A 56,607-nucleotide genomic window follows, 5' to 3' on the forward strand; every position below is an offset into this window, starting at 1 on the left:
TGTCCAAGTGAAGGACATAATAGATAAAGGCAAAATACATACTTTTAAAAGATTACAAGGCGATACTGAGCGGTGGAGACTTGATACATGGAGGTACATTCAGCTGGAAAAATTTGTGGAAAAATTACCTGATCCAATTAGATCGGAAAAGGAATATACAAAAATGGAAAAGATGATAATAAAGGGGAATATAAAAAATAGTATTGCTCAAATATATAAAATTGTGGTGGAGGAGGAGAAGGGGGATGCCCCTCCAAGTATCAAGAAATGGGAAAGGGAAATAGGCACGAGGTATGATAGAGATAGATTGGTTAAAATATGGAGATTAGTACATGAAATGGCACCGGATACGAGGACGGTAGAAATTAACTATAAATGCCTGGCGAGATGGTTCCTTACTCCGGATAGATTGAGTAGATATCAATCTGAAACATCATCTGAATGTTGGAGAGGGTGCAAAATGGCAGGTACAATGTTACATATATGGTGGGAATGTCCCACCATAAAAGATTATTGGATTAAGATTTTAGCATTGATAAAAGAGAGGGGAATCTATCCTTTATGACCCATGGGTCTGTCTGTTCCATGGGACGGACAGATCGATAGGGCCATATAAAGTTTCATTGTTGCCAATCTTGTTAAATATAGCGAAGGGATTGATCCCAAAAAATTGGCAGAAACCAGAAAGCCCAAAGATAAGCAAGTGGATAAAGGGAGTTAATTATATTCAAAAAATAGAGAGGGAACAAGACAAAGAGAGGGAGGAGGGAAAGGTAGAGGAAAGAAAAGATAAATGGAAAGACTGGGATTGTTTAAAAAATTCTTGGAGTTATGTGTGGGAGATAACCTGAGAAAATTAGAACCGGAAAGAGTATGTAGCGTGAGAGGAGGGGTCAACTAGGTGAGTTTATAGAACTGAGGAGACGTGCGGGGGTTGGGGGGGGGGATGGTGGGACAGGGGCGGGGTTTGGAGGGGACTGCTGATATATAACTGATGTAATTTATTATGTATAATGTCAGATACGCTCTTGTTTTTATGTGTAGAAAATGGAAATTATAAATAAAGAATTAAAAAAAAAATGCTCAACAACATCAAGTAACTGGAACTGCATATAGAAGGCCAACATCGAAGAATTTAATACTTTATGCATAAAGCTGCCACCCTGGGCATGTTATTCATACTATATCGAAATGTCAATTTATTTGTTTAAAACTGTTTAAAACTGAATTGTTCTTCAGCTGGGGATTTTGAGAGGGAAGCAATGTTCCACGAACGTGGCTAGAACAAACGTAATCAAAAAAGCTCACAAATCTGTTACTAATCTATTTCGACAGAACCTGCTAGAAGAGAGGAAGAACAAAATCATGACAGACAGTATTGCAACTTTGTTTTTTTTCAACATGTTACAGTAACCAGTACCATAACAAAGCATATCATTTCCAAATACCTACCCATCCTTCATGAAGATCCTGGATTTAAGACCTTTCTATCGAAAGAAATCAAGTTCGTAGTTAGGAAGACTCTAACATTAGGCAATCTAATCTCTCCTAGCATGTCTAAACAACCCATGCATACCTGACTGCATACCACAGGCTTTTTCAAGTTTAATGCTACCCGTTGCTCAAGTTGACGTTTTACTGGAACTCCTCATACAGTTATCTCTTGTGCAAACAATTATTCATTATAAACAAAAATATCAATCTTGCTAGACATTTCAGATTCTGACATGATTTGGACACCAGATCCCTCAAAGTTCAAATCATAGAATGTGTGGACACCATTGCTTGAGGGGGGCCGGTTTCCTCTGCTCTGCAAAAGAGAAGTGTATTGGATATTCAAATTGGACACATGTATTCCAAAGGCATTAAATTATGAGTACAAAGTCAGTCATTATTATGAATGATATCCCCTCCCCCGTATATATTCCATTTTCTCTCCTTCCCCTCCCTCCCCCCCCCCCTTCTTTCTCCCCCCACATACACACACACTTTCCCCATCCTCTCCCTTTCCCCTCCATTTCTTTCCCCATTCTTTTACCTCCCTTTTTTTTACGTCATGGAGTATATAGAAATATTAGGGACTTTTTCCCCTATATGCTGTCCATATCCTACATGTAGGACATGTCCTACATGATGTTTCTGATGAGGACAACAGAGTTGTTGTTTTTGTTTTTACACAACACATACTTATTACTTATATTTTTTACAAATATTTTCATATATAAAACACTTTATTTCACATCACGTTTTCCCTTTTGACATTTATTTTTATTGCCCATTTTACTTTCTTCGCTCCATTTTTATTTTCACTTTTTCATAACATGATCTTTTCTCATGATTCAGTTCGTTTTCTTGCTTTTTTTTCTCCGGTTCCACACCATCATTTCACAGTCTTCATCATTATGCATCACACACATTTACGGATGATGCTCATATAAACCTATGCTTGGCGGGGGGCGTGGCCTGACCAGCAATGGAGTAAGACATGGGTAGAGTGAGCTCCCAGCGCCGATTCTCCTGATCGCTATCCTGCACGTTAATTGGTCTTTGTAAGACACCACATACTGCCTCATACCCGAGTGGACCAAACGGGGAACATGTCTCCGCCGAAACGAAACACTCGGACCACGGACAAACTGGCTCAGTTCCGCCGGCTGGAACCGGAGCAACAGGCCGAAGATGGCGCGGGCACTTGCGCGGGTGAGAGACAACATGCACCTGATACAGCCAAGGTGTTAGACGCCATAGCGGCGTTGCAGGGTACGCTGACGGCCAAAATTAATGATATAAAGACTGACATCTTCCTGCTCCGACAAGACCTCTCCAAACTAAAGGACAGAGTCACAGAAACAGAAACGAGAATAGGGACGGCGGAGGACCTCATCCACCCGTTGAGACACGCCACGGAGGATATGCAGCGGCAAATTCAACAACTGCACTCCCACCAAGATGATATGGAGAACCGCTTGAGGAGGTGCAACCTCAGATTCATTGGTCTCCCGGAGAGAGTGGAGGGTACAGACCCAGCAGAATACCTGGAATCCCTCCTGATTAAGACCTATGGCAGGAAGGTATTCTCCATTATGTTTGCGGTGGAACGTGTCCATCGCATTCCGATGAGACCCCTACCGCCCGGAGCTCCTCCCCGCACGTTTATAGCTACGTTTTTGAACTTCCGAGACCGGGACAAAATCCTGCGATTAACCAGAGAAAGGAGAAATATTCAAGTGGAAAACAACCAGGTGGCAGTGTTCCAGGATTTTTCCAGCGACGTACAGAGGAGGAGATCCCGCTTCCAGGAGATCAAGTGCCGCTTGAGAGCACAGCATCTTAATATATATATATATATAAATATAAAATAGAGAACTCTAGTGTAAACCCATTTATTACTTTAATCTATCTCACAAGCTCCTTATAGCGTCACTCTGATTAAACGTGTAGGGCAGGGCTTGGAGCGTCATCGCGGCACTTTCAGTATCCTCAGGGCATCCTGGCCACATTGTATATTGCATGCATTTTATCTTCCCTCTTTCATATAAGTGAGTTTTTGTCTTTTATAAGAATAAATGTAAAAACTGAATTACGCTACGAGATGCGTTTTCTGTTCACCCATCCATATGAGCACATCCACTGACTATATACTGTGAAGAGGAGGATGAGATATCAGATACCATCCAAAGGGATTTGGAGCATCTACAGTATGTTTGGTTCCTTTGACCCCTGTTGGGGCTTAACCATCTGGTGGTGAGCACAGACCTGGAGGGGGGAGCACGAGTGATTTCACCTATTCACCAGCCGCTTGTACATGCATGAATGCTTAAGCACCATCCATTTTGGATTGGAAGAGTTTATATGGACTAATGATTTTTACATTTCTTTATGGACCTTTAAATTGTTTTGTTGTACATAAGTTTTTGTTTAATGGGCATGAGAGTACTTTCATATTGAACATTTACCAGTATTAATTGTATTTATTAAATGTGTTACAACTGGGAAAATGTAGTTTGAACAACAACACACACTTTTCATTCAGTGCAGCATTTAAAGGGACAGCAGGCATAAATTTGTTCACTCAATTTAGCTATTTATTTATTTAGCTACTAAAAGGGTAACATGGTATAAATAAGTGACACAAATCAGTTAGAACACATAGTTTTATTAGCACTAAGTTAAAGGCACCATGCACATGAATTTATTTATTTAATAAAATAGACACTAGTATTGGGCAGCACCACACATACCTCTCTTTTAGACTTACCTTTATAGACTCCACCTACAGGTGGGGAAGTTGAGGTAAGGCAGCAGCCAGATTTCAGATTATAGACCCTTAGCGTGGAATTAATACTTATTCATCAATAAATATGTTCACAGTTTGCTGTGCAATGCCCTTGCCCCTGGGTTCAAATGTTCTATTGTATTGCCGGCCTACCTCCTTTCTAGTAGGGAATACTACTCTTTTATTCTTTTCAGTTTCAGATTATTTTGTTCCCGGCACCATTAAATATATTCCAAATTCTCTCTTGCAGAATGGCACCAGTTTTCATGTTTTTGACCAAGGCAGGTTTGCAAAGGAAGTTCTACCCAAGTACTTCAAGCACAATAACATGGCAAGTTTTGTGAGGCAGCTGAATATGTGTAAGTACAGAACAGAACGGAAATATTTTATGTTTTGCATGCAGTGTCTACATTCTGCGAGGAAAGGACTATTCAACGGAGGAAAGGTTGTAGAATATGTGCACCAAAGGAAAGACTAAAAGTGTAAATGTCTAGGTGCCATGCATATTCCAGTCAATGTTTAAGGGTAGGCCCTTACATAAATTCATGTCCCCTGTAGGGCAATGCTAGTGTATGCACTATGACAATAAATCTATGGAGCCTCATGGTAGTCAATAAGTATGAATCCTAAAAATGAACTGGCAGAATGAGAGTCCCCACCTATTGGTGAATAGTGATGGACGAACTTCCGACGGGACGTTTCGCGAACGCGGACCACGAACGCGGCCGATAGTTCGCGAACCGGAACGTTCACGGCGGGCCCCATTGACTTCAATGGGAGGCGAACTTTGCAAACCTACATGTCAAATTTGCAGCCACAAAATAATTGATAGCTGTGCAAACATAGTCCCACCACATGACCAATGACATAACACATGTATGAGGTGAATCTGGGATCGACAACTACAAGCATTCTTTTTTTTATATGGGAAATTGTTGTGACAATATAGGACTGTGGAGCGCATGAAGGCAATGGAGGAGAGGGAAGGTCAGGTTAGGCAAAGAAGAGGGTGCAGGAGATGATCACCAGCAGCGTGACATACAGCAATGAAACCTGCACCGTGATAGAGTCATCTGACAGCAGCACCGTGATAGAGAGCACTGACATCAGCAGCGTGACATACAGCAATGACACCTGCACCGTGATAGAGTCATCTGACAACAGCACCGTGATAGAGAGCACTGACATCAGCAGCGTGACATAAAGCACTAACACCAGCACCGTGATATACAGCACTGACAGCAGCACCGTGATAGAGAGCACTGACATCAGCAGCGTGACATAAAGCTCTAACACCAGCACCGTGATAGAGCGTACTGACATCAGCACCGTGATATACAGCACTGACACCTGCACCGTAAGCAGCCCCAGGAGGAAGTCAGCATAGCACAGGGATGGTGGGAGCCCCTCATAATGAGCATAGCACAGGGATGGTGGGAGCCCCTCATAATGAGCATAGCACAGGGATGGTGGGAGCCCTCATAATATGCACAGCAGAGGTACAGCCCTAGGAGGAAGTCAGCAAAGCACAGGGATGGTGGGAGCCCCTCATAATAAGCAGCCCCAGGAGGATGTCAGCATAGCACAGGGATGGTGGGAGCCCCTCATAATAAGCAGCCCCAGGAGGATGTCAGCATAGCACAGGGATGGTGGGAGCCCCTCATAATAAGCATAGCACAGGAATGGTGGGAGCCCCTCATAATATGCACAGCAGAGGTACAGCCCCAGGAGGAAGTCAGCACAGCACAGGGATAGTGGGAGCCTCTCATAATAAGCAGCCCCAGTAGAAATATGACACCGCTCAACCTCTTCAAAGAGGAGGGTACAGGCATATAGTACGGTGTGCTTTTTTTGGACAAGGAAGTGAGCCAAATGAAGAAAAAAGGTCTGTGTGCTAGATTAAAAAAATTGTTTATCGACATATACATGGTCTACTGGTCACATGTGTTGAATTCCTCCGAGATCCATGCCTCATTCATTTTTAGAAATGTGAGGTAGTTAACACTGTCGTGAGCTAGGCGAGTACGCTTATCGGTCACGATCCCCCCTGCTGCGCTGAACGTCCTTTCGGACAGGACACTGGACGAGGGGCAAGCCAACAGTTTGACTGCAAATTGGGCAAGCTCTGGCCAGAGGTCAAGCCTGCCCACCCAGTAGTCCAGGGGTTCATCACTCCTCAGTGTCCACATCGGCCGTTAACCCAATGTAGTCGGACACCTGACGGTCTAGGCGTTCCCTGATGCTGGATCCGGATGACACCTGTCGATTGGGTCGGCTGAAAGAATGACCTCATATCCGAAGTCACCAACACTTCTTCAAACCGGCCTCTTCTTGCAGGCGCTGTTGGATTGGTACCTGCAACTCCTTCTCTGGGAGTGGGAATTGCTCCTCTGCCAGCGCACGCAAAAGCAGAATGCAGCATTTCTCGAAGCAAGGCCTGGAAATGCTCCACTCTGCCAGCCCTCTGTGACGGCGGTAACATTTCCGCCATTATGTGTTTGTACCGGGGGTCTAAGTACGTTGCCACCCAGTACTGGTCCTTGACCCTTATGCTTTTTATACGGGGGTCCCTATTAAAACACTGGAGCATGAAGGCCCCCATTTGCACTAAACTGGAAGCGGTGTGGTGGCGTGGCTCCTGCTCATCATCCAGGATAATGTCGCCCTCTTCATTCTCCTCCCCCCCATCCACGCACAACAACAGGAATCCCAGAAAGGTTTAAAGCATGCTCTTCTTGCTCCTCCTCATCCGCCCCGGGAACCATCCTCCTCTGACTCCTCTTCAGACTCCTGTTGTTCACTTGTCTCTGATAGAGTAGCCCCCCCTGGGAATTAATCCAGCATTGCGACTTCCTCATCTTTCCGCTCCTGCTCCTCCACAGCTTGATCAATGACACGACGCAATGCACGCTCCATAAAGAAGGCATAAGGTACCATGTCACTGATGGCGCCATGGCTGCGACTGACCAGTTTGGTGATCTCCTCAAATGGGCGCAGAAGTCTGCATGCGTTGCGCTATAGCAGCCACTGGCGCGGTGAAAAACCCCCCAGCTCCCCAGAACCTGTTATGCCACAAAGTTCATACAGGTAGACGTTAACTGCACGTTTCTGCTGGAGCAGCCTAACAAGCATATAGAAGGTTGAGTTCCATCTCAGTTCCGTGTAAGATCTTCTGAAATGGGCCGAGATTTTCCTTGCCTGCCGCAAGATGTCCTGGACCCCAGGGTATTTGACGAGGAATCACTGAACAACCAAGTTTAAGACGTGTGCCATGCATGACACGTATGTGATTTTGCCCTGTTTCAATGTGCTAAGCAGATTGGCACCGTTGTCGCACACCACTTTACCAACTGTCAAATTGAGCGGTGTTAGCCACTGATCTGCCTGTGAACGCAAAGCTGAAAGGAGTGCCGGACCAGTGTGGCTCTTGGCTTCCAGGCACAACAGGCATGGCAACGTCTCACCTGGCATGTCGAATAGGTTCTGGGGAGCTTGGGCGGCACAGCGGAAGAGCCGCTAGCAGCGGAAAAGGAGGAGTCAGCCGAGGAGGAGAGGGAGGAAGATGGAGTAGGAGGAGGAGGAGGAGAAGAAGGGCCAGGCCTGCGTGCAATCCGTGGCGGTAAAACCAAATCTACACAGGTGCCACTGGTTACATGCTTGACGGCCGTCAGGTTTACCCAGTGGGCAGTAAAAGTGATATACCTTCCCTGCCCGTGTTTGCTAGACCATGTGTCTGTGGTCAGATGTATCTTGGCACCGACACTGTGTGCCAGAGATACATTCACTTGCCGCTGAACATGGCCATATAGCTCTGGGATGCCCTTCTGTGAGAAATACTTCTTTCCTGGGACCTTCCATTGTGGTGTTCCAATGGCCACAAATTTGCAAAAGGCCTCCGAGTCCACCAGTTTATATGGCAGTAGTTGGCGGGCTATGAGTTCTGACAAGCCAGCCGTCAACCGTTGGGCAAGAGGGTTATCCGGCTTCATTATTTTTTTACGCTCGAACATTAGGCCCACGGAAGCCTGCCTTTTTGCAGAAAAACGTGAGCTTGGCGTGATGGAAGGTGGAGTGGAGGACAATTGTGAAGAGAGAGGAGAAGGAGAACTAGAAGACGAGGCTGGACGGTGAGAGCCTGGAGTGTGGCTTTGTGTGTTCTGTTGCTCCCACTGGGCTCGGTGATGGCTGCTCATGTGCCTTCTTAAGGCGGTCATCCCTAGGTGAGTGTTGGGCTTACCGCGACTAATGCGTTGACTGCAAAGATTGCAGATGGCAACGCTATTGTCAGCAGCGGACACGTTAAAAAAAGCCCACACTGCGGAGCCATGTGCCGGTTTCCTGGGAGCACCAGATGTGACCGTACATGGTCGATGACTCGCTCCTGATACCTTTGCCTACCCTGACCTTCCCTCGCCTCCATTATCTCAAGATTCCTGAATTTTCAGAATTTCACATATAAAAAAAGAATGCTTGTAGTTGTCGATCCCAGATTCACCTCATACATGTGTTATGTCACGGTGCTGGTGTCAGATCACTCTATCACAGTGCAGGTGTCAGTGCTCTATATCACAGTGCTGGTGCTGGTGATCATCTCCTGCACCCTCTTCTTTGCCTACCCTGACCTTCCATCGCCTCCATTATCTCAAGATTCCTGAATTTTCAAAATTTCACATATAAAAAAAGAATGCTTGTAGTTGTCGATCCCAAATTCACCTCATACATGTGTTATGTCACGGTGCTGGTGTCAGATCACTCTATCACGGTGCAGGTGTCAGTGCTCTATATCACGGTGCTGGTGATCATCTTCTGCACCCTCTTGTTTGCCTACCCTGACCTTCCCTCGCCTCCATTGTCTCAAGATTCCTGAATTTTCTGAATTTCACATATAAAAAAGAATGCTTGTAGTTGTCGATCCCAGATTCACCTCATAAATGTGTTATGTCATGGTGCTGGTGTCAGATCACTCTATCATGGTGCAGATGTCAGTGCTCTATATCACAGTGCTGGTGATCATCTCCTGCACCCTCTTCTTTGCCTACCCTGACCTTCCCTCGCATCCATTATCTCAAGATTCTTGAATTTTCATAATTTCACATATAAAAAAAAGAATACTTGTAGTTGTCGATCCCAGATTCACCTCATACATGTGTTATGTCACGGTGCTGGTGTCAGATCACTCTATCACGGTGCAGGTGTCAGTGCTCTATATCACGGTGCTGGTGCTGGTGATCATCTCCTGCACCCTCTTCTTTGCCTACCCTGACCTTCCCTCGCCTCCATTGTCTCAAGATTCCTGAATTTTCAGAACTTCACATATAAAAAAAGAATGCTTGTAGTTGTCGATCCCAGATTCACCTCATACATGTGTTATGTCATTGGCCATGTGGTGGGACTATGTGTGCACAGCTAGTAATTATTTTGTGGCTGCAAATATGACCTGTAGGTTTGCAAAGTTCACCATCCCTGTGATATGCTGACTTCCTCCTGGGGCTGCTTATTATGAGGGGCTCCCACCATCCCTGTGCTATGCTGACTTCCTCCTGGGGCTGCTTACGGTGCAGGTGTCAGTGCTGTATATCACGGTGCTGGTGTCAGTGCTTTATATCACGGTGCTGGTGTCAGTGCTTTATGTCACGCTGCTGATGTCAGTGCTCTCTATCACGGTGCTGGTGTCAGATCACTCTATCACGGTGCAGGTGTCATTGCTGTATGTCACGCTGCTAATGTCAGTGCTCTCTAGAGGTCGACCGAAAAAAAAAGGGCTAACTTGCGTTTGAAAGACCTCTGCGCAAATACCGCGTCACATTAAATATTGCAACAACCGCTATTTTATTCCCTAGGGTCTCTGCTAAAAATATATATATAATTTTTGGGACTTCTGAGTGATTTTCTAGCAGAAAATACTGGATTTTTACTAGTAAGCAACAAGTGTCAGAAAAGATTTAGTCTTTAAATGGGTAAACTGAGAACTTCTACACACAGAGTTCAGCCCATTGAAGAAGAAACATTGTATCACGTTGATCTTTTCTTGGCAGCCTGCCCAGAGAGGAGGAAAGTGCTTCACTGATGTCTTCAGGCAACTTACATTGACTTCTATCACAAAAGTCTTTTACAAGTCATAATAAGCATAATGACCGAGTCGTCGTCCGAAATCCGGAATTCGTAAACAAAAGTTCGTATTCCGTACAGAATTCGGACGCACGGCAATTCGTATTTCGGATCCTCCCGAACGTACGAATTTTTGGAAATTCGTAAGAATTTGAGATTCGTACGAAACTAATCGCACATGTCTAATATATATATATATATATATATATATATATATATATATATATATATATATATATATATACACAGTGGCTTGCGAAAGTATTCGCCCTCCTTGAACTTTTCAACCTTTTGCCACATTTCAGGCTTCAAACATAAAGATATTAAATTTTAATTTTTTGTGAAGAATCACCAACAAGTGGGACACAATTGTGAAGTGGAACGAAATCTATTGGATATTTTAAACTTTTTTAGCAAATAAAAAACTGAAAAGTGGTGCGTGCAAAATTATTCGGCCCCCTTACTTTCAGTGCAGCAAACTCACTCCAGAAGTTCAGCGAGGATCTCTGAATGATCCAATGTTGTCCTAAATGACTGATGGTGATAAATATAATCCACCTGTGTGTAATCAAGTCTCTGTATAAATGCACCTGCTCTGTGATAGTTTCAGGGTTCTGTTGAATGCGCAGAGAGCATCATGAAGACCAAGGAACACACCAGGCAGGTCCGTAATACTGTTGTGGAGAAGTTTAAAGCCGGATTTGGATACAAAAAGATTTCCCAAGCTTTAAACATCCCAAGGAGCACTGTGCAAGCGATCATTTTGAAATGGAAGGGGTATCAGACCACTGCAAATCTACCAAGACCTGGCTGTCCCTCTAAACTTTCAGCTCAGACAAGGAGAAGACTGATCAGAGATGCAGCCAAGAGGCCCATGATCACTCTGGATGAACTGTAGAGAACTACAGCTGAGGTGGGAGAGTCTGTCCATAGGACAACAATCAGTCGTACACTGCACAAATCTGGCCTTTATGGAAGAGTGGCAAGAAGAAAGTCATTTCTCAAAGATATCCATAAAAAGTCTTGTCTAAAGTTTGCCACAAGCCACCTGGGAGACACACCAAACATGTGGAAGAAGGTGCTGTGGTCAGATGAAACCAAAATCGAACTTTTTGTCCACAATGCAAAACGATATGTTTGGCGTAAAAGCAACACAGCTCATCACCCTCAACACACCATCCCCACTGTCAAACATGGTGGTGGCAGCATCATGGTTTGGGCCTTCTTTTCTTCAGCAGGGACAGGGAAGATGGTTAAAATTGAGGGGAAGATGGATGCAGCCAAATACAGGACCATTCTGGATGAAAACCTGTTGGAGTCTGCAAAAGACCTGAAACTGGGATGGAGATTTATCTTCCAACAAGACAATAATCCCAAACATACAGCAAAATCTACAAAGGAATGGTTCACAAATAAACGTATCCAGGTGTTAGAATGGCCAAGTCAAAGTCCAGACCTGAATCCAATCGAGAATCTGTGGAAAGAGCTGAAAACTGCTGTTCACAAACGCTCTCCATCCAACCTCACTGAGCTCGAGCTGTTTTGCAAGGAAGAATGGGCAAGAATTTCAGTCTCTCGATGTGCAAATCTGATAGAGACATACCCCAAGCGACTTGCAGCTGTAATCGCAGCAAAAGGTGGCTCTACAAAGTATTAACGCAAGGGGGCCGAATAATTTTGCACGCCCCACTTTTCATTTTTTTATTAGTTAAAAAAGTTTCAAAAATCCAATAGATTTTGTTCCACTTCACAATTGTGTCCCACTGGTTGGTGATTCTTCACAAAAAAATTAAATTTGATATCTTTGTTTGAAGCCTGAAATGTGGCAAAAGGTTGAAAAGTTCAAGGGGGCCGAATACTTTCGCAAGGCACTGTATGTTGCGCTGTGTCTTTAAGATTCTTTAAAGGATAAATCCACCTTTGGGAACGTGTTACATGTTCCATCCGTTTTTAAGGTGAAACATGTAACATGTTCCTACTGCTGCAGCCATTCACCGTTCCCTCCTCTCCCTCTGGCAGCAGCATGGGGAGAAGTTCCCTATACTAGCTGTCACTTTTTGAAAACAGTGCGGCCGCACAGGGCTCTGCTCACACGGCTGCATTATTCATTCACAGCACAGGACTCTGTGTGTGTGAATGATCTACAAGCATCGCCATCCTTTGCGGCTGTTGGTTTGCAGTTCTCAATGATCTACCACTGCGCTGTTCAGTGCTATGGTAGTTCATTGAGTCTTCTTGTCAGTGTGAAACTGCCTGGCTGTACGATGTACAAGGCAAACAGCTTACACTGACAGTCTGCAGGAGACCTGCATGGTATCAGCAATCTGCTGATCGCTGGTGCCATGTTTTCCAGGCTCCAAAAGGCAAAAAAAATTGCATTTATTTATTTGAAGTGAACTTCTCATTAACCTCCCTGGCGGTTTCCCTGAGTGTGGCTCGGGGTTAAATTTCCGCACCATTAGCGGTAACCCCGAGCCACAATCGGGATTGCATTGCAGGATCCTGGTGCAGTGTACTTACCTTGTCCCCAGGATCCTGCAATATCCCCCCCGCTGTGTCTGTGTCTTCCACCCAATGCCTCTGTGTGCCGGGCTCCATTCCCTGCGAGCGGCGCATGGGGGTAGAGCCAAGCGGCAAATTCAAAAATGTGAAAAATCATAATACATACAGTACACTGTAATCTTAATGATTACATCACTGTATGAAATGATTTCACATCCCTTTTGTCCCTAGTGCTTTGTCCAGTGCCCTCCATGCAGTTTTATATTATAAATACAGAGGAGTAGTGATGGACAAACTTCCAACGGGACGTTTTCGTGAATGCGGACCGCGAACGTGGCCGATAGTTCGCGAATCAGAACATTCACGGCGGGCCCCATCGACTTCAATGGGAGGCGAACTTTGCAAACATACAGGTCAAATTTGCAGCCACAAAATAATTAATAGCTGTGCAAACATAGTCCCACCACATGGCCAATGACATAACACATGTATGAGGTGAATCTGGGATCGACAACTACAAGCATTCTTTTTTTATATGGGAAATTCTTGTGACAATTCAGGACTGTGGAGCGCATGAAGGCAATGGAGGAGAGGGAAGGTCAGGGTAGGCAAGAAGAGGGTGCAGGAGATGATCACCAGCAGCGTGACATACAGCACTGACACCTGCACCGTAATAGAGTGATCTGACAACAGCACCGTGATAGAGAGCACTGACATCAGCAGCGTGACATAAAGCACTAACACCAGCACCGTGATAGAGAGCACTGACAGCAGCACCGTGATAGAGAGCACTGACATCAGCAGCGTAACATAAAGCACTAACACCAGCACCTTGATATACAGCACTGACAGCAGCACCGTGATAGAGAGCACTGACATCAGCAGTGTGACATAAAGCTCTAACACCAGCACCCTGATAGAGAGTACTGACATCAGCACCGTGATATACAGCACTGACACCTGCGCCGTAAGCAGCCCCAGGAGGAAGTCAGCATAGCACAGGGATGGTGGGAGCCCCTCATAATGAGCATAGCACAGGGATGGTGGGAGACCCTCATAATGAGCATAGCACAGGGATGGTGGGAGCTCCTCATAATGAGCATAGCACAGGGATGGTGGGAGCCCCTCATAATATGCACAGCAGAGGTACAGCCCCAGGAGGAAATCAGCACAGCACAGGGATGGTGGGAGCCCCTCATAATAAGCAGCCCCAGGAGGATGTCAGCATAGCACAGGGATGGTGGGAGCCCCTCATAATAAGCAGCCCCAGGAGGAAGTCAGCACAGCACAGGGATGGTGGGAGCCCCTCATAATAAGCATAGCACAGGGATGGTGGGAGCCCCTCATAATAAGCAGCCCCAGGAGGATGTCAGCATAGCACAGGGATGGTGGGAGCCCCTCATAATAAGCAGCCCCAGGAGGAAGTCAACACAGCACAGGGATGGTGGGAGCCCCTCATAATAAGCATAGCAAAGGGATGGTGGGAGCCCCTCATAATATGCACAGCAGAGGTACAGCCCAGGAGGAAGTCAGCACAGCACAGGGATGGTGGGAGCCCCTCATAATAAGCAGCCCCAGGAGGAAGTCAGCACAGCACAGGGATGGTGGGAGCCCCTCATAATAAGCAGCCCCAGTAGAAATATGACGCCGCTCAACCTCTTCAAAGAGGAGGGTACGGGCATATAGTACGGTGTGCTTTTTTTGGACAAGGAATTGAGCCAAATGAAGAAAGAAGGTCTGTGTGCTCGATTAAAAAAATTGTTTATAGACATATACATGGTCTACTGGTCACATGTGTTGAATTCCTCCGAGATCCATGCCTCATTCATTTTTAGAAATGTGAGGTAGTTAACGCTGTCGTGACCTAGGCGAGTACGCTTATCGGTCACGATCCCCCCTGCTGCGCTGAACGTCCTTTCGGACAGGACACTGGACGAGGGGCAAGCCAACAGTTTGACTGCAAATTGGGCAAGCTCTGGCCAGAGGTCAAGCCTGCCCACCCAGTAGTCCAGGGGTTCATCACTCCTCAGAGCGTCCACATCGGCCGTTAACCCGATGTAGTCGGACACCTGACGGTCTAGGCGCTAACACTGGAGCATGAAGGCCCCCATTTGCACTAAACTGGAAGCGGTGTGGTGGCGTGGCTCCTGCTCATCATCCAGGATAATGTCGTCCTCTTCATTCTCCTCTCCCCATCCACGCACAACAGGGATCCCAGAAAGGTTTAAAGCATGCTCTTCTTGCTCCTCCTCATCCGCCCCGGCACCATCCTCCTCTGACTCCTCTTCAGACTCCTGTTGTTCACTTGTCTCAGATAGAGTAGCCCCCTCTGGGAATTCATCCAGCATTGCGACTTCCTCATCTTCCCGCTCCTGCTCCTCCACAGCTTGATCAATGACACGACACAATGCACAATCCATAAAGAAGGCATAAGGTACCATGTCACTGATGGCGCCATGGCTGCGACTGACCAGTTTGGTGATCTCCTCAAATGGGCGCAGAAGTCTGCATGCGTCGTGCTATAGCAGCCACTGGCGAGGTGAAAAAAAACCCAGCTCCCCAGAACCTGTTCATACATGTAGACGTTAACTGCACGTTTCTGCTGGAGCAGCCTATCAAGCATATAGAAGGTTGAGTTCCATCGCGTCGGGCAATCGCAAATAAGACGTCTGACAGGCAGATTGTGTCGCCGCTGAATGTCAGCAAGGCGAGCCATGGCCGTGTAAGATCTTCTGAAATGGGCCGAGATTTTCCTTGCCTGCCGCAAGATGTCCTGGACCCCAGGGTAATTGACAATGAATCGCTGCACGACCAAGTTTAAGATTTTGCCCTGTTTCAATGCGCTAAGCAGATTGGCACCGTTGTCACACACCACTTTACCAACTGTCAAATTGAGACGTGTTAGCCACTGATCTGCCTGTGAACGCAAAGCTGAAAGGAGTGCCGGGCCTGATGTGGCTCTTGGCTTCCAGGCACAACAGACGCAGCACGGCATGGCAACGTCTCACCTGGCATGTCGAATAGGTTCTGGGGAGCTTGGGCGGCGCAGCGGAAGAGACGCTAGCAGCAGAAAAGGAGGAGTCAGCCGAGGAGGAGAGGGAGGAGGATGGAGTAGGAGGAGGAGGAGAAGAAGAGCCAGGCCTGCATGCAATCCGTGGCGGTAAAACCAAATCTACACAGGTGCCACGGGTTACATACTTGACGGCCGTCAGAAGGATCACCCAGTGGGCAGTAAAAGTGATATACCTTCCCTGCCCGTGTTTGCTAGACCACGTGTCTGTGGTCAGATGTATCTTGGCACCGACACTGTGTGCCATAGATACATTCACTTGCCGCTGAACATGGCCATATAGCTCTGGGATGCCCTTCTGTGAGAAATACTTCCTTCCTGGGACCTTCCATTGTGGTGTTCCAATGGCCACAAATTTGCGAAAGGCCTCCGAGTCCACCAGTTTATATGGCAGTAGTTGGCGAGCTATAAGTTCTGACAAGCCAGCCGTCAACCATTGGGCGTCATCATTTTTTTACGCTTGAACGTTAGGCCCACGGAAGCCTGCCTTTTTGCAGAAAAACGTGAGCTTGGCGTGATGGAAGGTGGAGTGGAGGACAATTGTGAGGAGAGAGGAGAAGGAGAAGTAGAAGACGAGGCTGGACGGTGAGAGCCTGGAGTGTGGCTTTGTGTGTTCCGTTGCTCCCACTGGGCTCGGTGATGGCTGCTCATGTGCCTTCTTAAGGCGGTCGTCCCTAGGTGAGTGTTGGGCATACCGTGACTAATGCGTTGACTGCAAAGATTGCAGATGGCAACGCTATTGTCAGCAGCGGACACGTTAAAAAAAGCCCACACTGCGGAGCCATGTGCCGGTGTCCTGGGAGCGCCAGATGTGACCGTACATGGTCGATGACTCGCTCCTGATACATTTGCAGTCTGCTTTGTCCCTCCTGCGCAATGCAAGTTATTCCTGCTTCTCCTCCCTATCTGCTGGTCCATATCTCCCTCCGAACTCCCCTCCTCTTCCTCTCTTGTGAGCACCCACGTGACATCACTAGACATGTCATCATCGACGTCACCTTCCCCACCGCTATAAGTAGAGATCTCGAAGTAGGCAGCAACACCGGGGACCAACCTCCTCCTTGGGCTGATCTGGGTACTGGCGTCAGACTGCTGAGTAGCAGTTGTTGCTACTTCCTCTTCCTGATCCAATACCAAGAGTGGCTGCGCATCAGAAATGTCTTGATATGGATCGGAAAATAATTCCTGTGACTCAAGCGGAAGGTATGTGGAGGTGGTGGTGTTGTTGGTGGTAGTGTCTTTGGGGGTGCACATAGCAGAGAGTGAAGAAGAGGGTGCAGATCGAGAGGATGAGGAGGGTGCAGAAGAGTAAGGCTGAGTGAGCCACTCAACCAAGTCTGGTGCGTCCTTTAAATGAATTGAACACACCTTCTGCAACTTCCCACTTTGGATCAAGCCTGTTGCTCCTGCCCTACCCCTGCGGAAGGGCCTGCCTCTTCCTCTGCCTGTCATTTTTTAAATGACCCTGTGACAAAACTCTCAGTCCCTATACTGATGAAGGACTGCTGCAGTATAGGGCAGCGGTCAGCAGTAGTGCACCTCAACCCTATGTATTGTGGACCTATACCAGTCCTTACGGAATAGCAGACTGTACCTCACTCAACTCTAGGTACTGTAGCACCCTAGACCAAGTTACCAGTCCTTATAAGGACCTTTGTGGAACAAGTAGGTTGTGTGTGACTGATTAGCAGGCTGTACGTCAGTCCCTATACTGATGAAGGACTGCTGCAGTATAGGGCAGCGGTCAGCAGTAGTGCACCTCAACCCTATGTATTGTGGACCTATACCAGTCCTTATAGAATAGCAGACTGTACCTCACTCAACCCTATGTACTCTAGCACCCTAGACCAAGTTACCAGTCCTTATAAGGACCTTTGTGGAACAAGTAGGTTGTGACTGATTAGCAGACTGCAGCAGAAGGGCAGCAGTCAAGTATAATATTCTTTCTATATTTGGAGGAAAGAATATTATACGTGCACAAGCCTATTACCATACCAGTCCTGAAAAGAACCTTTGTGGACCTAATATAGTAACAGCTACTGATTAAACTGACCCTCACTGCCTCACACACAGCTTCCTGCCTGTCCCTATATAAACTGACAAAACAGAGGCTGCTGGAACAATAACTTGAATAGTACTTTTGTGGACCTGATAGTAACAGCTAATGATTAAACTGACTGTCCCTGCAGCACACACCGTCCTGTCCCTTTCTCTAAACTGACAAAAGACACTCAGGCTGCTGCAACAATCAGTAGCACAGCAGTGCCTCAAACCTATATCCTGAACTACACCTAACACCTATACCAGTCCTGAAAAGAACTTTTGTGTACCAAATAGCTAGCGATTTGGGTCACTGCAATCTCTCCCTGCTCCACACAGCAACCTCTCCCTATAGTGACAGAAGAAAGAACGTAAAATGGCCACCGGATCAGGTCTATTTATAAGTTAGGGGGAATGTCCAAGTGTCCATGTGCTGTAATGTCTCAATTGGCTGTCCTGTACCCAGGGCTGGACTGGGACAGAAATGTGGCCCTGGACTTCATCCAGACCGGCCCACTTACAGTTTGAGTGTCCCATCAGCACTCCCTTACATCAGAGTGTCCCATCACCAGCCCCCTTACATCAGAGTGTCCCATCACCAGCCCCCTTACATCAGAGTGTCCCATCAGCACCTCCTTACATCAGAGTGTCCCATCACCAGCCCCCTTACATCAGAGTGTCCCATCAGCACCCCCTTACATCAGAGTGTCCCGTCACCACCTCCTTACATCAGAGTGTCCCATCAGCACCTCCTTACATCAGAGTGTCCCATAACCAGCCCCTCCTTACATCAGAGTGTCCCATAACCAGCCCCCTTACATCAGAGTGTCCAATCACAAGTCCCCTTACATCAGTGTCCCATCAGCACCTCCTTACATCAGAGTGTCCCATCATTAGCCCCCTTACATCAGTGTCCCATCATTAGCCCCCTTACATCAGAGTGTCCCATCATTAGCCCCCTTACATCAGAGTGTCCCATCACCAGTCCCCTTACAATCAGAGTGTCCCATCACCAGTCCCCTTACATCAGAGTGTCCCATCACCAGTCCCCTTACATCAGAGTGTCCCATCACCAGCCCCCTTACATCAGAGTGTCCCATCACCAGCCCCCTTACATCAGAGTGTCCCATCACCAGCCCCCTTACATCAGAGTGTCCCATCAGCACCCCCTTACATCAGAGTGTCCCATCAGCACCCCCTTACATCAGAGTGTCCCATCACCAACCCCCTTACATCAGAGTGGCCCACTGAGCCATCGGCCCACAGGGAAACTCCCGGTAGTCCCGATGGCCAGTACATGCCTGCCTGTACCCCATGATGGATGTGTCATCATAGGTCAAAGTTCTTTTACACAGTAAACACAGAAGCCCGCCCGGCGAACGGCGGCAATAGTCCGGCGATCGGGCGGACCACGAACAGCCGAAATTCGCCACGAAACAACCTCCGGGCGAACCGTTTGGCCATCACTACAGAGGAGTGGTGTCGCCCCTGTATGAGACTTGATTGTCAGTGAACCCACATCTCTAGTACAATAGAAAAAGAATCCCTGAAAAAGAGTGTATATCCTCTGATGGGATTTTAAATAGTTTACTGGCAATAGGTAATAGTAGAAAGACTCTAATCTCTTCTACTCTTGTACTATTACCTATTGCCAGTAACCCTATTTAATTCCCCATCAGAGGATATACACTCTTTTTTAGTGATTCTTTTTGTATTATAAATACTGCCTGGAAACTGGAAATTGTCCATAGCAACCAAAAAGTGTGCCTTTATGTCAAAAGTGGTTTTAGACCAGCTAGAAAACGGCAATAGTAAATTAGAACACTTGCAAAATTGAGTGATAGTTAATTATGTGGAAATTAATTTTATTACTATCATATTATTATTTTTTAGAATTATTTATATTTATTATATTATAAGTTTGTGTTTCAAACTTCATCATACCTGGGATGTCTACTAGACTCTTGTTTGGACAGATTTAAGTGTGTTATTCCTAACACAAATCGCCAAATTTCTATGCAAAATAATTGTACTGCTTTGAGACGCAAAGATCTGACATAATCATACCGCCAGGGAGGCTACGGCTGGGTTCACACTATTGCAATTTGGATGCGGTAGCTGCAAAAATGTCAGTCCAGCGCATTCGTGCGGGAGCCTCAGCACAGAGCTCTGAAGGAATGGCACCAATGTTCAGTTTCTTCAAAGTACATGCGCTGGTGACATCACTGGCTGCTGCTCACTGGAATATCTCCTAAACAGTGCACATTTATTATATATTCCTATTACCTACATGTAAGCTTTATTATAAACTTACCTATAGGTAAAAATGTCATAAAAGACTTTACTATCACTTTAATTCAGAGTGGATAATCCATCTCCATCTAGTGGTCAAGTTTTATAATGACACATCAATCTATACAATTCGTATTCGTCTTGAAAGGCAGCACCCTTTACAAAATCCATGATCACCTCCTAATCAATATCATCAACTAAAAATCAAACAAATAAAAAGAGACCGCAGGTGAAACGTGTTCCCCTCCCATGCAGGAAATGTGCACAGAACGCCCCTTTCCTGTGTGAACAGACCCTCAATGTCACCCCAAACCCGGGTAGCAGTCTTGTGACAAAATATGCTTGGCTCTCCGCTGAAAAAAAAGTACAGGAGCTACTTTGGCGCTGGCTGCCCTATGCTGTCACACAACAAATGCACCAAAACAAAACAATGTGTCGGCCAGGTGTGAAGGCGGCCTGATTGTTAATGGCAATTAAATATATGGCACATTGAACAATCTTTTCAGTCTTTTCATTGTATAGATCATTATTTTTCAAACTTTTATCAGTCAAGGCACCCTTTAAAAAATATGGACAGTCTGGGGGCTCCCCATTTCAAAAGGTAAAAACTATTCTAATAGTTTTGCATAACACAGCAGCATCCACACATGTAGGACCCCCAACATTAGGGGGGGATTTATTCTTCCAAAGCAAATCATCTTTTATAAACTGGTATTGACTAGGATTCCAAGGTTTCTCTTTTCCCTCAAATTTTCTCCATCACTCAGCTAAAGTGCCCTCAAGAAGGTTGTAATGGTGCACAATGGAAACCTGTGGCTGAAAGGCAGCTTTATCCACATGCTGGCTTGTATACAATTTTGGGGCAATTTTCAGGCATTTTGCCAAGGCACCTCTGAAGAAACCTCACGGTGCCCCAGGGTGCCTGGACATCCTGGCTGATAAAAGCTGCTATAGATAATATGGTTATATATATAACATTGTTTTAAGTCCCTCTTATGCTGGGTTGTCTCTGCCCAGACAATCCAGTGTTGTCTTGCTGCGATCCGCTACTCAGTTGTCACATCCTGGGTCCCATGCTGCCATCCTGGTCATTGAGAGTTGGCTGCCTCTTCTGGGTTCAGGCACAAGCCCCGCCCCCACCCCTCCAGATGATGCACGCCACGTCTGCCTATCAGATGCTGCGGATCCCTTCTCCTGTAGCCTCCTAGGATACATGATGTGGTATCCCAGGAGAGTGGTATGAAAAAAGTTAACTGAAGAATAGCATTTTACTATACAGAGGGGGGTGGGGGCTGTGAGTGCATGTAGGGGGGGTCATTTTAGGATTGTAGGCTCCACTTTAAAGTGTATCCCCAGCCAACTTTCACAAGGTGGCCTTCCTTATTGCCATCATGTCTGCGAGGTGAGTGCTAGCAATATTGTCTTGTATAAAACTTGTATGGACAAGGTTGTCTTGAGGCCTGGAGCCTCCTTTCATCGTAAAGTGGATGTAAACCTGATTCATGAACTTTTTTCATGTGCTCTGATTAAACCAAGAGTCCTTTGGTGAAATCGATTGGTCAGAAGTGACGATCTAGTGATCCTCTCTCCCATTCGCTAACATACTTTTGACCAATAGATTCCAAGCCTGCCCACCACGACAAGGTAGACTCTTCTAGGGCAGGACCTACACTAAACTACACTAAGCTACCCTACTGGATGCTAGTCATCGATTTTCTAATGTTGGATGTATGTTTGTAGTAGGCCTCGTCCTATAATCTGTGTGTGCGATCTGCTCTCTCCTAATCAGTCGTTTTCTTTCCTTCAACCTCTCCAAATCTTACAGTGTATGGCTATCTAAATGTGCTTCTAAAGCCCTAAGTTTTATCACCTTAATGCACTCTATGTACTAAGGAGAAGGACCTTCTCTGCTGAAGCCGCCCACCCAACCCCCCTTTTCCTTACCTGAGCCCATCCGATCCAGCTTCCACCGCTGTCTCTCTCCTCATTGGACAGACTGATAGCAGTGGGAGCGATTGGCTACAGCTGCTGTCAATCAAATCCGATGACATGTGGGTGCGCGGTGGCCAGAGTCCCGCTTTCTGTGTCAATAGATGCAGCAGCGAGTCTCGGGAGTGAGCACGCACAGGTGCCCCCAGGGAAAGCGGCTTTCCGTGGGGGCACCTGATGAAGAGGAGGGTCCTGGAGTGCCAGTGGGGGGTACCCAGAGGGGCTGCTCTGTGCAAAACCATTGCATAGAGCAGGTAAGTATAGGCATGTTTAGTATTTTTTTTTTTTTTTTTATAAAAATACCCAGTCTAAAAAGAAAATATCTGTTATTACTATACTTATACATTCATACAATTTTTTTTTTGTTTTTTTTGTTTTTTTTCTCAAAACATCAATTACTATAAAACTGCTAGAAGTATGCTGTATAGAGGAAAGATGTTAAATATTTATACATTTACATGTATACATTTTCTATACATTTTTTTCAAACCCTTAACTATTAGGCCCCCTTCACACGGGACGAATCGGATGGATGGGCTCCGCTAGCTCAGTGGGGGATCGCTCCGTTGATCCTCGCTGAGCCGGCAGATGACAGGTCTGTCTCCGCTCCCTGTGCAGGGATGGACCTATCAGAGCCCCGCTGTTCTCTATGGGCACATCGGATGAAAATGGACTGCGTAACCGTTCTCATCCAATCCCATCTGATCCGCTGGACGGATGGCAAACATATCGCCATCTGTCTGTTTTGAGCAGATCTTGTCAGGTCGGATGGCAGGTGGGTGTCAGCGGACACATCTTCACTGACATCCGCCTGCCCATATGAGTCAATGAGTGGCCGGCTCAGATCTGACTGAAAATGGATCCAAGCGGGTCAGTCGTGTAAAAGGGGCCTTACAGTTGTCACCAAACTGCAGCCCTGGGGCCAGATGTGGCCCTTTGCTTGCTTTTATCCTGCCCTTGAAGCATTATTCCTCCCACCAACTCCAATGATGGGGCAATATTCCTCCCACTGACACCAATGATGGGGCAATATTCCCACCACTGACTCCAATAATGGGCCACTATTCCCCCCCACTGACACCAATGATGGGGCACTATTCCCCACTGACTCCAATGATGGATCACTTCCTCCCACTGACTCCAATGATTGGGCACTATTCCTCCCACTGACTCCAGTGATGGGGCACTATTCCTCCCACTGACTCCAGTGATGGGGCACTATTCCCCCCACTGACTCCAATCATGGGGCACTATTCCTCCCACTGACACCAATGATGGGACACTATTCCTCCCACTGACTCCAATGATGGGGCACTATTCCCCCACTGACTCCAATTATGGGGCACTATTCCCCACTGACTCCAATAATGGGGCACTATTCCCCTCACTGACTCCAATAATGGGGCACTATTTCCCCCACTGACTCCAATAATGGGGCACTATTACTCCCACTGACTCCAATAATGGGGCACTATTCCCCCACTGACTCCAATAATTGGGCACTATTTCCCCCACTGACTCCAATGATGGGGCACTATTCCTGCCACTGACTCCAATAATGGGGCACTATTCCCCCCACTGACTCCAATGATGGGGCACTATTCCCCCCACTGACTCCAATAATGGAGCACTATTCCCCCACTGACTCCAATGATGGGGCACTATTCCCCCCACTGACTCCAATAATGGGGCACTATTCCTCCCACTGACTCCAATAATGGGGCACTATTCCCCCCACTGACTCCAATAATGGGGCACTATTCCCCCACTGACTCCAATGATAGGGCAGTATTCTCCCACTGACTCCAATGACAGGGCACTATTCCTCCCACTGACTCCAATAATGGGGCCCTATTCCCCCCACTGACTCCAATAATGGGGCACTATTCCCCCCACTGACTCCAATCATGGGGCACTATTCCTCCCACTGACACCAATGATGGGACACTATTCCTCCCACTGACTCCAATGATGGGGCACTATTCCCCCACTGACTCCAATGATGGGGCACTATTCCCCACTGACTCCAATAATGGGGCACTATTCCCCTCACTGACTCCAATAATGGGGCACTATTTCCCCCACTGACTCCAATAATGGGGCACTATTACTCCCACTGACTCCAATAATGGGGCACTATTTCCCCCACTGACTCCAATAATTGGGCACTATTTCCCCCACTGACTCCAATGATGGGGCACTATTCCTGCCACTGACTCCAATAATGGGGCACTATTCCCCCCACTGACTCCAATAATGGAGCACTATTCCCCCACTGACTCCAATGATGGGGCACTATTCCCCCCACTGACTCCAATAATGGGGCCCTATTCCTCCCACTGACTCCAATAATGGGGCACTATTCCTCCCACTGACTCCAATAATGGGGCACTATTCCCCCCACTGACTCCAATAATGGGGCACTATTCCCCCACTGACTCCAATGATAGGGCACTATTCCCCCACTGACTCCAATGATGGGGCAGTATTCTCCCACTGACTCCAATGACAGGGCACTATTCCTCCCACTGACTCCAATAATGGGGCACTATTCCCCCCACTGACTCAAATAATTGGGCACTATTCCCCCCACTGACTCCAATGACGGGGCCCTATTCCCCCACTGACTCCAATAATTGGACATTATTTCCCCCACTGAATCCAATAATGGGGCACTATTCCTCCCACTGACTCCAATAATGGGGCACTATTCCCCTCCTGACTCCAATAATTGGGCACTATTTCCCCCACTGACTCCAATGATGGGGCACTATTCCTGCCACTGCCTCCAATAATGGGGTACCACTCCCCCCACTGACTCCAATAATGGGGCACTATTCCCCTCACTGACTCCAATAATGGGGCACTATTTCCCCCACTGACTCCAATAATGGGGCACTATTACTCCCACTGACTCCAATAATGGGGCACTATTCCCCCACTGACTCCAATGATGGGGCACTATTCCTGCCACTGACTCCAATGATGGGGCACTATTCCCCCCACTGACTCCAATGATGTGGCACTATTCCCCCCACTGACTCCAATAATGGAGCACTATTCCCCCACTGACTCCAATGATGGGGCACTATTCCCCCCACTGACTCCAATAATGGGGCACTATTCCTCCCACTGACTCCAATAATGGGGCACTATTCCCCCCACTGACTCCAATAATGGGGCACTATTCCCCCACTGACTCCAATAATGGGGCACTATTCCCCCCACTGACTCCAATAATGGGGCACTATTCCCCCACTGACTCCAATAATGGGGCACTATTCCTCCCACTGACTCCAATAATGGGGCACTATTCCCCCCACTGACTCCAATAATGGGGCACTATTCCCCCACTGACTCCAATGATAGGGCACTATTCCCCCACTGACTCCAATGACGGGGCAGTATTCTCCCACTGACTCCAATGACAGGGCACTATTCCTCCCACTGACTCCAATAATGGGGCACTATTCCTCCCACTGACTCCAATAATGGGGCACTATTCCTCCCACTGACTCCAATAATGGGGCCCTATTCCCCCCACTGACTCCAATAATGGGGCACTATTCCCCCCACTGACTCAAATAATGGGGCACTATTCCCCCCACTGACTCCAATGATGGGGCCCTATTCCCCCACTGACTTCAATAATTGGACATTATTTCCCCCACTGACTCCAATAATGGGGCACTATTCCCCTCCTGACTCCAATGATGGGGCACTATTCCTGCCACTGCCTCCAATAATGGGGTACCACTCCCCCCACTGACTCCAATAATGGGGCACTATTCCTCCCACTGACTCCAATAATGGGGCAGTATTTCCCCCACTGACTCCAATGATGGGGCACTATTCCTCCCCACTGACTCCAATAATTGGACACTATTTCCCCACTGACTCCAATAATGGGGCACTATTCCCCCCACTGACTCCAATAATTAGGCACTATTCCTCCCACAGACTCCAATAACGGGGCACTATTCCTCCCGCAGTAAACTGATCCTTTCCTTAGAAGGTTTGGAGACCCCTGAACTAGTACTACACCACTTCATGTAATGTATATAAAAAGAAAATGTGTCACACAATGGGGATTAGAAACAGATATGGAGCACCATTGGGATCAACACGAATGTCAAACCAGTAGTTGAGCATTTCTTCCAAGGTGATTGGGGCATCAGCGGGCAGTCTGCGGGGCAGTCGGGGAACAGCAGCCCGGCACAGAGGACAGGTCCTGCTCTGCTGCGCCCATCGCTGGATGCATTCCAGGTGGAATTGGTGACTGCAGGGCAGAGTCGTAATGTCTTCTCCATTTTGAAAATCTATTAAACAAATGGAACATGTCAGCTGGTCCTCACCACCCGGCTGGATGGGTGGCGGTGGTGATGGGGGTTGTTGAGGAGCTCTGCCGCGGTCTCTAGGAGAACGGCTCCTATGGTCCTCCTGTCTCCTCCGACGGGCTCTAGACCTCGTCCGATGGGCGATGGGTGACTCTCCGCCATCCTGACGAGAACGCCTCTGCCGGGATCCGGGACGAGAAGGACGACGCATCCCGATGGTATAAGGGTGCCTTTTATACCTGAAAAAGGCTAAAAAATTATAATATTAATAATAATATTATAATTAGCAATAAGATGGTAGAAATAGCGATAACTATCAATTAAAATCGATAAAATCGCAGTCAGTCACAAGGAAAAGCAGTCAAACGCTGTGAGATCGCAGAGCAACAGCTCAGAGCAACCGCACTCAGCAACTCGTAATGAGAAGTGACCTGAGACAGGCTCAGCCTCATCCCCCTCTAGTAAGCGCCTATCATTCATCTTATGGTGACCTCACAGCATCGTATTTGTTGCCCATATGTCATCATACAACACTGTACACATCTACATCTTATATCATTACATTCATTTCACATTTCATTACATTCTAATGGGTTTTTTAAGGGTTTAATTCTTTAAAATTGTCACTAGGTGGCAGTCTCCGTTTTCCCATAGCTAATTTGCATACCACTATGTCCCTGTCCAATCAGCTGAAGGCTGTGCAGTGAGGAGAGTGGGAGTTGGGCGCCATCTTGGCTAATGGTTGTGTATGAGAAATTGATATGAGTTTATATTTGCTGGGAAAGCTGAAGAAATCACCCAATCCGGGAATTTTGGTGAGTGAGGAGAGCAGAGCTTTACAGGTGAGGAGTACAGAGGGGAGGAGAGCCGGGGGTAGGTAGGAGAAGGCGGTGGGGGGGAGGTAAGTAGGTGGGGGGTAGGTCTGACAGAATGTACTATGTGCGCTCTGTGGTGTGAGGTGAGCTCTGAGGTGTAATGGGGAGTATATAGCCGGCTGTAGAGGTGATAATATCCGGGGGAGGGGGGGCAGACATAGCTGGAGCCCCCCATCACCCCTCATCTGCCCCCCCCCCAGTCTGTGCCTCCTAATCCCCCTCATCATTGCTGGATAAGAGGGGGTGTGGGGGAGGGGAGGGCGGACTTGAGGCCCCTATAATGTGTAAGCTGACCCCCCTCCCCCCTCTGATGATATAAAACAAATGTAATATATTGCAGAGTAGCAGCCCTCAGATCTGCATTATATTTCCTGGTCACCATGGTGATCATTCAGTAACACTTCCTGTCCTCCATCCCATATACATAGAGGGGGCTGCTATGACTAGAAATAGGAGGGGGAGGGGACTTTCACTGCCCCAGACCCCTAATACAGGGATGGTCACATGACACTTCCATGACCACTAATGATGGGGGGGGGGGGGGGTAAAAGTGTTTGTAAACCTCAGACATGAAATATGAAGAATGCATATCCCTCTATAGCTGGGGTTGGCAACCCGTCGATCGCCACACAGTGACTGGTTGATCGACACCTCGGCTTGCCGAGCCGACTATCAGATGTGGGACTGTTTATTGGCAGCGGAAACGCCGGCCACACAGAGAACAGCCGGCGCATCAGCCGATGCGGCTTCTATAGTGCGGCAGTGTCAGGCGGAGTGATATTACCGCCCCCTCTGTATTCCTGCCTTAGCAGAGAAGCGGAGTGCAATATACCAAACAAGTAGTGTGTGCCCGAGGTGCCCGGGGAGCTGTGGGCAGACCTACCACCCCCTGGGGAGTTTCCAGACAGACGGAGCTGCTTCGGCAGTCTGTGTCTGTTCTGTCCCTGGATGCCCCCTCCTCACCCAATGGATGCTCGGGGGCATCGCACCCTTCACCCCAATTCTTCACTGCTCTCAGTTGTAGTCGGATCCAATGACCAATGGTAAAGGGCCAGTTCACACCACATGCAGTCCGGTGCATTTTTTTCTGCCTAAAAAACGCATGGATAGTAGGTTATATGCTTTTCAATGACATCGTTCACACCAGTGCTTGCATTTCCAGTGCGTTCCAGAAAAAAAATAGAACATGCTGCATTTTTCCTTCATTGGACTGTGCTGCAATACTGTAAAACGCATCAAAAATGCACTGGAACACACAGGTCCTTACGGCCAGTTCACACCATAGAAACGCAGTCCGGATGCGTTCCAGATGCTTTTCTGCATGCACGTTTTTGGTGCATTTTTAATGCAGTCCAGTGCATTTCCCTCCCATTTTTTCTTAACCCTAAATAAGGACATGTGTGTTCCAGTGCGTTTTTGATGCTTTTTACAGCATTCCAATACAGATCAGTGCAGGAAAAATGCAGCGTGTTCTACTTTTTTTTTTCTGGAACTGGAAAGCCCTGAAACTGACCGCACTGGTGTGAACTATGCCATAGGAAACCATATAACCTACTTTCCATGCGTTTTTGATGTAGGAAAAATCGCACAGGACTGCATGTGGTGTGAACTGGCCCTAAATAAGAACATATGTGTTTCAGTGCGTTTTTGGTGCATTTTACAGTGTTCCAGTTCCAGAAAAAACTTTTCCTGCACTTGACTATATTGGAACACTGTAAAACATGCCAAAAACGCACTGGAATGCAACTAAATGCACCAAAAACGCACTGAAACACACATTTAAGGTTAAGAAAAAAGAGGTAGAAAAAATGACCTGGATTGCATCAAAAACACGCATGCCGAAAAGGATCTGTAACGCATCCGAACTGCGTTTCTATGATATGAACTGGCCCTAAATACGGATATGTGTGTTTTAGTGCATTTAGGTGCATTCCAGTGTTTTTTTGTTTCTTTTTACAGTGTTCCAGTGCAGGAAAAATGCAGCGTGTTCTTCTTAACCCCTTCCCGCCGAGCGTACACAGATGTGCGTACTCGGCTTCCGGGGGTTATACCGGGATGATGCCCGCACCTGCAGGCATCATTCCGGTACCGTTTTGCAGAGCGGGCGATCGGCTATCCAACCATAACAAACGATGCGGCTAAAAGCCGCTCGGCTGTTATGCCGGAGGATTGGGAGGGGACGTCCCCCCCCCTCCCGCCGCTCTTACCGGTGCTCCCGTTCAATCAGGAGCACCGATCTCACATCCGCCGCTTCCAGCAGCTGGGGAGGGACTGGAATGAAGCAGTAAGCGGCTTCATTCCAGTCTCCTAATTGTAAACACGGAAGCGACATCATGACGTCACTTCCCGTTTACTCGGCTGCCAATGGCGCCGGTTTTAAAAAAAAATATACAGTATTCAGAATCTTCGTTTTCGGCGATCTGAATACATTGACGTGTAAAGGAGGGATGGGGGGTCTTTTAGACCCTCCATCCCTCAATAAAGAGTACCTGTCACCACCTATTACTGTCACAAGGGATGTTTACATTCCTTGTGACAGCAATAAAAGTGATCAAAATTTTTATTTTTTTTAAAAAACAATTTATTAATTTTAAAATAAATAAAAAAATAAACATTTTTTTAAAGCGCCCTCCGTCCCCGCGATACGCATACGTAAGTCGTGCCCACATATGTAAACGGTGTTCAAATCACACATGTGAGGTATCGCCGTGATCGTCAGAGCGAGAGCAATAATTCTAGCACTAGATCTCCTCTGTAACTCTAACCTGGTAACCGTAAAAAAATGTTTAAATTGTTGCCTATTGAGATTTTTTAGGTACCGTAGTTTGTCGTCATTCCACGAGTGCGTGCGATTATAAAGTGTGACATGTTTGGTCTCTCATTACTCGGCGTAACATTATCTTTCACATTGTGCAAAAAACTGGGCTAATTTTACTGTTTTTTTTTTTTTTTTAAATTCATGAAAGTGTCCCTTTTGCCAAAAAGTTGCGTTTAAAACACTGCTGCGCAAAAACCGTGTGACATAAAATATTGCAACAATCGCCGTTTTATTCTCTAGAGTCTCTGCAAAAAAAATATATATAATGTTTGGGGGTTCCAAGTTATTTTCTAACAAAAAGTATGGATTTTAACTTGTAAACACAAGATGCCAAAAATAGACTTAGTCATGAAAGGGTTAAAAACTATATAACCTACTTTACATGCGTTTTTGATTCCAGAAAAAAAATGCACTGGACTGCATGTGGCCCTAAATAAGGAAATGTAACATAAAACGCAAGGATGTGAACTATAGCCATACTGTAGTGTGTTTCTGCAAAACTAAAAACGCACTAAAAAATGCACAGGTGTGAACCAGGCCTTACTCGTGGATTGAGATTCAGGCAGCTGGGTGGATCCCAACAATATGGTCGGGATCCTTCCAGATCCTATAGCTGCTCTGCCATGTCAGCTGACAACGGGCAATAGTGCTTGTCTCCCTTCCCAGGTACTGAGCGGCTGTACAATACAGGAGTCACTCATAGCTGGTTGTTCACACCACATGCAGTCCAGTGCATTTTTTTCTACATCAAAAACGCATGGAAAGTAGTTTATATGGTTTTCTATGGCATATTTCACACCAGTGCGGTCAGTTCCGGGGCTTTCCAGTTCCAGAAAAAAAAAATGTAAGTATTGCATTTTTCCTGTACTGGAACGCGGTAAAATGCATGAAAAATGCACTGTAGTGCATCAAAAACGCACCGGATCCCATTACACTGAAAAAAAGAAAAAAAAAGCATCAGGAATGTATCCAAAAATGCACTAAAGACACACATGCAGAAACACATCCGGAACAGATCTGGAATGTGTTTTTGTGGTGTGAACGGCCCTAATTGTCCTATCTGTGAACTGAAGCCGTATGGGCAGAATTATTATTGCATGTTTCTTCTGACATGTGCTGCACAATGCTCTATTCTCTCTAATTGTCTTCATTTGCACAGTAGTGTAATAGAATCGCATTATCACGGGTCGATTGTATAAAAGCTCAGATTCAGTTTTTCTGGTGGATTTTATTCTACTATAAATGGATTCTCTTATTAACAATAGAGAGAATAACAATAGACTCTCAAATGTTTAATATTAATAATAATTTTGAATAAAAAAATGCAATGATTGTATTACTGCTTGTGTTGTAGCCAAATGATTTCATACTTGGATGTGAAGGGGACTCTGAGGCCTCGTACACACGGGTGAATGTCGGGCTCGTTCGGCCCGTGTGTACTGCAGCCAATCCGACAAGCTGTTCTTTTAGCCAGCTTCTCTGGAAGGGTTATGACTGAAAGAGGTCTGCTGAGCGACTCCCATTCAGTGCTGACCGGAGTGTTCTGGTGGGTGGGCTGTTCCCCTGGCACAACAGAATCACACAGCAGGAGAGATCGCCGTACTAACATTGCATTGATAGTACAGCGGCTCCCCCTAAATTGTCAGTTTTCTTTTTTTCTTTGTTTAGCCCGCCGCGTAGAACAAAAAAAACGATTATTGTGTAAGAGGCTTAGAAGTAGAGCTGGGCGATTTAAAAAAAAAAAACTCGATTCACGATTCAAATCAAGTTTGTTTTTTTTGGTTTTTTTTGATGGACAGTCCTGAGGAGCTGTGGGCAGGAGTTTTTAGGCGAGGCCGAGGCTCCGGCCTAGTCCTTGGCTTCCGGCCTTGTGGACTAGGCCGAAGCCATGGCCTCGCCTAAAAACTCCTGTCCGGAGCACCTCAGGACTGGCGGGTTGGTGAAAAAAAAATCTAAAACAATCAATTTGTTTTAAATTTTGAATCGATTTGACCTCTCAACTCGATTCAAGATTTAAATAGATTTTTTCCCCAGTCCTACTTAGAAGTGACACTAAACTCTGATTTTAACACCATCTTTTCAAATATGTATTCTTAACTCAAAAAATATCCTCTGTGGCTCTCAGCCCCCTCCAAATTCTTTTCTTTTATTTTTTGCTCACACATGATTGCAACTAATATAATATGCACTGCTTGTTTAAAAGAAATGGGTGTGAGAGGGAAAGGAGAGGTTGAGGAGCTCAAGGAGGATGAGGATGGTAAGGAGGCAGAGAAACACACAATGAGAGATAATTTCATGAAAAATTTCCCAGGACCATTAACTACTTAATGGCCCACCACACATTTACTGCCGCAGGGCGGCCCGGCTGCACAAAAACAACATACCTGTACTTTGTTTGCACTTCCTGGTCTGGGGCACGTGCGTGCAACCCGCTCCCACTGTGATTGGACACAGCAGGACCTAATCAGCGGGTCCGCGATCGTTCAGAGGAACAACAGAACGGTGGTTTGTAAACCAGGCAGTCCGTCGTTTTGTCACAGAAGAAGAGAGAGATGTGTGATTCCTACTAATCAGGAACACCGATCTCTCTCTATATCTAGTGTCAGCCCACACAGTAAGAAAGCACAACTAGGGAACACATTTAACCCTTTGATTGCCCCTTATGTTAACCCCTTCCGTGCCAGTGTCATTTATACAGTGACAATGCATTTTTTTAGCACTGATCACTGTATTGGTGTCGCTGGTTCCCAAAAAGTGTCACTTAGGCTGCTTTCACAGTGCAGCGGGAGCGGCGTCGGCGGTAAAGTGCCGCTATTTTTAGCGGCGCTTTACCGTTGTTTTAGCGGCGGTGTGCGGGCGCTAGCGGGGTGGTTTTAACCCCCGCTAGCGGCCGAAAAGGGGTTAAACCCGCCCGCAAAGCGCCGCTGCAGCAGCGCTTTGCCGGCGGTATTGCCGCGGTGTCCCATTGATTTCAATTGGTAGGAGCAGTGAATACACCGCTCCTTCACCGCTGCAAAGATGCGGCTAGCGGGACTTTTTTCACCGTCCTGCCAGCGCATCGCTCCAGTGTGAAAGCCCTCCGGCTTTCACACTGGAGTTAAAGGGGCCGGTTTTTTTCAGGCATTACACAGGCGCTATTTTTAGCACTGAATACCGCCCCAGTGTGAAAGCAGCCTTAGTGTCAGATTTGTCCAGCGCAATGTCGTAATCCTGCTAAAAATCGCTGATCGCCGCCATTACTAGTAAAAAAGAAAAAAGTCCCTAAATCTATCCCCTAGTTTGTAGACGTGATAACTTTTGCGCAAACCATCAATATATACTAATTGGGATTGTTTTACCAAAAATATGTAACAGGATACATATTGGCCTAAATTGATGAATGTTGTTTTTTTGATTAGATATGTTTATAGCAGAAAGTAAAAAATATTTTTTTTTTCAAAATTGTTGGTCTTTTTTTGTTTCTAGAGAAAAAAATAAAAACCGCAGAGGTGATCAAATACCACCAGAAGAAAGCTCTATGTGTGGGGGGAAAAAAGGGGCATACATTTTTTTTAGGTACAATGTCGCACAACCGCACAATTGTTAGTTAAAATAACGCAGTGCCGTATCGCAAAAAGTGGGCTGGTCATTAAGGGGGTAAATCCTTCCGGGACTGAAGTGATTAAATGGGGGATATGTATGGATTCAATTTGTTGAATAAGGAGGATATTGTTGTGACTTTAAGCCCCCTTTCACACAGGCTGTGCGATCAGGTCGGCCTGTCTGTTATTCAGGTGGATCTGATCAGACCATCCATTCACCTCTATGGAATGGTGGATGTTAGTGGACACACGTCTGCTGACATCCTCCGATATCCAATCTGATCCTGTCCACCAAATCCAGGACCACCATCCATCTGGCGGAGAGGTGGTCCGTTTTCATCCAATCTCCCCATAGAGGAGAGTGGGACTCTGAGGGGTCCGTCTCTGCACAGTGAGGTTGGTGGGTTTTGCCATTGTTTATGTCACATGGTTTTTGTGCAGCGTTTTTTCAAACGCAGCTTTTTGGGGGGGGGGGGGGGTTAGAGACTACACCTTTTTACATTTTATTGTGAAAAAACACAATACATAACCCAATTTTTTTTTTAAATATAAAAGATGATGTCACGCTGATTGGATAGATACCAAACATGTCACGTTTTAAAATTGCACACGCCCGCACAACGGCGACAAACAACATAAATTTTACTATTCATAGGCAATGCTTTAAAAGCCTTTACAGGTTACCACTTTAGATGTACAGAGGAGGTCTAGTGCTAGAATTCCTGCCCATGATCTGACATTCGCAGCGATTCCCCACGTGTGGAATGATTGTTTTGTGTGTGTTCAGGACCAACGTACGCTTTTTTTCTAATTATTTATACTATTTTATTTTGACACCATCGCTTTAATTAAATTATTTTTTTAAATCACTTATGTTGCCGTCACAATGAATGTAAACATCCTTTATGACACCAATAGGCATGTGTCAGGTATTATTATGGGGGGATCTGGGGTCCTCCTTTGCACTTAAAAGCATTCCAAATGTCAACAACAGTGGTTTTAAATGCTTGTATTATTTTTATGTTTTATTTTTATTAGTAATAGCTGTGCTCTGCGATTTTTATTTATTTTTATTTTTTATGGGACTGCGACATTGCGGTGGGCAGATTGGACACTTTTGACACATTTATGGGACCATTGGCATTTATACAGCGATCAATGTTATAAAAAAACACTGATTACTGTGTTCTTTGTGTGGGTTTCTAACTGTATGGGGGATGGGAATTACTAGAGGAGGAGACATATGGCTGTTCCGCCTTAGTAGGAACAGACGATCTGTCTCTCTTCTGACAAAATGGGGATTTGTGTGTTTACACACACAAATCCTTGTTCTGGCACTCGTGCCTGTGATCGTGCGTGGGTGGCAGCGATTTTGCCCACCGGCCACGTGCATCGGGTCCCCAGTGGTGCAGCATGCGGCCTCTTAAAGGGGATTTTGCGGTAACGAGCCACTTTTCCGACATATATGTGCGTGAGTCAGTCGGCAAGTGGTTAAGACTCCAGTAAAGTGGAAGTAATGTCATGCCATCACTTCCAGGTTACTATATACGAGACCCGATCAAAGACGATTCCAGTTTTGTCCGGGTTGCCGGCAGACGTGGCGGCTGGTCGCTTGGGCCTCCTGGTGGGACGGGCGAGCTGCGGAAGGCGGGGAGGGGGAACGTTCTCTCCGCTGCTTAGCCGCATCGGTTGTTATTACAAGGAAGGGACGGTTGGCTCTAAAAAACGGTACCGGGGTGATGTCTGCAGTTGCATATCACCCCAATATAACCACTTGAAGCCAAATGATGTACAGGTACGGGATTTGGTGGAAAGTGGTTGTAAACCCTTACAAACCACTTTTACCTACAGATAAGCCTAGATTAAGGCTCACCTGTAGGTGCAAGAAATATCTCCTAAACCGTGTGGAAAAGACAGTCACGCTGTCTACGGCGCACGCACTGTAGACAACGGCACGCAGGTATACTGAGTGCCATTTCTAGCGGCAATTGTGCCTTTAGTGGTGGCTCCCGCGATTCAACACACAATCAGCGCCGAAACCCTTTCTAGTGATTAGCGCCTGTCTTCTCTCTTTTTTTCCCCTAAAATTGCCAGTCAGACCTCTTCCCCTGCAGGATGGAATGTTGGAGGAGTTCAGTACACCATTCGAGTACAAAACATCCCCAGAAATTGAATTTACTGTGTGTGAATTTACAGGGGAAATTGTCCTTAGCTTAGTGAATGTGGTGAAAATCTGTCGAAAAATCAGTATTTATACTTTCACATGATTGGATTATGGAGGTCAACAGAGCTTCACCACATTCAGTAAGCTAAGGAGTGACACAGTGATCAGACTATTTACCTTTAGTAAATCGACCCATAGTGTTTGCAAAAGTAAAAGGTCGTTTTTTTTTTTTTTTATGGAGTAGGAAAGGGTTAAGCCCCCGTTCACACACCGAATCCAACTTTGAAATAGATTTCAAAGCTGCAGGTCATCGCAACTTCAAGTGCAAAACTGAAATCGCAAAAAATAGTGCAGGAACTTCTATTTCAAATCGGCGAGGCACCTCAAAGTCGAAGACGCACCCATTCGATCAGTTCCATTGTCAACAAGGTGCGACTTGTCATGCGATTTTGGATCTGTCAAATTCGTATGACAAGTGACAACGATGTGAATGGGTACTTAACCCATATCTGGTATTTTTTCTAAAAGTTTGCTACTAAGAAAATGTTCCCTTCATATTTTGTCTGGGAGAGGCAACAGGAAATCTCACCAAAGTGAATTGATCTCCCATCACACCCCTTACATTGCTTTGTATGGCCCCCACATGCTTGTATGCATGCCTGATAACATTGGGGATGCTCCTAATGAGACGACAGATGGTGTCTTGGGGTGTCCTGGGGTATTTCCTTCCAGATCTGGAGCAGGGCATCACTGAGCTCCTGAACAGACTGAGGTGCAACCTGGCGGTGTTGGATGGATCGAAACATAATGTCCCAGAGGTGTTCTATTGGATTTAGGTCAGGCGATTGTGGGGGCCATTCAATGGTATCAATGCCTTCATCCTCCAGGAACTGGCTGCATACTCTTGTCACATGAGGCCGGGCATTGTCATACACCAGGAGGAACCCAGAACCCACTGCACCAGCGTAGGGTCTGATAATGATTTCTGATTTCATCCTGATACCAAATGGCAGTCAGGGTGCTTGCCTGATTCTTACCCTCTGCCACCCCTGCCTGTGTCTTAACCCCTCTGCCACCCCTGCCTGTGTCTTAACCCCTCTGCCACCCCTGCCTGTGTCTTAACCCCTCTGCCACCCCTGCCTGTGTCTTAACCCCTCTGCCACCCCTGCCTGTGTCTTAACCCCTCTGCCACCTCTGCCTGTGTCTATCCCCTCTGCCACCTCTGCCTGTGTCTATCCCCTCTGCCACCTCTGCCTGTGTCTATCCCCTCTGCCACCTCTGCCTGTGTCTATCCCCTCTGCCACCCCTGCCTGTGTCTATCCCCTCTGCCACCCTTGCCTGTGTCTAAACCACCCCCCCCACACCTGCCTGTGTCTAACCTCCCCCCTGCCTGTGTCTAAACACCCCTGCCTGTGTCTAAACCCCCCGCCACCCCGCCTGTGTCTAAACCCCCCCGCCTGTGTCTAAACCCCCCCCGCTGCCCCTGCCTGTGTCTAAACCCCCCCCCCGCTGCCCCTGCCTGTGTCTAAACCCCCCCGCTGCCCCTGCCTGTGCCTAAACCCCCCGCCCCCCCTGCCTGTGTCTAAACCCCCCAACCACCATTGCATTTGATTGAACTCCCCCACCACTGTTGCATGTAAATCTTACTTCCTGATAAATTACATTTTAATTTTCATTGCCATGATATAAAATAATGGTTGTGGGGGCTTTTGGTGGGTGTGATTTTTTTGGGGGGGGGTAGGTGGGCTGGGCAGCATTTCATTCCTGGACCCAGGCAGCACAATGTCTTGGGCCAGCCCATATATGTTTTCTTTTTTTTTAAGCTGTGTACTTACCTGAATTTGCCTTAGGCTGAGTTCACACTGGCATTAAGAGCAGGTGTTTGAGAGGCGTTTTAAAAAGCCCCCCAAATGCCTATGCACAAGATACAATAGATATATAGTGCTGTTCACACTAAGCGATAGCATCCTGTTGCTTCAAAATTGAAGCCTCATGTCGAGTCAGGAGGTGTTTGAAGCCTTTTCAACGCCCCCCATTCAAGTCTATGGTAAATGCTCTGGTAGGCAGTTGCAGGGCATTAAGATTTGTTCATTTACTGTAATGGAATAGGCATTTGTGGAGCAGTTTTAACGTTCATCAAATGCTTCAAAACTGCCCAAAGGGTGTTTGGGGAGCATTTTTAACTCCTCATTAATGCTTGTAAAATGCCTGTCAAATGCCCAGACTAAAGCTCATTGATGCCGGTCTGACGCCCACACTAATGCCATACAAACTCTATAGGAGTGTTTGTTGAGCATTAGATATTTATATCAGCATCTTGCAGTCCTTATACAGCAGGTCGTCCTTCACATTTTTGTTACCACTGTGACAATCATATTATTTTGTATTTATACATGCACTGTATACTTCCTTCATAATTGTTTTGCAAGAAGTTAATGTCCATATTTTATGTCTTTAGACAGTTCTACTTCATCAGTTTGTCTTCCTGAAGAAACAGACTCTGCCCTGCAAAACGTGTCGAGAACATATTCAAGACGCTATGAGTGGAATCTTTAAAAATGTATGACGGCATTTATATAACATGTTGTATAATTGTCCTCACCTTGATTTAAAGTGTACAGTTTTGTATTATGTGTTTAACTTGGTGCCTTATTTAGGATGTTTTTACTGAACATAGACAATAAAAGTTGTTTTTTTACTTGGAGATTTTTTCTTGGTGTGGTACCATTAAAGTCCTATTGAACTTTGTGTCTTAGGGAATGCTCTCTTTATGCATGTGTAATATATTATGTATGCACTTCCTGCCCTGGAGTTGTTGGCTTCGAAACCCTGGAAATTGAGAGAGAGAGAGAAAGTCTCAGCCAAATGTCCCATCCATGCTACAAGCCAGAAGAGCATACTCGCCAACTGTCCTGGGAAATTCTCAGGATTTAGACCTTTGTCCCGGTCTTACAGTTTCCTGGGAAATGTCCCGGTCTAAATCTTTTTTCCCACTAGAGGCTGCGGCGGTGTCCTGTCAGATAGTGTCCGCATTCGCAGTACACATGACAAGCAGATTCTGAAAAGATCCGAAGATGAACGGCGCCTGTGTCGTGAGTCCAGGTTCTAGCCCCACCATCCAAGTGGAGTGGACATAGTTAGAATAAAAAAGAGCCGAGCAAAGCGAGGCCGTGCCCGAAGCGTGGCGAGCGACACAAGCCCGCAAGGGTCCCTCTAACTATGTGCAGCCCTATGTCCACTTGGATGGTGGGGCTTACACCTGGACTCATGGCGCAGGAGCCGTTCATCCTTGGAAATTTTCCGAATCTCCTTGTGCTCCATACTGTGCAAGCGCTGCGCCTGCGCAGTACACAGCGGACACTGTTCCATAGGTGGACATTTTTGGACAGAACACCGGCACTAATAAAATGTCTCTGCCGGCTGCCATTTTACTGAAGACCAGCTATCGTGAGGAAGAAAGAAGAGGCTGAACCCAGGCTCTGCCTTTTGGTTCTTCCCTTCAGCTGGTCATCTGTAATTGGGCGGAGGCCAAATCACCTGCGGCCCACACCTGAGGGGACACTTAATGTAAGGAGGGACTCCACTGGCTGGGGACACCTGATGTATAGGGGGACTCCGCTGGCTGGGGACAACTGATGTATAGGGACACTCCGCTGGCTGGGGACACCTGATGCAAAGGGGCACTCCGCTGGCTGGGGACAACTGATGTATAGGGGCACTCCGCTGGCTGGGGACACCTGATGCAAGGGGCACTCCGCTGGCTGGGGACAACTGATGTATAGGGGCACTCCGCTGGCTGGGGACAACTGATGTATAGGGGCACTCCGCTGGCTGGGGACACCTAATGTATAGGGGTACTCCGCTGGCTTGGGACAACTGATGTATAGGGGGACTCCGCCGGCTCGGGACAACTGATGTATAGGGGGACTCTGCTGGCTCGGGACAACTGGTGTATAGGGGGACTCCGCTGGCTCGGGACAACTGGTGTATAGGGGGACTCCGCTGGTTCGGTACAACTGGTGTATAGGGGGACTCCGCTGGCTTGGGACAACTGATGTATAGGGGGACTCCGCTGGCTGGGGGCACCTGATGTATAGGGGGACTCCGCTGGCTGGAGACACCTGATGTAATGAGGGAATCAAAGTTACACAAAAAAGAAAGCAAAGAACATATAAAACACACACCACAAAACGTGCTGGAAAAGCACATCAACCACAACCTGCATAGATGTGAATCTAGCCTTAGCGAAGGTTCTGGTTTTTCCCCACAGTTGTATTGCAATATCCTATTTGGGGAGGGTCATTTCTCATAACCCCCCTGAAAAGAGGGCTTCACAATTCATGTACTGACAAGAAGCCTATTGATAGGAGGAGAAAGAAGAGAGACAGAGATGAGCTCAGTCAAATCGGCCAACATTGGAGCCATGTATGACCAGCTTTAGTTAGCTCTCATAACAGACTATATAATGTTTGTTTGTTTTTGAGTCATGTCTAAAAAGAAGTATAAAAAACATGGGTCTTCCACATGCCACTTAGGCCCCTTTCACACATGCGGACAATTTTGGATGAAATACGGACATACATGCATCCCTATGACCCGATATCATCCGTCTCCGCTATGGTCCGATTCTGCAGACGGAGGAAAATCCTATTTTTCTATCCTTCTGCAGAGCGGATCGGATGAACACGGACAGACGGCCCATGTTCATCCGATCTCCCATAGAGGAGAGCGGAGATCTGACAGGGCGGTGTGCAGGGACCGCCCTGTCATCCGCCGGCTCAGCGGGGATAAACGGAGCGATCTCCGCTGAGCAAGCGGATGTTCACGGGGCGGATCATTACGGATCCGTCCCGTGTGAAAGGGGCCTCACAGGGTAGCCCACTATGAAGACATATAAGACATACAGGACAGCACAGTGGTTCATGGCTCTACCTTCATGGAGTTTGTATGTTCTCCATATGCTTGTGTGAGCTTCAAGATCATATGGTAGGTTAACTGGCACAAGTATGTATACTTGTATATTCACTATATTACCAAAAGTATTGGGACACCTGCCTTTACACACCCATGAACTTTAATGGCATCCCAGTCTTAGTCCGTAGGGTTCAATATTGAGCTGGCCCACCCTTTGTAGCTTCCACTTTTCTGGGAAGGCTGCCCACAAGGTTTAGGGGTGTCTATGGGAATCTTTGACCAGTCTTCCAGAAGCGCATTTGTGATGTCAGGCACTGATGTTGGATGGGAAGGCCTGGCTCACAGTCTCCACTCTAATTCACCCCAAAGGTGTTCTATCGGTTGAGGTCAGGACTCTGTGCAGGCCAGTCAAGTTCCTCCACCCCAAACTCACTCATCCGTATCTTTATGGACCTTGCTTTGTACACTGGTGCGCAGTCATGTTGGAGCAGGAAGGGGTCATCCCCAAACTGTTCCCACAAAGTTGGGAGCATGAAATTGTACAAAATGTCTTGGTATGCTGACGCATTAAGAGTTCCCTTCACTGGAACTAAGGGACCAGGCCCAACCCCTGAAAAACAACCCTACACCCTAATATCCACTCCACCAAATGATTTGGACCAGTGCATAAAGCAAGGTCCATAAAGATACAGGTGAGTGAGTTTGGGGTGGAGGAACTTGACTGGCCTGCACAGAGTCCTTTCCTCAACCCGATAGAACTCCTTGGGGATGACTTAGAGCAAAGACTGCGAGCCAGGCCTTCTCGTCCACATCAGTGCCTGTGCTCACAAATGTGCTTCTGGAAGAGAGGTTCAACATTCCCATAGACACACTCCTAAACCTTGTGGACAGCCCACAGAAGAGTTGGAGCTGTTATAGCTGCAAAGGTGGGCCAACTCAATATTGAACCTTACAGACTAAGACAGGCAGGCGTCCCAATACTTTTTGTAATATAGTGTACATCTGAGATATGAATCTTAGATTGTAAGCTCCTGAGGACAGGGGCTGATGTGAATGTACAAAAATATCCTAAGTGCTGTATTAATTGTTGGTGCATAAATACATACTTTTAGTAAATAAAAAACCCGGGGTCAGGAATAAACTTTGCAAGTCTCTTCTGCCAAAAACTTTCTACGCCCCGCGTACTTTTCATTATTATTATAGGGCTTTAGTTCCACTTTAATTTAAAATGTATATTCAGCAGGTTTTGTACCAGAAACAAAGGCTTGTGTCATCAAAATTAAACTGAAATAATTTTAAAATAACTAACATTTTTTAAATAAAATATAATTAAAATAAAAGGCAATAATGTACAAGGAACCCTCTACAAAACGGAAAGGGATTCTGGGCAATGCCAAAAAAAGCCTCTTTTCACATTCGGAGCCTCCAGTTTCCTCTCCTAGAAAGTCATAAAAAGATGACATTTTATTTGAATGGATGGGAAATCTGTTGGTAAAATATGACATTTAATGGAATTTGGGCTAAACTAAGAAATATGGTCTTACAAAGGTTCTCTGGAAAGAGACAACCTGTAAAGCAATGAGGGGCGGGTCCCACCGGTGCGATGTCCGAGATCGGTTGTGATTCGCACTGCAGTGCAAATCACATGCGATCTCTGTATGATGCGATTACAGCAACACAGATAGTATGGCTGAATTTGCATCGCATTTGGACCAAACTCGCACAGGACCGCCAATGCGATCCGATTCCTGTCCGAATTTGATTTGGGGGTATCATTAACTTTTAACTGACTCTCCCAGCAGTTCACATAGGGCAGTGTGAACTGCCGCCGGGAGACATGCGATGTGGGAACCCGCAGTGGATTCGCAGGGTTCCCGTATCGCAGTAGAGTGAAACGAGCCTAAGTGCCGGTCCAGACTAGTGCGATGCGAGAACCCTGCGAATCACACTGCCATATGCGAACTGCTGGGGGGTGTCATTATATGTTAACGACACCCCCATTTCAGCTCGCATATCACACTGCGAACTGACAGTTCGGACATGAATCGGATCGCATATGTGTGAACACATATGCGATCCGATTCTGGTCCGAACAGAAAAAAGGGTCCTGTGCGTGTTTGCACCGAAAGCAGTACGATATCAGCCATACTATCTGTATGGCTGACATCGCACCCGCACAGACATCGCATGTAACATGAACAGCAGTGCGCTGCGAATTACATGCAATGTCTGGCATTGCGGTAGTGTGAACCAGCACTTAACCACTTGCCGACCGCCGCACGACGATATACATCGACAGAATGGCACGGGCAGGCATATGGGCGTATATATAAGTCCCTGCCTTCCCGCGGGTGGGGGGCCCCCCGGTGCCTGCGGCGGTCGGTATTCGTTCGGGAGCGATCCGGGATGAGGGGGCGGCCATTCATTCATGGCCACCCCCTCGCAATCGCTCCCGACGAATGGAAATCCTTCGTGACATCACTTCCTCTCCTGTAATGTAAACACAGGCAGAGGAAGTGATGTAATCTCTCCTCGTGTCGGTATTTTTCGTTCCGGCACCGAGGAGAGAGGATCGGTGAGTTGCACCAACACGACACTTCACAGTAGAACATGCCAGGCACACTCACACCCCCCCTTTACCCCCCGATCACCCCCCCAATTACCCCTGCCCCCCCCAGTCACAGTGACACCAATGCATTTTTTTTATTTTTTTGCATTGGTGTCATTTGTGACTGTAATAACTGTTAGGGCAGTTAGGGTTAGCCCCCTTTAGTTCTAATGTACCCCCCTAACCCCCCCAATAAAGGTTTAACCCCGTGATCACCCCCCGTCGCCAGTGTCACTAAGGCTGGGTTCACATTGCAGCGGTTTATGAGAACGGATGTGATTCGCACCGCACTGCAGTGCAAATCACATCCGATCTCTGCGATTCGAGTTCAGCCATTTGCCGCACCCGCCGCACCCGCCGCAAATTCGCACGGGACCCTTTTTTTGGTCCGCAGCAGAATCGGATCGCATGGGTGTTCACACCATGCGATCCGAGTTTGCAGATCGCACTGCGATATGCGAACTGATCTGGGGGTGTCATTAACATTTCACTGACACTCCCAGCAGTTCGCATAGGGCTGGGTGAACTGCCGCCGGGAGGCATGCGATGCGGGAACCCGCCGCGGATTTGTGGCGTTCCCGCATCGCTCCAGTGTGAACCCAGCCTAATAAGCGATCGTTTTTCTGATCGCTGTATTAGTGTCACAGGTGACGCTAGTTAGGCAGGTAGGTATTTAGGTTCGCCGCAGCTTTTTATAGCGCCAGGGACCCCCATATACTACCGCATAAAGCCCCCTGATTGCCCCCTAGTTAACCCTTTCACCAGTGATCACCATATAACTGTTACAGGTGACGCTGGTTGGTTAGTTATTTTTTTATAGTTTCAGGGCACCCGCCATTTATTACCTAATAAAGGTTTAACCCCCTGATCACCCGGCGGGTGTCATTTGTGACTGTAATAACTGTTAGGGCAGTTAGGGTTAGCCCCCTTTAGTTCTAAGGTACCCCCCTAACCCCCCCAATAAAGGTTTAACCCCGTGATCACCCCCCGTCGCCAGTGTCACTAAGGCTGGGTTCACATTGCAGTGGTTTATGAGAACGGATGTGATTCGCACCGCACTGCAGTGCAAATCACATCCGATCTCTGTGCGATTCGAGTTCAGCCATACAGATAGTATGGCTGAATTCGCGTTGCACCCGCCACACTCGCCGCAAACTCGCACGGGACCCTTTTTTTGGTCCGCAGCAGAATCGGATCGCATGGGTGTTCACACCATGCGATCCGAGTTTGCAGATCGCACTGCGATATGCGAACTGATCTGGGGGTGTCATTAACATTTCACTGACACTCCCAGCATTTCGCATAGGGCAGTGTGAACTGCCGCCGGGAGGCATGCGATGCGGGAACCCGCCGCGGATTCGTGGCGTTCCCGCATCGCTCCAGTGTGAACCCAGCCTAATAAGCGATCGTTTTTCTGATTGCTGTATTAGTGTCACGGGTGACACTAGTTAGGCAGGTAGGTATTTAGGTTCGCCACAGCTTTTTATAGCGCCAGGGACCCCCATATACTACCGCATAAAGCCCCCTGATTGCCCCCTAGTTAACCCTTTCACCAGTGATCACCATATAACTGTTACAGGTGACGCTGGTTGGTTAGTTATTTTTTTATAGTTTCAGGGCACCCGCCATTTATTACCTAGTCTCACTAGTGTACCCGTAAATTTAGGGGTGTCTACTTTCCAAAATGGGGTCATTTGGGGGGGGGGTTTGTGCCATCTTGGCATTTTATGGCCTTCAAAACTGTAACGCCCTTAGAAAGCCTGAAGGCGGTGCTTGGTTTTCGGGGCCCCGTACGCGGCTAGGCTCCCAAAAAGTCCCACATATGTGGTATCCCCGTACTCAGGAGAAGCAGCAGAATTTATTTTGGGGTGTCATTTCACATATGCCCATGGCATGCGTGAGCAATATATAATTTAGTGACAACTTTGTGAAAAAATAAAATAAAATAAAAAAGTTTGTAATTTTCCCGCAACTTGTGGCAAAATATAAAATATTCCATGGACTCAACATGCCTCTCAGCAAATAGCTTGGGGTGTCTACTTTCTAAAATGGGGTCATTTGTGGGGGTTTTGTGCCATCTTGGCATTTTATGGCCTTCAAAACTGTAATAGGTAGTGAGAAGTGAAATCAAAAATTTACGCCCTTAGAAAGCCTGATGGCGGTGCTTGGTTTTCGGGGCCCCGTACGCGGCTAGGCTCCCAAAAAGTCCCACATATGTGGTATCCCCGTACTCAGGAGAAGCAGCAGAATTTATTTTGGGGTGTCATTTCACATATGCCCATAGCATGTGTGAGCAATATATCATTTAGTGACAACTTTGTGTAAAAAAAAAAAAAAGTTTGTAATTTTCCCGCAACTTGTGGCAAAATATAAAATATTCCATGGACTCAACATGCCTCTCAGCAAATAGCTTGGGGTGTCTACTTTCTAAAATGGGGTCATTTGTGGGGGTTTTGTGTCATCTTGGCATTTTATGGCCTTCAAAACTGTAATAGGTAGTGAGAAGTGAAATCAAAAATTTACGCCCTTAGAAAGCCTGAAGGCGGTGCTTGGTTTTCGGGGCCCCGTACGCGGCTAGGCTTACAAAAAGTACCACATATGTGGTATCCCCGTACTCAGGAGAAGCAGCAGAATTTATTTTGGGGTGTCATTTCACATATGCCCATAGCATGTGTGAGCAATATATAATTTAATGACAACTTTGTGTAAAAAAAAAAAATAAAAAAAATTTTTTTGTCATTATTCAATCGCTTGAGGCAAAAAAATAAAATATTCAATGGGCTCAACATGCCACTTATCAATTTCCTTAGGGGGTCTACTTTCCAAAATGGGGTCATTTGGGGGGGTTTTGTACTGCCCTGCAATTTTAGCACCTCAAGAAATGAGATAGGCAGTCGTAAACTAAAAGCTGCGTAAATTCCAGAAAACGTACCTTAGTTTGTAGATGTGACAACTTTTGCGCAAACCAATAAATATACAGTTATTGACTTTTTTTTTACCAAAGACATGTGGCTGAATACATTTTGGCCTAAATGTATGACTAAAATTGAGTTTATTGGATTTTTCTAATAGCAAAAAGTAGAAAATATCATTTTTTTTCAAAATTTGCGGTCTTTTTACGTTTATATCGCAAAAAATAAAAATCGCAGAGTCAGTCAAATACCTTTAAAAGAAAGCTCTATTTGTGGGAAGAAAAGGACGCAAATTTCGTTTGGGTACAACATTGCATGACCGCGCAATTACCAGTTAAAGCAGCGCAGTACCAAAGTGTAAAAAGACCTTTTACATTTACCAGCAAAATGGTCCGGTCTGAAAGTGGTTAAAGCGGAGGTCCACCCTAAAATGGACCTTCCGCTCATCGGAATCCTCCCCCCCTCTGGCGCCACAATTGGCACCTTTCAGGGGGGAGGGGGGTGCAGTTACCTGGATAATCCAGGTAACTGCACCCACTTCCGGGATAGCTCTCTGCGGAAAGGGGCATAGATTACGCCCCTTTCCGCAAGTGCCCGCCCCCTTCCGCAAGTGCCCCGCTGCCTGCTGGGAAACACACAGATCCCAGAGGCAGCGGGGACCATCCTTATTGCGCAGCGGAACTCGCGCATGCGCAGTAGGGAACCGGGAAATGAAGCCGAAAGGCTCCATTTCCTGATTCCCATACCCAAGATGGCGGCGGCAGCACCCGAGTGACGATCTAAAGATCCGCTTCGGGTGCCGACATCGCGGGCGCACTGGACAGGTAAGTGTCACTATTTTAAAAGTCAGCAGCTGCAGTATTTGTAGCTGCTGGCTTTTAAAAAAAAAAAACGCGGAGTCCCGGCGGACTCCCGCTTTAAACATTATTTTGTAATCTTGAGATCCTTTAACTTGCAATACTAACAGAGTAAAACTTATACAGCCCTGCCCTCTGCTGGTAGAATTGCAGACTGCAGTTCTGCTATGCAGTAGTGTAACTAAAGGCAACATTTATTTAGTAATTGATGGAGTGGAGAGCGATTAGAACATCTGTCAGGTTTTTACTGCTTCCTTTCCCCCTATTAGGGAGATTCACCTGTTGTATTTGTCATGTTTACAGTTATCACTGAAAATTTATTAAAATCTAAAATGTTGGGTTGTCATCAGAATAGTAATAGAGGGGAAATGTTTAAAGAGGAAGTAAACCCTGATGGGTTTACTTCCTCTTTGATTCCCTGCAAAGGTAAAGCATAATGGACTACTATGCATCGCATAGTAGTCCATTATGTGTCACTTACCTGACACAGGAGCCAGCGAAGTCACCGCTGTCCCCTGTAGTCCGGAGCCTCCATCTTCTTGGTGGGTCTCGCTGCTCCGGCGCTGTCATTCGTCGGAGCCGTGATGACGTCACTCTCACGCATGCGCACGGGAGCCGCCACTCGTGGCATATCGTCGTTAACTGCGGCACGCTCAGTGTGCCTGCGCGCCGCTGTCTACGGCGCATGCTCTGTAGACAGCGGTGCCTGTCTTTCGGCAAATATCTCCTAAACCGTGTAGATTTAGGAGATATTTCTTGGACCTACAGGTAAGCCTTAACCACTACAGCCCCGGACCAATAAACACCTTAAGGACCAGAGGTCTTTTTACAATTTCGCACTGCGCTGCTTTAACTGGTAATTGCGCGGTCATGCAATATTGCACCCAAACGAAATTTGGGTCCTTTTCTTCCCACAAATAGAGCTTTCTTTTGATGGTATTTGATTGCCTCTGCGATTTTTATTTTTTGCGATATAAATGGAAAAAGAGCGAAAATTTTGAAAAAAAAAAGATATTTTCTTGTTTTTGTTATAAGAAAAATCGAATAAACTAAATTTTAGTCATACATTGAGGGCAACATTTATTCAGCCACATGTCTTTAGTAAAAAAAATGTCAATAAGCGTATATTTTTTGGTTTGCGCAAAAGTTATAGCGTCTACAAACTAGAGTACATTTTCTGGAATTTACACAGCTTTTAATTTATGACTGCCTATCTCATTTCTTGAGGTGCTAAAATGGCAGGGCAGTACAACCCCCCCAAATGACCCCATTTTGGAAAGTAGACACCCCAAGGAAATTGCTGATGGGTATGTTGAGCCCATTGAATATTTATTTATTTTGTCCTAAGGGATTGAATAATGACAAAAAAAAAAAAAATTTTTACAAAAAGTTGTCACTAAATGATATATTGCTCACACATGCCATGGTAATATGTGGAATTGCACCCCAAAATATATTCCGCTACTTCTCCTGAGTATGGGGATACCACATGTGTGGGACTTTTTGGGAGTCTAGTCGCGCACGGCACCCCGAAAACCAATCACCACCTTCAGGATTTCTAAGGGTGCAAATTTTTGATTTCACTCCTCACTACCTATCACAGTTTCGAAGGCCATAAAATGCCAAAATAGCACAAAACCCCCCAAAATGACCCCATTTTGGAAAGTAGACACCCCAAGCTATTTACTGAGAGGCATGTTGAGTCCATGGAATATTTTATATTTTGCCACAAGTTGCGGGAATATTACAAACTTTTTTTTTTGCACAAAGTTGTCACTAAATTATATATTGCTCACACATGCTATGGGCATATGTGAAATGACACCCCAAAATACATTCTGCTGCTTCTCCTGAGTACAGGGATACCACATGTGTGGGACTTTTTGGGAGCCTAGCCGCGTACGAGACCCCGAAATCCAAGCACCGCCTTCAGGATTTCTAAGGGCATACATTTTTTATTTTATTCCTCACTACCTATCACTACCTATCACAGTTTTGAAGGCCATAAAATGCCAAGATGGCACAAACCCCCCCAAATGACCCCATTTTGGAAAGTAGACACCCCAAGCTATTTGCTGAGGGCCATGTTGAGACCATTGAATATTTTTTTTTTGTCCCAAGGGATTGAATAATGACAAAAAAAAAAAATTTTTTTTTTACAAAAAGTTGTTACTAAATTATATATTGCTCACACATGCCATGGTTATATGTGGAATTGCACCCCAAAATATATTCCACTACTTCTCCCGAGTATGGGGATACCACATGTGTGGGACTTTTTGGGAGTCTAGTCGCGCACGGCACCCTGAAAACCAATCACCACCTTCAGGATTTCTAAGGGTGCAAATTTTTGATTTCACTCCTCACTACCTATCACAGTTTCGAAGGCCATAGAATGCCAAAATAGCACAAAACCCCCCAAAATGACCCCATTTTGGAAAGTAGACACCCCAAGCTATTTACTAAGAGGCATGTTGAGTCCATGGAATATTTTATATTTTGCCACAAGTTGCGGGAATATTACAAACTTTTTTTTTTGCACAAAGTTGTCACTAAATGATATATTGCTCACACATGCTATGGGCATAAGTCAAATTACACCCCAAAATAAATTCTGCTGCTTCTCCCGAGTACGAGGATACCACATGTGGGGGACTTTTTGGGAGCCTAGCCACGTACGGGACCCCGAAAACCAAGCACTGCCTTCCGGATTTAAATATAAAATGCTACCAAAAAAACTGTTAGCGATCGCAGGGATCAGGCCTGACTCTGCGATCACTGCAGTTATGTGTTTAGTGTTTTGTAAGTGACAGTGATCGATCGATACTGCACTTGGGTGGGCTGGGCAGAGGGGCAAAACGCAGGTGCTAGCAGGTATCTGGGCTGATCCTGCTAACAATGCGTTTTTTTGGAACCCTGAACTGCTGGGGACGCTAGTATAGATCTGATCAGATCAGATATTGATCTGTTCAGATTCTATACCACTACAGGAGGTTTATACTTTGCGTGTGGGTTTTGCCGGACTGGCACTAACCTAGCGCTGCCTGGGGCGATGCAGACCCTGACCCTAAAACCTAATTGATATCACCCACCGGGTGACCAGGGGGTTAAACCTTTATTGGGTAATAAATGGTGGGTGCCCCGATGCTATAAAAAGCAAACTAACCAGAGTCACCCGTAACACTTATACGGTGATCAGTGGTGAAAGGGTTAACTAGGGGCAATCAGGCGGTTCACATTTTTATTAGGTAGTATATGGGGGTCCCTGGCGCTATATAAAAACCTGACGGGGAACCTAAATAACTAACTGGCTAACCAGCGTCACCAGTGACACTTATACTGTGATCGCTGGTGAAAGGGTTAACTAGGGGCAATCAGGGGGTTAAAACCATTATTGGGTAGTATATGGGGGTACCTAACGCTATAAAAACCTGGCGGTGAACCTAAAAAAATAACTAGCTACCTAACGACACTAGTGACACTAATGCAGCGATCAGAAAAATGATCGCTTAGTGACACTGGCAAAAGGGGGTGAAAGGGTTAACTAGGGGCAATCAGGGGGTTAAAACCATTATTGGGTAGTATATCGGGGTACCTAGCGCTATAAAAACCTGGCGGTGAACCTAAAAAAAAACTAGCTACCTAGCAACACTAGCGACACTAATGAAGCGATCAGAAAAATGATCGCTTAGTGGCACTGGCAAAAGGGGGTGAAAGGGTTAACTAGGGGCAATCAGGGGGTTAAAACCATTATTGGGTAGTATATCGGGGTACCTAGCGCTATAAAAACCTGGCGGTGAACCTAAAAAAATAACTAGCTACCTAGCGACACTAGCGACACTAATGCAGCGATCAGAAAAATGATCGCTTAGTGACACTGGCAAAAGGGGGTGAAAGGGTTAACTAGGGGCAATCAGGGGGTTAAAACCATTATTGGGTAGTATATCGCTGTACCTAGCGCTATAAAAACCTGGCGGTGAACCTAAAAAAATAACTAGCTACTTAGCGGCACCAGTGACACTAATGCAGCGATCAGAAAAACGATCGCTTTAGTGACACTGGCAAAAGGGGGTGAAAGGGTTAACTAGGGGCAATCAGGGGGTTAAAACCATTATTGGGTAGTATATTGGGGTACCTAGCGCTATAAAAACCTGGCGGTGAACCTAAAAAAATAACTAGCTACCTAGCGACACTTGCGACACTAATGCAGCGATCAGAAAAATGATCGCTTAGTGACACTGGCAAAAGGGGGTGAAAGGGTTAACTCTAGGGGCAATCAGGGGGTTAAATCTTTATTGGGGGGTGATAGGGGTCTACCCTGGATCTAACACTAACTGCCCTGACAGTTTTAACTGTTACAACTGACACTGAATGCAGTGATCAGTAAATAAATGATCAATGCAATCAGTGACACTGTGACTGGGGGGGGGGGGCGATCGGGGGGGGTTTGTGTACCTATGTGTACCTATGTGTCAGTGTAGTGTTTTGGTGCACTTACTTTTAGTCTTCTCCTCGTAGTCCGGTCAAAAAGACCGCCCCGAGGAGAATGACATCACTTCCTCCTTCCTGTGTAAACAATACACAGTGGGAGGAAGCTTGTCATTGGCCAGGAGAGATCCAGAGGGGGTGGCCAGAAACCAACGGCCATCCCCTCATCACGGATCGCTCCTGGAGCAAACCGGACCGCCGTATCCAGCGGGAGGGGGTCCGATCGGACCCCCCACCCGCTGGAAGGCAGGCACGTACATCTACGTGCTTGTGCCTGCCTGTGCCATTGTGATGACGTACAATGGCAATACGGCGGTCCTTAAGTGGTTAATCTAGGTTTACCTGTAGGTCAAAGTGGTTTGTAAGGGTTTACAACCACTTTAAATGGAAACACTAGTTCTGACAACAACCAGGGATTGTATTTCTTTATATGCATTTTTACCAGTACAAGCCGCATGGGGAAGGATCAACCTCTTTTTCCATTAGGGGTCTGTCCCAGGGTATTTTTTCTTTGACAACCAGGGATTTCCTCTCACTTCCTGTTTTGGCTATTGGACAAGAAGTTAAGTGATATCTTCCCAGTGGGACACAGATTGCAAAACAATACCCAACGGGTTATAACCCTCCTTTACTCTATACAAAATGAAAAAAATGTTTTGCCTTTAGTTCTACATTAGGCTGGGTTCACACCATAGCGATGCAGGAACGCCGCGAATCCACAGCGTTTTCCCGCATCGCATGCCTCCCGCCGGCAGTTCACACTGCCCTATGCGGACTGCTGGGAGTGTCAATGAAATGTTAATGACACCCCCAGATCCGTCCGCATATCGCAGTGCGATCTGCACACTCGCACAGGAATCGGATCGCATGGTGTGAACACCCATGCGATACGATTCTGCTGCGGACCAAAAAAAGGGTCCCATGCGAGTTTGCGGCGGGAGTGATGCGAATTCAGCCATACTATCTGTATGGCTGAACTCGCATCGCTACGGAGATCGGATGTGATTTGCACTGCAGTGCGGTGCGAATCACATCCGGATCTCTTACCCGCAGCGGTGTGAACCGGACCTTAAGCAGTCAGTGTAAATAAAGAACTAAAAATAATATATAGCACAAGCCACCGGCCACCATCATTTTCAGAATAAAATACAAATATATTTTTGGCTCCAGGTCTACCAAGGGTGCTTTATTAAAGAGTACCCTATTATATTAAAGGTCCAATCTGCTCAAAACTGCTATTTTACTTTTGGGCGGAGTTTTTTTTTGTTTTATTTTTAATCTTTCACTGGCTCCTTATGCTTCTCGGGGATTAAAGAAACACAATCTGACTCCATTGCAGCCCTGCTGTAACTTTTGTTTATATTGTAAGATAAATAAAAAATCCAATAAGGAAATGAACGCCTACATATAGTGCATCCGTAAAGTATTCACATCGCTTCACTTTTCCCACATATTGTTATGTTATAGCCTTATTCCAAAATGAATTAAATTCAATACTTTCCTCAAAATTCTACAAACAATACCCCATAATGACAAAGTGAAAAAAGTTTGTTCGAAATCTTTGCAAATTTTGTAAAAATAAAAAAACGAAAAAAGAAATGCCATGTACATAAGTATTCATAGCCTTTGCTCAATACTTTGTTGAAGCACCTTTGGCACCAATTACAGCCTCGAGTCTTTTTGAGTATGATGCTACAAGCTTGGCACACCTATTTTTGTGCAGTTTTTCCCATTCTTCTTTGCAAGACCTCTGAAGCTCCATCAGGTTGGCTGATGAGGCTGCCACCACCATGCTTCACTGTAGGGATGGTATTGGCCAGATGATGAGCGGTGCCTGGTTTTCTCTGACATGACACTTGCCATTCAGGTCAAAGAGTTAAATCTTTGTTTTATCAAACCAGAGAGTTTTGTTTCTCATGGTCTGAGAGTCCTTCAGGTGCCTTTTGGCAAACTCCAGGTGGGCTGTCATGTGCCTTTTACTGAGGAGTGGCTTCTATCTGGCCACTCTACCATACAGGCCTGATTGGTGGAGTGCAGAGATGGGTGTTCTTCTGGAAGGTTCTCCTCTCTCCACAGAGGAATGCTTGGGCTCTGTCAGAGTGACCATCGGGTTCTTGGTCACCTCCCTGACTAAGGCCCTTCTTCCCCGACCTCTCAGTTTTGCCCGCTTTAGGAAGCATCCTGGTGGTTCCAAACTTCTTCCATTTATGGATGATGAAGGCCACTGTGCTCGTTGGGACCTTTAATGCTGCACACATTTTTCTGTACCCTTCCCCAGATCTGTGCCTCAATACAATCCTGTCTCGGAGGTCTACAGACAATTTCTTGCAGTTCATGGCTTGGTTTGTGCTCTGACATGCACTTTTACCTGTGGGACCTTCTATAGACAGGTGTGTGCCTTTCCAAATCATGTCCAATGAACTGAATTTACCACAGGTGGACTTCAATCACTTTGTAGAAACATCTCAAGGACGATCAGTAGAAACAGGATGCACCTGAACTCAATTTTGAGTGTCATGACAAAGCTATGAATCCATGGGATTTTTTATTTTTTTATTTTTAATACATTTATAAACAAACTTCTTTCACGTTCTCATTACGGGTTATTGTTTGTAGAATTTTGAGGGAAATACATAACAAAATGTGGAAAAAGCGAAGTGCTGTGAATACTTTCCAGATGTACTGTAAATCCTAAGCAGTGGTGAAACTTTCAGGGTCGCAGCAGTCACGCAGCAGGCCCTGCCGTTCTGCCACTGTGGGGGGCCCCAAGACCTGGCATCTCCCCTGCACCTCTGGCTGTCTGTTTTTAGTATGCAGTGGGGGGAGGTGAGAGGCGGCGATCAGAAGTTGTATGGTGCCCGCGGGATCTCCCTGGGGCTTGTAGTTCTCTCTTCGAATGTATACAGTGGAGAGGGGAGGGGCCTCACTCTTCAGCGTGTCGCTCTGCTTCTACACTCTTGCCGATACATGCCCAGGTCAGACGCCCCTCCCCTCTCTACTGTATACAATCGGAGAGAGAACTACAAGCTCCAGGGAGATCCCACCACCCGTGGATGCAATAGAGCTGCTGATCGCCACATCCCACCTCCCCCCAGGTGGGAGGTACAGAGATGTGCTGGGGGTTGGAGGTGCACAAAAAGTGGAGACCAGCTAGGGACAAGGGAACCTCTGCAAGGTGGAGGGGGGGTTGCGGCTGTCTGGGGACCCTGATGTAAGAGGGGGCCCTCTGGGTTCTCTGAAGGGAGCCCTCTGGGGACCCTGAAGTAAGGGGGCCCTCTGGGGAACCTGATGTAAGGAGGGGCTCTCTGGGGACCCTGATGTAAGGAGGAGCTCTCTGGGGACCCCGATCTAAGGGGGAGCTCTCTGGGAACCCCAATGTAAGGGGGGCTCTCTAGGGACCCTGATGTGATGAGGGGGGCTTTCTGGGGATCGTTATGTAAGGGGGGCTCTCTGTGGACCCTGATGTAAGGAAGGGGCTCTCTGGGGACCCGATATAAGGGGGAGACTCTCTGGGGACCCCGATGTAAGGGGGATGCTCTCTTGGGATTGTGAAGTAAGAGGGGGCTCTCTGGGGACCTTAATGTAAGGGGTAGGCTCTCTGGGGTCCCTGAAGTAAGGGGGCCCTCTGGGGACCCTGATGTAAGGGGGCCCTCTGGGGACCCCAATGTAAGGATGTCTGGGGGCCCTGATGTAAGGAAGGGCTCTCTGGGGACCCTGATGTAAGGAAGGGCTCTCTAGGGACCCTGAAGTAAGGGGTCTCTCTAGGGACCCTGATGTAAGGATGTCTGGGGGCCCTGATGTAAGGAAGGGCTCTCTAGGGACGCTGAAGTAAGGGGGGCCCTCTGGGCACCCCGATGTAAGGATGTCTGGGGGCCCTGATGTAAGGAAGGGCTCTCTAGGGACCCTGAAGTAAGGGGGGCTCTCTGGGGACCCTGATGTAAGGAAGGGATTGTCTGGGGACCCCAAAGTAAGGGGGAGGCTCTCTGGGTACCCTGAAGTAAGGGGGCCCCTCAGGGGACCCTGATGTAAGGAAGGGGCTTTTTGGGGACCCTAAAGTAAAGGGGAGGCTCTCTGGGGACCTTGAAGTAAGGGGGGCCCTCTGGGAATCCTGATGTAAGGAGGGGCCCTCAGGGGACCCTTATGTAAGGAGGGGCTCTCTGGGGACCTTGATGTAAGCTCGGCTCTCTGGGGACCCTGATGTAAGGGGGGGCTCTCTGGGGACCCTGATGTAATGGATATTTCCCCTTTTTCTTTATGGACTTTACAGTGCTTTGAAAAAGTATCCTTACCCCCTGAAATTTTTCACATTCGTCATGTTACAACCAAAAACATAAATGTATTTTAAAAATAAACAAATTATGTGCTATATCACTCACTCAGGTGAAAAAATTGATATAATTGCCGTGGGCAATGCGTGAGTGAATGTTGGTGCAACTTCAACTGTCTCCCCCTGAGGAAGACACGTGATCGCCATGTGTCGTCACAGAGAGGGGAGGGTCCAGGACAGTGGAGGAGACAGTCACTTGCTCTCTGAGCTAGCTGCTGATTCGCACAAGTCTGCAAACCAATTGGAGAGGATTTTAACATTGTATTTTTTCTATAGCCTGGTGCTCTGCAAGCACCTATAAAGTGTGAGTACCCTGATATGTACCTACAATAAATTTCTATATTTAAACGATAATGTACTATCTGGCCTCCTTTGTATTTTAAATTGAGGATACCATCTTTGGATTACACCTGGGGGAGCTTGTAAATCCTGCTACTTAGAGCCCAGAG

At 46.6% G+C, this 56,607-nt stretch overlaps 1 long non-coding RNA gene across 1 annotated transcript; it reads left to right on the forward strand.

Annotated features, from left to right (window-relative positions):
• Positions 1 to 3,557: 3,557 nt before the first annotated feature.
• LOC143959451 (uncharacterized) lies at positions 3,558 to 38,680 on the forward strand. Its single transcript, XR_013270237.1, has 2 exons — positions 3,558 to 4,635; positions 38,511 to 38,680. It is a non-coding gene; the product is annotated as an uncharacterized LOC143959451 (long non-coding RNA).
• Positions 38,681 to 56,607: the final 17,927 nt, after the last annotated feature.

The sequence above is a fragment of the Lithobates pipiens genome, unplaced genomic scaffold (assembly GCF_037356315.1).
Source record: "Lithobates pipiens isolate NorthernLeopardFrog02 unplaced genomic scaffold, aLitPip1_a1.2 Scaffold_75, whole genome shotgun sequence".
In the NCBI taxonomy this organism is placed as follows: domain Eukaryota; kingdom Metazoa; phylum Chordata; class Amphibia; order Anura; family Ranidae; genus Lithobates; species Lithobates pipiens.